Raw genomic sequence first — 72,089 nt, forward strand, 5'->3', positions numbered from 1 at the left:
ACGGCTGGTTGCAGATGTCAGCCTGATCTTGCCTCAGGCTGGATGTATGTGGCTGTGTGAGGTGGACTGGATATGGGTGTTCCCATTTCACAAGAAGGACCCCACCAGTGGAAGAAAATGCTGAGTGACAATGCTACAAGGACTTTAGAGCTATCAAGCCAGTGACTCTCTAAGGGCCCTAGAGCTTTGCAAAAATGTTTCCAAGGAATACAGGAAGGGGAAGGAAAAGATGGAACCAGGACTTGCCATTTCTGCTTAATTACAGCTGCTCTTAATTTCTCTTTTCTCCATGATGGGGTCCCCTGGGCTATCATGTTTTTAAGTCTCACAGTACAGGCAACTTTGTAATGGGTTGAAAATTGCTGAAGAGATCCAACGCTATGATTTTGTATAGGTAAGAAAACTGAGGGACAGAAAACTCTCAGCTATACAGGAAATCAGTGGCAGATCCTAGGTTGGGATCTGGAGCTTTTTGTTCCCAACCCTTGCTCTGCCTCCTCTAGGCTGGGAGTTTTTTAAGTACAGCTGGGTTGTGAGCCCTGGCTGCAGATTAGAATCACCTGAGGAAGCACTTTAAACTTACCACACCTGAACCCCACCCAGTCATGCTATCAGAATCGTTAGCGGTGAGACGCAGGTGGCTGTAGTTTTGAAAGCTTCCCAGGTGATCTGAATGTGCAGAAAGTTTGGAGAACACTGCTGAGTAGAAACCTTTAATGGGAGTCATCAAAGTTGCCTTGGATGGAAAAATAAAACTGCAGTCGTTGTGCTGGACGTAAATTTTTCCATGTTGCTCTTCAATATTGTTATACTGTAGAAAACAAACCAGATTCAGAGGCAACCACACTTTCATGCATGGTGCAACATTGCCCCAAAACACGAGTCTACAGGGTTTCAAAGGGGCTCATGATCTTAGTGTCAACATTATGCATATATAATGACATGCATATAATCAAACACTTAAGATCTGTGCATTTCACTGTATGTACATTTTACTTTGGAAGAAAGTACTCAGGTGCTATTTTTACCTCCCCAGAGTGATCTGGTAGTAATGTCATTCTCTCCAAGTGGATTCTAGGGCACTTGAACCTGTTTCTGAAGTTTGGTGTTGACCCTGTGGTCATAAATCCAGGGATTGCTGACTGTGGACTGACTCTCCCCTGACATCTTCCTTTGGGCTATTGGCCAATTGAAAGCAGCTCCAGGGGGAACTTGTGTAAAGGACGTGTGTTCAGCGGATGCATTCAGATGCCTGCGATGTTGCAGAGGAGGATGTTTCATATCCTAATTCCATGAAGCTTGTTAAGCTGAAAGTGTTCAGATGTGCCTGGTTATGTCACTTAAGTGTCATCGGGGCATGACACAGAGCAGGGGCACAAAATGTGGGATCTCAGGATGTGGAGGGTCCCTAGGGGGCATTTCCTCATGTCTGCAAGGGGCTAGGTGTCTTGGTCTTCCAGTGCCCTGTTTATATCTACTGAGTACAACTCCTTAGGAAGATGCCGGAAGCTAAGGAGTCCTTTGTTGGAGCAAAGGCCCTTGTATACTTGGTCCTTTGCAAGAAATGCAATCATCGAGAAGAGACAAGGTCTTTCTACCCCCACTCTCCGGTGGAAGCCTATTTATCTCCGCGATAGACAGTTTGCTCTTCACTCACTTGTCTAATCTATCTCCCAGCAAACTAATCTTCTCACTGAAAAATGTTGAGCTGTTACAGTTTCAAAACTCTGAATGTCTCACATATTTGCTGAAATTTTCCCGTATCCCAGGGGTCTGGACAAGTCTCTAAGCCTTTGTTTTGTATCCTAGGCCTTGATACTATGAATAATAGCAAGAGCTACAATGTATTCATAGAGCTGACACAATGCACCAGGCTTTATGTTGGGTGTGTTGCCTGCACTATATGCTATTTTTATAAAAAGTAAGATTTACATTGAAATGTATTCATCTTAAATGTGTAATTATATGAGCGTTGACAAATGTTTAACAACCAAATGAAGATATGGAACTCGTTCTATCTAGATAAACAATAGCAAGACCATTCAGATTTTGTTTCTCCTTTTTTCCCAGTTCCTTTAAAGTAAGTGTTCTTATATTTTTAATCAGCAAATAACAATTATGTATATTTTGGGGATGATTCAATGCATGAACATATTGTGGAAATATCTAATCAGGCTAATTAGTGTATCCATCACTTCAAATATTTAGCATCTTTGTGGTAAGATTTTCTCTGTTCTCACATCAGTTTTGGTAAGTTGTGTTTTCCATTTCATCTAAGTTGTCGAGTTAATTGGCATAAGCTGTTTATAATAGTTTCTTGATATCTTTTTAATGTTTGTGGGATCTATCAGGATATATATTTTATTCTTTTTGTTGGTAATTTATCTTTTCTCTATCTTTTCTTGTTTAGTATTATTAGGGGTCTAAACATTTTATTGCTCTTTCCAAAGACATAACTTTTGGATGTGTTAATTTTTTTCCTACTTTTGTCTGTTTCCTATTTCAGTAATTACTACTCTTATAATTTCCAAAAGGTGATAAAATTAATTTCCTTGGTCACTTCCTGTTCCTCCCACTTCCCAGTCCCTGACAATCGCTGACCAATTTACTTTATATTTCTATGAATTTGATTATTCTGGACATTTTATTCTATAGTCACAGAATCTGTGGCCTTTCCTTTCCCACAACATGTTTTCAGAGTTTATTGACATTGTAGAAAATACTAGTACCTCCTTTCTTTTTATTGCCAAATTATATTCCATTGTATGAATAGACCACACTTTATCTTTCCAGTCATCAGCTGATGGACATTTGGGTGGTTTGTACTAGGAATACGATAGTTTTAAGAGTAGAATTGCTGAGTCATAAGTAACTATCTTAAGAAAATGTCAATAGGTTTTCCAAAGCGGCTGCCTCATTTTATAATCCCAGCAGCCAAGTAAATGGTTTCAACTTCTCCACATCCATGCCAACACTTGTTCCTTTCTTTTTTATTTTAGCCATCTTAGTGTGAAGTGGTGTCTCATTCAAAGTAATTTGTTTCCTTTGTGATTTCTGCCCTGACCTATGGCTTACATAGAAGTGCGTTCTTTAATTTCCAAATCTTCTGGGTGTTTCTAGGGTTATTTTGATATTAATTAACATTACTTTCTAATTTAGTTCCATTGTGATCAGAGAACATTGTAAGATCTATTTCTTTTGAAACTTACATATTTTGAAAAACTGTATATTAGTGGAGTAATTTAGTATGTAGTGTTTTGAAACTGGCTTCTTTCACTAAGCATAATGCATTTTAAATTCTTCCATGTTTTGTATGTATCAGTAGTTCCTTTGTTTTGCTGAATAGTTTTGTAAATATACTGCAATTCATTTCTCCATTTGGGTTACTTACAGTTTTTGACTGTTAATCATTTGTGTACAAAACTTTCTGTGGAGTGAAATAGCTGTGTCATTCACTGAGTGGATGTTTGACTTTATAGAATTTCCAAGGAATTTTCCAAAAATTTCCAAGGAATTTTTTAAAGTGACTGAAACATTTCTATCTACCTGGCAATGTATAAGGTTTTATTTGTTCCAATCCTGTCCCAAACTTGATATTCTTTTTTAATTTTTTTATTTTAAGCTCTGTGTCAGTTGCACAAAGGTGTCAATTGTTGTTTTAATTTGTATTTCCCTAATGACTAATTATATTTAACACTCTCTTATGTGCTCCTTGGGTAATAAATATCTTTGGTGAAGTGCCTGATTGTGTCTTTTCTTTTTAAATATCTTCGTATTGAGTTTTAAGGATTCTCTCTATGTTCGGGATACAAGCCTTGTGTTAGATGCATGTTTTAAATATCTTTGTATTGAGTTTTAAGGATTCTCTCTATGTTCGGGATACAAGCCTTGTGTTAGATGCATGTTTTGGCAATGCTTATCTCAGTCTGTGGCTTCCATTTTTATTTTCCTAATAAGTGTCTTAAAAAGAGCAAATGTTCTTAACTTTGAAGTCCAATATATTTCCATTTTTTTCTTTTTAAAATTAAGCTTTGTATTTTGAGATAAATGTAGATCCATATGCAGTTGTAGGGAATAACACAGAAGGACTCCATGTACCCATTGCTGTTTCCTTCAATGGTAACATTTTGCAAAATTTCAGTATTACCACCAGTATCTGATATTGATAAAACCAAATCCAGAACATTTTCATCACCACAGGGGGTCTCATGTTGTCCTTTATAGCCACACCTGCTTTCCTCCTGCTCCTATCACCCCCTGAAACCTTGCACAGGGGGTCTCATGTTGTCCTTTATAGCCACACCTGCTTTCCTCCTGCTCCTGTCACCCCCTGAAACCTTGCACAGGGGGTCTCATGTTGTCCTTTATGGCCACACCTACTTTCCTCCTGCTCCTGTCACCCCCTGAAACCTTGGACGCCACACATTTTTTTCTTTATTTCTATAATTTTATTTCAAGAATATTATATACATGGAATCATACAGGATGTAACCTTCAAAGATTGGCTTTTTTCACTCGACATAAATCCCGTGAGGTTAATCCAAATTATGGCATGTATCATTAGTTCATTCCTTTTTTATTTGAGTAGTATTCCCGGGTGAATGTGCTACAGTTAGCTCTGCCATTTGCCCACTGAAGGACATTTTCGTAGTTTTCAGCTTTTGGCTGTCACAGGCTGTGAGATTCCTGTACAAGTTTCTGCATAAACACAAGTTTCATTCTCCAGTATAATCGCCCAAGAGTATGATTGCTGGTAATTCTGTTATTAGTTTTAAAAGAAACTTTCAAACTATTCAGAATAACTATACCATTTTACATTTCATGAGCAATCTGGGAGCAATTTAGTTTCTCTGCAGCTTCACAGAATTTGGCGTAATCATTATTTTTAAAGATTTCTGCCCTGTTGAGAGGTGTGCAGTTAATTCTGGGTGTGGCCCTAATTTCCATATCCTAATGGCTAATGACATTGAACATCTTTCCAGATGCTTATCTGACATCCATGTCTCCTCTTCATTGAAACGTCTGTTCATGCCTTTTGCCCAATTTTTAGTTGAATTTTTTAATGTTGAGTTTTACAGATCCTTTATACATTTAAAAAATAAGGTTTTTTTTGAAAATATAATTTGCAAAAATGTTTCCTGTTCTCTCATTTGTCTTTTTATTTTCTTGACAGGCTCTTTTGCATAGCAAAATGATTCATTTCAATGAAGTTCACCAAGTGCTTTTAGTGTAAAGTGGAAAAACTCTTTGCCTAACCCTAGATCCCCAAGATTTTCACCTATGTGTATACGGCTATGTATATATATTTTTAAATTTGTAGTTTTTTGTTTTGTTTTGTTTTTGAGACGGAGTCTTGCTCTGTAGCCCAGGCTGTCAGACTCCCCAGCAGCTGGGACTACAGCTGTCCACCACCTCGCCCGGCTAGTTTTTTGTACTTTTAGTAGAGACGGGGTTTCACCGTGTTAGCCAGGATGGTCTCGATCTCCTGACCTTGTGATCTGCCCACCTCGGCCTCCCAAAGTACTGGGATTACAGGCGTGAGCCACCGTGTCTGGCCTAATTTGTAGTTTTATGTTTCACATTTATGTCCATTCATTTCAGGTTTTTAAAAAAATTGTTTAACTTAGATTGAGGTTCAGAAGTTTGATTATGGGTGTCCAATTGTTCCATCACCAGTTTTTGAAAATACTATAATGCCTTCATTGAACAGCTTTCATACCTTTGCCAAAAATAAATTAGGCATAATTGTGTTGGTCTGTTTCTGGATTCTCAGTTCTATTAATGTGTTCGTCTGTTCCTACACCAATATTACACCGTATTTGTCACTGTAGCTATACAGGAAGACTTACTGTAGGGCACAGTGGTACCGTATTTATCACTGTAGCCATACAGGAAGATTTATGGTAGGGCACAGTGATACCGTATGTATCACTGTAGCCATACAGGAAGATTTATGGTAGGACACAGTGGTACCGTATGTATCACTGTAGCCATACAGGAAGACTTACTGTTGGGCACAATGGTACCGTATTTATCACTGCAGCCATACAGGAAGACTTACTGTGGGGCAGAGTGGTACCTCCCCCTTTACTCTTCTTTTTCAGTCTTATTTTAGCTGTTCTAGAGCCTTTCCCTTTCTATGTGAAGTTTCTAATAAGCTTGTCTATTATGACCACCACCTTACTTGAATTTTGACAGGAATTTATTAAACCTCCATACCAATGTGGAAAGATTTCATACCTTTACGACACTGACTTTTCCAACCCATGAACACAGATGTCCCTCTAATTATTTAGGTCTTTGATGTCTTCTATTATATTTTGTAATTTTCAGCACCTAGATCATGGGTGTGTTTTGTTAGAATTATACGTGAGTATTTTACTTGAAGCATTTGTAAACGCTATTGTGTTTTTTATTTCAGAAACTTGTTTGTCCTTAGTATGTATATGGAAATGAAATTGATTTTTGTTGTTGATTTTTGTATCCTACAATCCTGCTGAACTTACGCACTAGTTCTAGGGGATTTTTGTAGATCTCTTGGAATTTTCTATGTGGTATAACAATAGTAAGAGCACACATACTTGCCTTTTTCCTAATCTTAAGAGGGATATATTCATTTTTTCACCATTAGATACGATGTTAGCTATAAAATTTCAATGATACCTTGCATCAATTAGAAATCGTCTTGCTAGACATGGTGGCTCACGCCTGTAATCCCAGAACTTTGGGAGGCCATGGTGGGCAGATCATGAGGTTACCTGGACGTGGCAGCACGCACCTGTAATCCCAGCTACTAGGGTGGCTGAGGCAGAAGAATTGCTTGAACCCGATAGGCGGAGGTTGCAGTGAGCCGAGATCACGCCATTGCACTCTAACCTGGGCAACAAGAGTGAAACTCCATCTCAAAAAAAAAAAAAAAAAAGGTTCTATTAAAAATCTGCTTAGACTGTTTATCTGAAATGGATGTTAGATTTTGTCAAATGTTGCTTCACCTATTGAAGATCATATGGATTTTATTTTTAGACTGTTAATGTGACATCAATTTATTCTTAAATTTTAAATCTTTCCTGCTTTCTTGGGATAAAACTGACTTAGCCGTGATGTATTTTGTATGTAATGTTGCATTTGATTTCCTGAAATAAAAATAATTTCTGCTGGTATATTTATGAGAGAGAATGGTTTGTAGTTTTATCTTACGTATTTGGGTTATGAGAGTAATGTTGCTTTCAGAGAATGGGTTGGAAAGTATTTCCCTCTTCTAGGATTTTCCGGATTATTTCATGTAGATTTGATTAAGTGTTTTGTGCTGTTCACTAGTGAAGCCCTCTGGACCTGGAATGTTTTTGTTGGAAGGTTTTAAAATACACCTTCAATTTCTTGAAAAGATATGTGGCTATATATATAGGTTATTCATTTCCTCTTGATGGAGTTTTATAGTTTGTTTCTTTTTTAAACTGCTTATTTCACCTAATTGGTTCAAATTTACTGACAAAGTTATTCATAGTATTTTCTTACATGTAGTGTCTGTGGTGAAAACACTGCTTTCAATTTGGATATTGGTAATGCGTGTCTTTACTCTTTGCTTCTTGCTCAGTTTGGCTATGGTTTTATCATTTCGTTGATCTTCTCAAAGACTCAGGTTTTGGTTTCATTGTTTTCTGTTTTTCTAATTCTTAAAATTCATTCCATTCTGTTTTTTTTCTGTTTACTTTGGATTTGAATCTTTTTACAATTCCTTAAAATGAGTGTTGCTCCAGTCATTGATGTGGAACATTTACCTTCTCTAATAGAGGCATTCAATACTATAAATTTGCCCCTAAATACTGCTTCAGCAGCATCCTACCAATTTTGTAATGTTATTTTAATTTTCATTCAGTTCAAAGTGCTTTATTATTACCATTTTGTGTTTTTGAAGTAGTTTTTAGAAATATTTCATCTCCAAATACGTGAAGACATTCTAGATATATTTCTGTAATTGATTTGTAGTTTAATTTTATTGTAGTCAAAGAACATATCTTGTATTATTTGAAAACTTTGAAATATATACAGACATGTTTTATTACTCAATTATAGTCTAACTTGATAAATCTGTGTGCATTTAAGAAGAACATGTATTCTGGCGTAGCTGGGTGAAATGTTCTATAAATGCCAATTAGATAATATTTGTTGATAGTATTGTTCCTTTTTCTTTTTTTTTTTTTTTTTTTTTTTGAGACGGAGTCTCGCTCTATCGCCCAGGCTGGAGTGCAGTGGCCGGATCTCAGCTCACTGCAAGCTCCGCCTCCCGGGTTTACGCCATTCTCTCGCCTCAGCCTCCCGAGTAGCTGGGACTACAGGAGCCCGCCATCTCGCCCGGCTAACTTTTTGTATTTTTTTAGTAGAGACGGGGTTTCACCGTGTTAGCCAGGATGGTCTCGATCTCCTGACCTCGTGATCCGCCCGTCTCGGCCTCCCAAAGTGCTGGGATTACAGGCTTGAGCCACCGTGCCCGGCCTATTGTTCCTTTTTCTATAATCTTACTGATATTCTGTGAACTTTATCAATTATTGAGAGATGTACTGAAATCTCTGAATATAATTGTGGATTTTTCTATTTTTTCCTGTATACTATTTTTAGTTTTTTCTTTTTTCTGAGAGTTTATTTAAATGTACAAACTTTTAGAATTTTTTTTTAGTGAATTGAACCCTTTGTCATCATTAAATGACCTTTTTTGTCCTTAATAATGTTCTTTGCTTGAAAATCTACTTGGTTTGACATGAATATAGATACTCCAACTTTCTTTTGATTATGTTAGCATGATATCTTTTCCATTATTTACATTAAACTTAGTTCTGTCTGTAGATTAAAGTACATCATTTCTTCTAGGCAACATATATTGGATATTACTTTTTAAATCAAATGTGACTTCTCTGCCTTTTATTTATATATATAGAATATTTATATCAATTATGATTATTGATAAGGTGAAGCTTAAATTTACCTCTCTATTCTGTATTTGTTTCATCTTTTGTCTTATTCTTTTACTTCCTGCTCCTCCTTCTTTTGCATTGAATGTTTTCATGATACAATTCACTTCCTTTAAAGGCTTATTACCTATAACTCTTTTGTTACATTAACGGTTGCTTTTGGCATTTATAGTATATAAAATTGATTTATCACAATCTACCTTTAAGCAATATGATGCCTCTTCACAGAGAGCATGTTATAGTAGGATATTTTCATTTCTCTTCTATTGGCCTTTGTACTAATGTTGTCTTACATTTTCTTTAACATATATTGCAAACACCATTCCACATTGCTGTTACATTCTACACTGTTGCTAATTATCTTTTGAAAATAATTAAAAAATAAGGAAATATTGTATATTGGCTCATGTATTTACGACTTCAGGTGCTCTTCATTCCTTTGTGAAAATCCGTATTTCCATCCATTGTCGTTTTTCTTCTGCCTAAATACCTTCTTTAACATTTCTTGTACTAAGTCTTCTCACATTGAATTCTTTCAGCTTCTTTATGTATGAAAGTCTTTATTTTACCTTCATTGTTGAAGTATATTTTGGATCTGAAGAGAATTCTGGGTTGACACATTGGTGGTTGGTTGTTTTCCCTCAGTGGAGTTTTTATTTCCACTGTCTTCTCACCTGTCGTCTTTTGGTGAGAAAACTGCTATCATCTTACCTTAATTTCCCTGTATGTAATATTTCTTTGGAACTAAATATTTTAAGTCACTTTCACACTTGAGTGCTGGTAGGTGGAAAAATAAGATCTTCAGACTGTGACATCTGCGTCTTCATCTCTAGACTCAGTCTAAATCCTGTGTATGAGGCACTATGCTGGACACAAGAGATATGCAGATACATAACATGTAGGTCCTAGGTCCTATTTTCAGGAAACTCAGTCTAATGAAGGAAATCCAGGTCACTTCCCAGTGCTGGAAGGTGGCCTCCTTTCTGTCTTCCTCTCTATCCTTCCAAATACACCTTTGACTTTGAAAGCTGATACCCCTTCTTAATAAGCCGGTCAATTGATTCCTCCAAGAATAGAAAAGGGCTTCAATAACAAAGCTGGTAAAAGTATCACTGTTTCTAACTGGAAGTGCCTTCCTCCCCACCACAGTAACTTTGATCTTCTGGGTTGTAAAGGTGTTAGACTTTTTCTTTTCATACCGGATATGGTTCGGCTTTGTGTCCCCACCCAAATCTCATCTTGATTTGTAGTTCCCATAATCCCCACATGTCATGGGAGGCAATTTAATCCTTGGGGCAGTTACCCTCATGTGAAAAAGATAAATTTGAATATCATGTGATAGTGAGTTCTCATAGGATCTGATGGCTTTATAAGAGACTTTTCTCCCCTTTACTTGGCATTTCTCCTTGCTGCAGCCACGTGAAGAAGGATGCGCTTGTTTCCCCTTCTGTTGTGATTTTAAGTTTTCTGGGGCTTCCCCAGCCCTGCAGAACTGAAATTCATTTCAACCTCTTTCATGTAGAAATTACCCAGTCCCAGGTATTCACAGCAGCATGAGAATGGACTAATACAACACCCAAGGTCCTGATTTGCAGAAAGGTAGGAGTTAGGCAGTAATATGAACCCACATGGAACTAAAAGTATGTTTTTGTTGAGCTTAGTAATGAGGGGTTACAATCACTAAGCCATTTTTTTTTCTTGTGTTGATCATCAAGGATCAGAGAGTTTACAGTTCTAGCTGGGATTATGGGCTCATCCCTTGAGTTGGGTTTACTCTGCGCACTGATTGATAATCCTACCAATAATGCCACAACAGTGCATGTGGTTCCCAGCGGGAGACAGAAGTGCTGGTATACAAAGGAGAAGGAACGGATGTCCACTAGATGAAAACACAGAAGCCCACGGCATTCACAAATATTATGACCAGTAAGATCATAATACTTCATAAGATCTCAGAGTAATTGAAATCTAAAACTAAATAAAACAAAGACTAAATATTCCATGAGCCCAGAGATGAACATGGTATATATTACTTAGAAGTCTTTATTAATATTAATATGCATTTTTAGGAACATTGTTTTAGTGACCTTCACATGTGGTGATGTTAGAATGTCACAAAGACAACTTTAAAAGAAAATATTTGCAAATCCTGTAAAAATAATTGTCTTATTACAGTTCAAATTATGTACTGTACATACATAATTGATCAGTGTGAAGACTTTCTTCCCTGTCCCTACTAAGCACCAGACAAAGTATTGATAACACACATATCTCAGCTCAACTTATGTCAAAGTTGCTGGTTTTCCCACAACTTCTCATCTCAGTAAGTGTGTTTGCAAAGAGTTGTTTAGAAGTATAAAGGAATGGTGATATTCATAATATTTCTACTTTTTGTAGCTTTATCTAGTTAATTTCTTCTTAAAAATAGAATCAACCTTGAAAGCTTGATTAATTATTTTTCCAGAAAATGTTAGATGCAAGGCACACAATATTACCCATGCTTGGAAAAGATAGATTTGAATATCAAAAGCATGTATGTAGTGAAGTGGCCCTATGCATTGGGAAGTGAATGCTGATGTATTTACTATGAAATGTGAAGCCCCTATTCTATTCTATAGTCTGCTGCAAAGCACTCCAGTTCTTGTGACTGTTCTGTACAGTACATAATTTGAACTGTAATAAGACAATTATTTTTACGGGATTTGCAAAAATTTTTTTTTAAAGTTGTCTTTGTGACATTCTAACATCACCACATGTGAAGGTCACTAAAACAATGTTCCTAAAAATGCATATTAATATTAATAAAGACTCCTAAGTAATATATACCATGTTCATCTCTGGGCTCATGGAATATTTAGTCTTTGTTTTATTTAGTTTTAGATTTCAATTACTCTGAGATGACTGGATGTAAACCCTACATAATAGTAAAATTCTATTCGGGAGCCTAGGATTTGCAGCCTAAGGCATTCCCTCTGGGAGTCTGCCCCCATCTTCTTTGTCTGCTCCACCCTTTTTTCCACTGCAAACAAGATAATAAGTACAACTCTTTGTTTTTTACTCTTTGTTTTAAAGTCAGAGAAAACGTAGAGTTGTCTTTTTCCCCCCCAATCCACTTCTTTTATATAAAGAACATGTTTTCCATTTAAGCTCTGTGAGGGCAAGAATTCTCTTCCTCACTCTGTCCCAGCATCTAAAACAGTACCTCACATGGATGCTCTTGGATATTGTTTAAAAATGCGTGCTTATGGCAACCAATGCGCAACGTCTTACCCAAAACCAATTATCTTAAAATCCTGGAATGCGAGCCTTGTCATGGTCCTGAGCAATGTCTGTCAGCCTCATTATAATAATGACTAATGAGCAATCTGCACAAGGACTTGGGTTCGCTCGTTATGTCTGAGGTTGCACAATGCGTTAATGATGGAGTGAGGAATTCAGTCTAGCTTGGATGATTCCAAGTCGATGAAAAGGATATATTTTTGTCATTCAGGAGAACCACCCTGGCAAACATACGACAATTCAAATTACCTCAAGACAACTAGAAATGATTATTTTCTTTGCAAAACAACAGAGGGACCTCCCTTTATCTGGTCCCAGCATTAACCACCAGATAGGAGGAAGTCTTTGAGGTTACTGCAGCCGCAGACACTGCAAACTCATGAGGAGCCCCAGATGAGAACTGCCTGGCTGACCAGGCTGACATTAGAAGCAAGAGAGCTCATCATAGCACGGCATTGTTGCTGTTTTACTTCACTGCATTTGTGGCTGTTGCTCATGCAACAAGAGGTAACTAGAACAGAACTGGTAACGGGCAGCATGGGGTGCTGACATAGGGACGCCAAGTACGTGCAGCACTGGCTTCAGAGCCAGGGGCCAGGGGGGACAAGGGAGGGTCATTTTTTACCAGCAGAGGCTGGAGGACTTGAGGGTGCTGTGAGTGAGGGTTAAAGGGAAAATGACTGAAGCTGGAGAAAGGAGATCCTTGATATGAGGTGGCAGGAGGTTTGGCCTCACTGCTGCTCATAGGAAAATAGTTAATGATGAATGAGATGATTTACTGAGAAAATGTCCAGGCAGTACGTCGAAGGTGCCACTTGGCCTTTTTCTAGTTGCCTATAACAAAATGAGAGAGGAAATAGATGAGCTAAAGAAGAGCCTATTAAATACAGAGGAGTCACTACCTGATGAGTCTAGAAATTAAACTATTTCTTATTCCCAGCTTGTTCAGAGAGCAGTGATTCTCAAATCATGGAACGGCCTCCAGGCAAAGCCCTGATCCAGGGCTCTGTGGGTAAAGCATGGTTGAAGAAGAAAGCATGGATTTGACTTTACTCTTCTGTAAAATCTCAGAAAGGTTTAGGGCGGCACCTGAAGATGCTTTCAAAAAAAAACAGAGGTCGTCTAAGCCCTGTCAGGGCAGGACTGCAGGACCCTCTCTGAATGAGTAGACAGGACTGCAGGAGCCTCTCTGAATGAGTAGACAGGACTGCAGGACCCTCTCTGAATGAATCAGTGTCTCCAGCCATCTCTGGGATGTTGTTCCTCAGTAGCATCCTGGGAAGCCTGGCCTAGAGGAGACGTGTGGGTGTGGCTTTCATCAAATGGCACGAAGTCCACTAAGTTTTAGAAAATACCTTCAGAGTTGTGAAGGAATCCTATTGACAGGAACACTGTCCGCTGGGACTAAAAGGGATGGAGACAGCAAACAGTGAAAGGAGGGTTTGGATTCTCAAATGTCTACACTTAAGAAGCAAGCAGAGAAAACAGCTCTGGTGCAGACAAGTACCACAAATTCGTGGTGAAGGAAGGACCGTTCAGAGAGTGGATTTCAGAGCCCAGGGTGGAGCCAAGAGCCATGGAAAGCTTTTCCGGGCAGTTGGACTTAGCTCTGCACAAAGAACTGCCACACAGGCCTGGCCAGACTGCAGGATCGCTGCGAACCAGTGACGCATGGGTCCCTTTCCTTTGGGAATGGGAATGTCTCCAGTGGTGGTTTTATGCCCGTCCTGCCACTGTGTTGAGTGTGTGGGTGGCAGGTGATGTGTTTTATTTCCATTCATGGGTCTTCAGATGGAGGGTAACGATGCTTCGAGAGCTGGACTCGAGCAACCCAGGAGCAGCCTCATCAGAACCTGAACTTGATCGAGAAGTTGACATCTTGTGTTCTCCAGCTTGAGCCCGGTGCGTAATACGCAGCCCTTTGGAGGTCTTGGAATGGGATGAATGGTTTGTGCATGTGGGAGAAATATGAATGTTTTGTGTCCAGAGGTAACACGGAGGAAGATTGAGAACATGCTCCCAAATTCTTTATGCTTCTTCCACCAAGCAGTGGAGTCTGATCCTGATCCCTTTCCCTTTAATAGGGACTAGCCTAGTGCCTTTCCTCTTGTGAATCAAATGTAGCCAAAGTGAACTTTGAGGCTAGGCTGGAAAAGGGAACATAGCTTTTCTGGCTCTCTCTAAAGATAGTTGCCCTTGGAAGCAAGTTGTTATTCTACAACCCCAGGCTGGTGCAGATCTCAAGTGCAGTGGCTCCAGCAAGGAGACTTGGCTGGGGTTCCTGTTGAGGACACATGTCCATCATCACCTGTAAGCCAGGAAGCTTCAGATTCCTCCATCCTCAGCCACTGTGTGGCTGCAACCATGTGAGAAACCCCAAGTGAGGAACACCTGGCTAGCTCCAACCACCCCCCAGGACTCACAACCACCAGGACTCATGAAAAATAATAATCTATGATAATAATAATAGGCTGGGTGTGGTGGCTCATGCCTCTAATCCCAGAACTTTGGGAGGCCGAGGCAGGCTGATCATCTGAGGTCAGGAGTTTGAGACCAGCCTGGCCAACATGGCAAAACACCCAAAAATTAGCCGGGAGTGGTGGGGCATGCCTGTAATCCCAGCTACTCAGGAGGCTGAGACAGGAGAATTGCTTGAACCCAGGAACCCAAGAGGGGGAGGTTGCAGTGAGCCAAGGTCATGCCACTGCACTCCAGCCTCAGTGACAGAGCAAGACTCTGTCTCAAAATAATAATAATAATAATAATAAATGACTAGTATTATTTCACACCATTAAGTTAGGGTTGGCTTATTATGCAAACCACCAGCAACTCTGTACAGGCCTAGGAGACAGGAGAGGATAGTGGGGACTGTGGGAGACCCCAGAAGGTGTGCTCTTCTGCTCGTCAAAGGATGTCACTGCCCTCAAGAAACTGGAAACAATTTCCTTATTTTGAAAACACTGGGATGAGCCAAACACAATTTCTGCGAGCAGGACTCCACACGTGCGCTGCCTGCATGCCACTCCAGGGGCAAGAGCTAGTCAGTCTGATTGACACTGGGATGCAGCAGAGCCCAAGCCACAGAAGGCATGCCCTCTTGCCAACCCGCTCTTCTCCCGGCTCTCGCTGCTTCCCATTCTGTTGGTGACTTCAAAAAAGAGCATTTCCATTCCACAGCTGTATGCAAAGCTATGAAGCCCAGCCAGGCTGACCTTCTGGTGGCACTGTTAGGAAACGATGTGTCTTATTTTCGGAAATTAGGAAGTGCTGACCAGAAAGCCCAAACAAAGACTGTAAATGCTAGAGACTGACAATGCTCAGAGGTTTTCGGGGTCTGACTCTGAGCTGCAAAGGCAATGCTTATTTATTCATTCTGTTTAATACAGTTCAGTAACCTTTAGAAATATTTTGAAAGTTGAAATATGCAGTACCTCCACTGGCGGCATCTAGACAACTTTATTTAGTCGGAGCTTGTAGCATTAATCAGTATCTGGAATGAAGGGCTTTTATCTCCAATCAGTTGTTCAGGGGATTGTTGGAAAAATTAAACATTTTGGTGAAATAATTTTTTGAAGAAGCATTTTTGACTCATACCATACAATCTGAGCAAGTGTTTTTGTAGAAGAGTTTTATTGTCAGGAACAGGGCTTTGGAAACCCTGACCAAGAAGGCCTTAACCTTCCCCTCGGCTTGATTAGACATTAAAGGAGCCTCTTCATGCCACTAGACCCTGACCTCCCTGTTTTTCTAGAGCATCTACTATGGGGAACTCATAATTGCAAATTCTTTCTCTGCCCCATTGAGATGTAAATATTTTTAAAAGTCTCTTGTCAATTTTACCACTCAGAAATGCCTTTTCCAAGATCCTGGGGGCCAACCCTTAGAAAGGAAACCATCAAAGGAGACGGCTTCCCTATCTCCCAGTTTCTGTGGGAGAGTAGGAACTTAACTTCGGTGGGCTCCAGTTAGCAGATACAGATGGCCCAATCATAGAGAAATGTGTACACTCAGGAATAAGTCAACGTGCTGGGCACATCTCATGGAGCAACTCTTCCCCACACCATCTTCCCCACCTTCTTTCCACCAGTGCAGCCCAGCGCCAAAATGTCTCCTGCCTTTTGTTTCAGTTGGGTTAAGCTCAGACTGAGTTCTGGCCTCTTCCCCAATTGCAATAGCCTTCAATAAATTCTTCCTTGCCTGTCACACTCTATCTGGTACATTTTTTCTGCTTTGAATCACACCATTGTTTTTCAGTTATTTATATTTTGATTTATTTAAGATTTTGTATACTTGTATTCTGAATTCTATAGGAGAGCCTGTTCACTTCTCACAGGAATTATGATGTGTGTGGGTTATCGTTGGTGTGAATTCCAAACCAAATGTTACATTATGATTGAGTGAAAGGGAGGCCACCCATCTTCCAGAACAGCCTCAAGTCCCACTGCTCAGTGTGCCCAGTGGGGGTGCTGGAAACAGAAAAGATACAAAGAAGTCGGTGGTTCAGAACCCAAGAGCTCCTCGAAAGGCTTGGTGTCATCTCTAATAAAACTCGGCTTTTGCTCAAGACCCCTTATGCTTCAACCTAACAGTCTCCCACAGTGTATTCTTGATTATTCCAGCCACAGGAGAGGCACAATGGGTGGCCTAGACACAGGTGATTTTCTGTGGCACTGTGCTGGGCCTTCTCTGGCCAAGTCTAGACTTGTTAGCTTTTGCCAGAATTTGTGATCTGAGCCACAGGAGCCTTTTTCCTCTCATTGTCTATCTGTCACTTCTGCTTCTCCAAAGAGAGTAAAATTCTGCAGGCAACAGCCACAGCTCCTGGTCCTTTTCTCACCTCACCCCGTAGTGCTGGGCACTGAGCAGATATTCAGTGCATATCTTTGTTGGCTGGGCTAGAAAGGTGTTTGTATCTGTTACTCACTGACCACATTTCCCATAGGCTAGCAGTGCTGGCCTTTGAGAATCTGTGGGTTTAGGGGAAGTTTCTTTTGAATCTTATCAGGTATAAGATCCCTTCCTTTATTACCCCAGCTTTCCCTTTTCCTCTCTACACACACGTTGGCCACCACTTATGCACAAATCACTGTGCCAGACACTGGGACAAAAATGTTAATTCAAGTTGCTAATCTGCACATTGAATTGAGAGTAGATTTCCTTCGTTAATAGATTTTGTCCACCTAAGAATTCATTTACTGAGTGAATATAAAATGTGATTTGATTCCTTCAAAGTCATTTTACATGAGCAACTCAGGCACACATCTACTGTATACAGCTGAATACCCAATTTACATCTGTAGAAGCAGAAATTAATTTCTCATGAATGGGAGGGGAAGTAAAGTTATTATCTTATGTATCCTGATTATGTGTTTGGCAGTTTGGCAATCTTTATATGTTTTCCTATTTAATTTTCACAACAGATCTTGGAGTTATGTAGAATCGTTATGCTTATTGGGTTGACAGGGACACGGAGGTTTATAACAATTAAATATCTCCAGTAAGTTCCCACGGTAGGGCAGCTGTCTCTGAACCCAGTTCTGTCTGACGTGGAACATGGAGTCCCATGAGGGGGGCAAGCCTTCCACAGATTCTTGGGTCAGTATTCTTTCCATGAGGATACATTGCCTCTTCCTCACTTTTAAGAAAGCAGATTGCAGGGAATATTATTCAGCCATAAAAGGAATGAGGTACAGATGCATACTGCGGTGCAGATGAATGCTGGAAACATTGTGCTAAGTAACAGAAGCCAGCACGAAAGGTTACATGTTGTGTCATTCCGTTGGAACAAAATAACAACAGGCAAATCCATAGGAGCAGGAAGAAGGTGAGTAGTGGCCCAGGACAGGATGAAAGTAAAAGTGGGTGGGGATGGCTAATGGATCTGAGGTTTCATTTTAGGGCGACGGGAATGTTTTTGAGCTACATGCTACTGAATTGTACTCTTTAAATGGTGGTTTTATGTTATGTGAAATTTACCTCAATTCAAAAGAAAAACAACCAACAGAACTCCCCACTAATCTGGTGAGTCAGAAGAAAGGGCAGCTGCTTTCTGCCCTGGCAGGGCCTGGGCCATGTTCTAACCTGTGATGCCATACTCTGGGATTTCAACAGGACCAGGTGGGCATCCCTGCGAATTTTGACTTGGGGTCTGAATTAGCCACTTATCGATCGAAGAGGGTCGTCAGGAACAAGTCCAATGTTATCACCTCCAAGGGTAGCACAGCTGTGGAGAGCTCAGGCTCTGGCTCTGGCTGGGATCCAGCTCAGACCCCTCCCAGATGAGCAATTCTTCCTAGGCTCTTCCAAGCCTCAGTTTCTCACCTGTGAGGCAGTATCTTCCTGATGTTGTGTGGGTTAAGAACCAAGGTATGTAAAGACCCAGCACGGTGCCTGACACATTCCCAGTGAGCCAGTAGGACCTCACAGGACAGTGTTCGCCATGGCACAGAGATCCTGCTGGTAAAGGTCGGGTTGTGCTTTACCCCACATAGCTCCAGAGCATGCAGATTACTCAGCAGGGCCGTAGGGATAAGCACATGGTCTTGAGGGACCTTCCCAAACTCCCCCATCCATAATTTCCCTAGCAAATGCCCTCTGCTTTCCCCGGGCCCTATGGCAGGTCTGATTTTGTTCCACTGATTCCCAATGGGTCACATGCATCAGCTTCAGAAACACAGGAGGTGGTGTTCACGCACACATAGAGTCCTTGGGGAGGCTCTCGAGCTCACAGGCAGTGAGATTCTCAGGTGCCTTGGAATTTATCAATCACACAGCGGCTTGTAGGAACCATGGCCATGACAGTCCCTTCCCTGAAGGACAAAAGTGCCTGGTGCGAGTTGCCTTGACCCAGAGAACAAAGCGCCCTTCTCCGAGTGCAGTGTGTTTACTTGCAATCCGGTGTTCGTTTTCAGAATGTCTGAAGCATCCTTTGGACCAAAGGCCGCTGCATAATAGAGGCCCACAGCTCTTCCAGGGCTCCTTGACATCTGGGAGGCAATAGCTCTATTGTTCTCTGCCTCAAAGATACTAAGCACAAGCCCTTGAGGATGCTTTCTCTAACTTTTTGCTTGAGGCAGGAGAAAAGCAAAACTTTGTCTTTTTCTCTTGAATGTGAACACTCAGGGGCTAAATCAAGAAACAACCAACACATAATCATATGCAGGAGGGTTGATAGAATTTGCTCGTTGGCTTAGGGACAGCTGCAGTAAGCTTTGTCACGAGCAATTTGAAGCCTGAAGAAAAAGTCGCGCTCAAGCCCCCGGCTTTATCCAGCTGAGCATGACTGAAATCCCAGCTGTCCTCCTCTCCACTTGAAGCTCAGCCTTGCATACCTGCTTTTGTAGCCAGAGCATTGTAATGAGAGGGAGGATGCCGCTCCAGGGTGGATTCAGGGTGGGATCATCCTCACCTTAGATTCCAGCTGGTCCAGCCTCTCCGCCTCCTGGCCGACAGGCTGTGCTGCTGTGGTTCTGGGGCCCGTGCACTACAGGGAGGTCTGTCCACTCCGATCCATTCCTGAACTTGAGAGTGGCTGTCCTTGTGACTGGAGTGCAGACTGAGGGGAACCTCTAGGGGTGCCAGTCATGTTGTGTTGCTTGATCTTGGGTGCTGGTTATACGAGTTAGTGCAGTTTGAGAAAATTCATCACACATGTGTTATCTCAATACACGTTTTAAAAGGTATCCCTGAACTGATCTGCAGTAGCTGCATTGATCCCTGTTCTTTTACACTGAATGATGAGTTGGACATGCCCATGATAAGTCTCTGAGCTCATGAGGCCTTAAGGAAAGGTTGCACGTGGGCAGTGAAGACCTTTGAGATGAAGCTGAGGAAGAGTGCTCCAGATGGAGGGAATAGGCATGTCGAAGCTCAGACCCCAGAGATACATTAGAAATGCTTGAAACCCCGTGGGAGGGCAGCGTCTGCATGCTATTGATGTGAGCTGAGGGGTCCAAGGGGTTCTTGTAAAATATACTGCCCCATATCTGGACCTGACCGTCTGACTTCGAGTCCCCTGTCCTTTCCACGTCTCCACCTGGCCCGCCTCAGGCCTCCCACCTACTTCCACTCCTGGGGGGACAGGCTCTCCACCCTGTGTTGGGTCCTGTCTGTGACTGAGCTCTATGCCTCGGGTCACACCTTTGTTCTCACCTTTATTTCCTGATCCTGTCCTTGCCCACATCCTGCACCCAGATCAGACCCCAAGCCTCCTCTGGTATCTGTCTTCACCAATGTCCTGGTGTGGGACAGCTGGTCTACCTGATGACAGCAAAGCCTGCCAGGCAACTATCCTGTCTCTATGAGCACTGCCTTTACCACAGCGGCGTTGTCCTGCTGCCTACCTAGCAGTGGAATGCGATATTTCAGAGAACTTTTTCCTCTTAAGAAGAAAGCCAGCCTGTAAAAACTATGCTCTTTTTTTTTCCTGCTCCATTTTCAGTGAAACCAGAGGACAGATGGTCATCGTCCCCCATGTTAAGGAAGAAAAAAACTCACTAACAATTAAAACTGAAATGACCAGCATGTAAAAATATCATCTCACCAGAATTCTAAAACACAAAATAAATAGCAACATTTCCTGGTTGCGGTAAAGCTCAATGGTGGAGTTCTCTTTTTCAGAGTAGGCCAAATAATATACGCTTTAAAAGAACATAAATGATTTCTTTTATTTCTTAACCAAGGATTGTGAGGCACTAATTTACATGACCTCTGTCTTTCTTCACGGCAGGGGACTTTAGTGCAGTTGTGTTCAGAAGGGAGTCTCATGAGGACCGGAGCCACTTGGAGCCTCAGTGCTATTTTCGTGTCAGCAGACAAAAGTAGGAACAAAGCCGGCCTTCATTACAGATGTGCAGGGGAGCTAGCTGCTGCACGAAGCTCTCAGAAACACTCGGAAGATGAACAATGGCTCCCAGAGAACATGAACAAGATACATTTCAATTTCAGAAACAAATGCACATGAAAGATCATCTTTTATTGGAGAACATACGTTAACTTATCCTCTTTTCAAAAACAACCAGGAAACAGTGACCTTTCTGATGCCTTCATGAGCTGCCGTTTTAGGAGAACACAATAAATGCCATTAGACACCGTGGAGCAGAAAACACAAGGATTCAACAAATTAAACTTTGGAACACATGCCGAAGACACCCGGAGTGGACCGATGTATACAGTCACTGCTATTGTATTATTTTTTCCATCAGAAAGTTGACATTCAGAATATTTAAGATATATGGCTGCCCTTTCAGACTTCAAATTTGGATTTATTTCCTGGTGATGCTGTGTTTATTTAGCCTTGTATTAATGTCATGCATCAGAAATGGGTTTTCATGAAAACAAAATTTCTTACTTGACTTTTTTGCTATCCAAATTCAGCATGGATGCCATTAAAATAATGAGATGTTAGGTTAGGTTTGATGCGCTTATAACTTTTTATATGTAAAAGTGTAGTCACTGAAATCTTTTCTGGTGTGATCTTGCTTCTATCATTTTGTCTATGAGAATGTATGAGTTAATAAGCTACAATGAGCTAGAAATTAAATTAGGTTTAAAATCCAGGGAAATGGAATAAAGAGAATAGGCTTACATATATATTGGGGAAATGATCAAATCTGGATGGTTTGGAGGCCTCAGGAGAAAAGCCAGTTTCCTATGCTAGAATTTATTCTCTTTCCTGCTCTTATGACTTGCACATAGGTTTGTATTGTCTTCCTGGGGTTTATTTAGGAGCAGGGTTTCATCACCACCAGCCTATTTTCAAACCAAGTATGATTGTTGTTACTTACAAAGTTTCTTGTCTGTTTCATGTTCCTACACTCACTTTCTTAGGCTTTGGGACTCTGGAAAGGGCAAATTACAACGGCCACGGGAGCTCACCTCAGTGCTAAAACACCTAATGGGGCCTCCTGTATACTGAGGGCAAAGCTAACCCTGTTTCCAAGTGACAGGACTATGCATGTCTCCTCGGACTTGATACTCAGAGATTCTTTTTTAAACTCAAAATATCAAGTAAAGTAAACCATTTAATCTTTCTTGGGAATGAACTGTTGTGTTGGCCAATAATGAACATGAAAATGATGCATCTGAAAGTAGAAGATGCTAATCTTGCAAATCTATTTTCTTTTTCTTAATGAGTACAAAGAGATTTTTTTTTTTTTTTTAGTCTGTGGTCCTGCAAAAACCAAAAGATTATGGCATACAATTATCTCACTGTCAAAAATTACACTTTGGTTGAAAATCAAATCTACATTCTTGAATATTTAGCCTTTAATTTTTTTTTTTTTTTTTTTGAGATGGAGTTTTGCTCTTGTTGCCCAGGCTGGAGTGCAATGGCATGATCTCGGCTCACCGCAACCTCCACGTAACAGATTCAAGCAGTTCTTCTGCCTCAGCCTCCTGACTACAGCTGGGATTATAGGCATGCGCCACCATGTTTGGCTAATTTTGTTTTTTGGTTTTTTTTGAGTACATATGAGGTTTCACCATGTTAGCCAGACTGGTCTGGAACTCCTGACCTCAGGTGATTCTTCCGCCTTGACCTCCCAAAGTGCTGAGATTACAGGTGTGAGCCACTGCACCCAGCCTAATTAATCTCTCTTTAATTTTCATTTAAGCTCATTCTCCATTACAAATTAAGATATGACAGCCAAGCATTTACTGAGGGCTAATAATGCAGATGTCTGACCCCAGTGGCAGCCACACCTGGAGAAGTGCCGAGTACTTGCAACTCTGGTCAGAGGCTTGCTCCAGGGGTGAGGGTAGGAGCAAATTCGTCCAGATGAGTGTTCATCTCTCAGGAAGATGAGGTCAGAGAGGGATCTCGGGATAAAGCAGAACCAAAGAAAGGCCTTCGAAGGTCAGGCAAGCTTCAGAGAGACTTAACACAGGTAGTTGCCCAGGGCAGAAACTCTCCTCTGTCTCTTTCATCCCATCCCAATTTATCTGTTAACTTTTATTTCTCAAACATCTCTTGACCACATCCACTTGTAAACTGCCCTCTTTCCACATCATGGCTCAGCTGCCACCACTCCTTCCTTCCTGGATGGTTGAAGCAGCCTTCTCTCCAGGCTCTGTTCCTATGTACTCACTGTTCTCTAACCCATTCTCCACGTGGCAGTCAGAGATGCAAAACTCATCCTGCCTTTCTCCATTGCAAACCTTCAAGGACTTCCATTGTCTCTAGGGTTGAGCCTAAACATTTTAACACTTATGTCCCAGGCCCTTCACAACCTGACTCCTACTTGCTGCTAACCTCATCTCATGATGCCCTGACTTGGTTCCCCTAGCACTGAAGCCTTGGTCGATCTGTTTAGCTCCTTAAGAACACATACTCTTCTGTCTCTTTCTGTCTCTGTCTCCCTCTGTTTCTCTGTCTCTCGTTTCCTCCATCTCCTGGCCTTCTACACACTATCCCCTTTGCCTAGAATTTGGTTATTCTCCTTCTTGCCTGGCTATCTCCTATTTATCCACCAAGAATCAGATTAAATATCGCTTCCCCTGGGAAGCCTTCCTTGACCCTTGTGGAGACCATCGGTATTTTTCATACTTTATTATCCCGATTTGATGTTTTTTTATTAGACTATATATAGAAGTCCATAAATTATGGACTTCAGCCAAATCTATTTTTATAAAGTCATATTCACCATGCCCATTTATGTTGTCAAAACTGCCTTTGTACTGCAGTGGCAGAGTAGTTGTGACAGGACACTTATGCCCCACAAATCTCAATAGTTATTATCTGGCCACTGACAGAATAAGTTTGCTGATCTCTGCTAGAAACAATTAGGTCAGATATCGTGGCATTATTCCATCCTTGTGACCTGGGACAATGCCCAGCAGTAATCATTTGTTAGATATTTGTTGAATGGGTGAATGAATGAATGACTGTTGCACACACAGACAGAGAAGCACAGCACTAAAGTCAGACAGTGGACACAACTGGATCACCTTTGCAGAAGGTTTGCTATGTAGAAAAATACTAAGCACTCAGGTTCTTACTGCTGCTGTTGCTGATACTGTTTCTCTCAGTTATGTATTGACTATTTACCACATGCCACATACAGAGCGAACTGACTTGCCTGGCTTTTCTCATTTAATGCTCTCCACAATCTAATATGACTGGTTCTAATGTTATACCTATTTTACAAAGAAAAAAACTGAGTCTGAGAAAATTCAAGTGACTGGCCATCATCATTCTACAGCTAGGAAGTGGGCCATGGGGAGCCCACCATTTTAATCTCTATGCTTCCAAATGTGTTATCTCACCTGTCTATTTGAGGATCATGTCTTTAGTTTCATTTTGCTTTGATGGAAAACATCTTCTTTTTGAGAAATTGGCTAGATAGCAAGATGATTTTTTTTAATTTTTATTTGAAGAAAATTAGCTTTCTGTATTGGAATTAGATTTCTTACAAATTTTATTGCAGCCAAAGGTATAAAATACATTTTCAAAATAGTTACATTTGAGCTGAAAAATGCCCTAGTATTGGGCTACTAAGAAAATTATAAAATCAGAAACTGCATAAGAGGGACTGGTAAGAACCACCATAACCAAACAATTTCAATTACAAACAGCAGCAGCAACATTGCTGAGAGGTGTTTTAATAGTTAAGGAATGTGAGTTTTCTCCTGTGTGTAAAGATCTGATGAGTGGTGGCGATTGGTTCAAGATGCCAAGGACATATCAGCTTTGCGCTGGATTATAAATAGCACAGGTATTTCAGCACAGTGTCTGTGGTACTCAGTAGAATAAATAGTTATATCCCACACTGACAGAGTGAAGTAGTGTTTACAATTTGACTTTGGCCTTCTTTTCGCTCCTAACTTCTCAAAGTTGGAATCACATTTTTATTCATTTATCTTCAATCCATGACATTATATGTGATTCATATTTTGTTTGTCTTTCTTTTTTCTTGCTTCATGAGTTATTTACTCTAAAACAGGTCCATAGAATGAAGAAGAATTGAGTGCAAAATAAAAAGCCAGAGAAAATTTATATTTCCAAAATTTGATGAATTAGTTGGAAAAGGCAATATTCATGATTGATAAGGAAGCTTGCTGGGTTGAAGGACGAGGTTGTCCATCCAAAGGGAAAAATAATTTGAGCTTAGAGTCATGGCCAAAGTTAGAAGTGATGGAATTGAACATTTGAAGTAAAATCTTCAGTTTCCCTTCTGATACAGTCCTTTAAAAAGTTTATTTGAATTATTAAACAAAAACCTCCAAAGAATAAAAAGCCCAGGACCAGATGGTCCTACTAGTGAATTCTGGCAAACATTTAAAGAAGAATCAATACCAATTCTTCTAAAAGTCTTCCAAAAAATAGAAGATAGGAGAGCATTCTTAGCTGCTTCTATGAGGACAGAACTACCTTGATACAAAAGTCAGGGGAAGACATCAAAAGAAAACAGACCAGTTTGCTCCATGAATATAGACACAAAATACCAACAAACTCAAGCTGGCAGCATATTGAAAGGGCTATGCACATAACCAAGTGGGAATCATTTCAGAAACACAAGGGGTGCTTCAACATATCCAACTCAATCAGTGTAAGGTGTACCACATTAGTAGAAGGAGGAGGGAGAAAAAACAAGATCATCTCAATAGATGTAAAAAAAAAAAAAAAGAAAAGAAAAACATTGATGAAATTCAACACCATGTCAAGGAAAAATAAAAACAAAAACTAATTTAATCTAGAACTAGAAAGGAACTCTCTCAACTTGATAAAGGCCGTTTATATAAAACTAAAGCTCATTCATACTCATGGTGAAAGACTGACAGCTTTCCCCTAAGATTAGGGACAAAGCAAGGGTGCCCACTTTCACCGTCTTTCCAGTATTGTTCTGGAATTCTGTCCAGACAAGCTAGGCAAGGAAAAGAAATTAAAAGACACCCAAATTAGATAGGAAAAATAAAACTATCTCAAATTACAGATGATGTAGTATTATATAAAAACCCTAAGGAACCCACACATACAAACTATTAGAACTACTTAATGATTTTATTAAGATCAACACAAAAATCAATGTAATAGCAATGAATCATCTGAAAGGAAATTAAGAAAAATAATTCCACTTACAATAGCATCAATAGAATGAAATACTTTAGAATCGATTTAACCAAGGAGGTGTAAGACATTACATTGAAAACTGTAAGATAATATGGAAATAAATTAAAGAAAATCTAAATAAATAGACATTCCATGTTCATGGGTAGGAATTTTAATATTAAGACGGTGACATGGTTTGGATGTTCGTCCCCTCTGAATCTCATGTTTAAATGTAATTCCCAAAGTTGGAGTTGGGACCTGGTAGAAGATGTTTGTGTCACAGGGGTGAATTCCCCATGAGGGGCCCTTACCAAGGTAATGAGCTCTCATTCTGTTAGTTCACAAGAGCTGGTCCTCTAAAACAGCCTGGCATCTCTCCTGCTCCCTCTCACCATGTGATACACCAGCTCTCCCTTTGCCTTCCACCATGATTGGAAGCTTCCTGAGGCCCTCACCAGCAGCAGATGACAGCACCATGCTTCCTGTAGAGTCTGCAGAACCATGAGCCAAAATCAAACTCTTTTTCTGTATAAATTAGCCGGCATCAGGTATTTCTTTATAGCAACCCCAAAATGGACTAACACAAATGGCAATACTCTCCAAATCAATCTATAGATTAATTGTAATCCCTATCAAAATCCTGATGGCTTTCTATAAAGATAGAAAAACGGAACCTACAATTGTTATAAAAATTCAAGGAACTCAGAATAGCCAAATCTGTCTTTAAATGGAAGAACAAAGGTGGAGGACTCACACTTCCCGACTTGGTACTGACTACAATTCTACGCTAATCAGGACATATAACACTGGCATAAGTATAGCCAGAGATCAAGGGGATACAATTGAGAAGATAGGGGAAAGAAAGCATAATATATGGTCAACTGATTTGCAACAAGGGTTTCAACATAATTCAGTGGGATGGAACAATCTTTTCAACAAATGGTGCAGAGGCAACTGGATATCGCATGCAAAAGAATGAAATTTCACCTGTCTTATGTCATATACAAAAACTAAGTTAAATTATATCAGAAACAAATTTATTGCTAAAACACTGCTGAATGAAAGCAAAGAAGATTTAAATAAATCAAAAGACATCCTGTGTCCATGGGTTGAAAGACTTAATGTTAAGACAAATTGTTAAGCTCTTAGAAAAAAAGGGGTAAATTTTTATGACCTTAGATTTTGCAATGGTTTCTCAGATGTGACATCAAAAGTACAAACAACAAAAACATAGATAATTTAGACTTCATCAATTTTAAAATCTTTTCTGCATAAAGGACACTATCAAGAGTAAAAAAAAAATCCACAGAATGAGAAAACACTCTCAAATCATATATCTGATAAGTGTCTAGCACCCAGAATACAAAGAATTAGAACTGGACAACAAAAAGACTAACCCAATTAAAAATGGGCAAAAGCCTTGAATAGACATTTCTACAAAGAAGATGTACAAATGATCAACAGGCATATGAACAAATGCTCACTATCAATATCATTTGCAAATTTCAAATCAAAATTACAATAAGATAATACTGTATACCCACTAAGATGGCAACAATAATAATGTAAGCAAAACATAAGTGTTGGTGAGAATGAGAAGCAACTGGAACTCTCACACCTTGCTGGTGGGAAAGTGAAGCTATATGGCCACTGTATAACAGTCCAGCAGTTTCTCAGTAAGTTAAGCACAGAATTACCATTTGAACCAGCAGAATCACTCCTGGGTATAAATCCAAAAGAATTGAAAGCAGGTGTTTGAACAAAAATTTGTATATATATATATAGTTGTGCAATTCACCATAGCTAAAGACAGAAACCCCAATTGTCCAATGGATGAATAAGTAAAATGTGGTATATCCCCAACATGGAATGGTATCCAGCCATAAGAAGGAATGAATTACTTATACATGCTAAAACATCAATGAACCTTCAATCCTTTGTGCTATATGAAAGTTGCCAGACTTGGAGGCCACATATGGCATGACTTCATTTTCATGAAATGTCCAGAATAGGCAAATCAATAGACAGAAAGTAGATGAGTGGTTACTAGAAACTAGGGATAGAGAGTGATGGTAAATGACAACTGCATAGGTACAGATTTCCTTTTAGGACAATAAAAGGTTCTAGAGCTAGAGAGTGATGATGGTAATGGTTGCACATGTGAACGTACTTAATATCACTGAAGTATATGTTTTACTGTTTACAAAAGCACTGTGTGTTCGCTACTAAAGGTTTCAGACACACAAAAACAGTAAGAAAAATGAAACGTACCTGTATTCCTAAAAATTAACTACAGTGACTTTTAAAAATGGTGATCCCTTCAGTCTGTCATGTGCATATGGGTGTGTGCACACAGACAGTATTTATTTTCTTTTCTAACAAAACTGTTACTATACAGCACATAATGCTGCATAATCTGTTTTCCCCCTTCCTATATCATGAACATTTTCCCATTGTCATTTTGTATTCTCCCACACCACATTAAATGTCTAGATAATATTCCATCTTATGGATGTAACATAATTTATTTAGCCAATTTCTATTGTTGGATGGATTCTAACATTTTAGAGTTGGAATACACTACAGACATTATCGCGTCCAACTTATTTCTTTCCCGAGCTTTATAGCTGTAAGCCTTAAACACATGGCACACAAAAACCATTCACATTTTGAAAACAGAGTTAATTTTCCACTTTCCAGCTGGATTTGGGTGTTGTGTGGGCTTTGGATTCACCATTCAGGAACCTGAAAGATGGAAATGGTGAGAAGGGGGAGGTTAGGAGGGGGGACGAGCCAGGTGTAAAATAGTGCCCAAACATCAAAATTCTATCCTGAATGGTTTTGTTTTCCTGAAAAATAGATATGGAAGATCACAAAATAGGTTGCATTGAATCTGTTGATGACAGTTCCATCATGCAAAATAGATAATACCTTCAGAGAGGAGCAAATAAGTAGCAGAGCCCATGGCAATGAATGCCTCCTGTACTGAAGCAGTACTTTACCTTACCCACAGTTCACAGAATGAGAACATCCTGTAGCTTGGTCACGCTGTGCTGAGCTTCCCTTTGTGTTTCCAGAGGCATGTGAGCCAGGCATGAGAAGCAGTTCTTTACTTTGTCATTTTCATTGATGGTCAGATTCAGAGAATTCAGGATATTATCCAACAGTGTCTTTAGATCCAGGTCACTCGTATAAGGGTAAAAGTAAATATGTTCATTCCTTGAGGTATATAAGAAACATAACACATATTTTGGATGCTTGAAAATCAGTGAAGCAGATATGTGTGTTTCCTGAGATGTTTCTCATGGTAGGTAAGCTTTTCTAGCTAGAGCCATTAGCCCTTACTTGTCACCAGGTAATTTCTTTTGTGGGTGACTTCTTACTCCTTCTGTTGGTTTAGTTGGGTATAGGAGGGTACAAATGAGGCCTCATTAAATTGGCTAGATTTAAGCTTAGGCATTAATCCAAGTTGGATTGGTTTTAAGAAGGATCGTTTCTTGACCTTTCTTCCTATTACATTGAGTGGATTTTTCTTACTGAGTTATAGGAGGAGGGCATACAACTCAGGCACCAATTATTTTCCTTTTCATATATATAAGTAAACAGGAAAATAGATATTTATTTGTGTTTAATGACTTGTGCCCCTTACAGAAGAATTTCTATATGGCCCCAGTATGTCTTGACTAAGTTGATGAGCTTTACAGAATAAATATTTATTTGTTTAGTGGCAAGTAAAAGACATAGAAATAATATGTAATATACATAACATATATATTAACAATATGTAATATATATATATGACATATTATTTCTATGTCTTTTGCTTCCCATTAGACTGTATTCATGGTACACAGAAATTTTGAAAGTTTGTTCAACTGAAAGATGAAATATTTATTTCCATGATGGTTTGTAGCCTTTGTGTTTTAATTAGTAAGACCTTTCATCTTCAACATTACTGTTTGTTTTTAATATTTCTTTGTATTCTGTTTCTACATGTATATATAGAGTGCCCCCTCTCCTACTTAGCTCTCTTAGCCACCTTGGATCTAGTAATATTTTTTATATGGTGTGAGGCAGGGGGATGAGGAATACTATTTCAAGGCCACCAGCTATAAAACCTTGTTTTTCAATAACAGATGACTACTCAGAATGCATTTTCTCTCCTTGGAAATAAAACATAAAAGAAGTCCTGCTTGTGGACAGTGGTAGAAACTTCATTTTATATGAACTCCTAATCACTGAACTCCAAACAGTCTTACTCCTAATCAAAGCTAACACAAAGCTTAGACACGTTTCTATAGGCCCTTGGTCACCCTTCTAAGGGAAGACATTCTAAAGTCATTCACAAGTTTATATGATGTTTTCTCATAACCACTTGCCAGTTACAGAAGAATTTCTGCATGGCCCCAGTATGTCTTGACTAGATGAACTTTGTGGAATAAATAGATACGTATAGGAGATAAGGTCAAAACCCCTAAGTCCAGAAAATTCTCCTAAGAAAGACTTCTCCTTTGTGCCTGGCCCAGGTAATTTGTTTTATATGCATTTGGCCATGGGGAAAAATCAGAGGACCACTGGTGGCATGAAGCTTCCCAAGGGGTAGGACTTACAAGCAAGTCATGGTGCTCAAGTTTTACAGGGAGGTTTGTGACCTAGAACCTCAGTGATCCTGGCTTCAGCCTTCTACTTTTTTGATAATTACTGTATGGTTTGGCTGTGTCCCCAACCAAATCTCCTCTTGAATTGTAGCTCCTATAATTCCCACATATCGTGGGAGGTAACTGAATCTTGGGAGTGGGTTTTTCCCATGCTCTTCTCATGATAGTTGAGTAAGTCTCACAAGATCTGATGGTTCTAAAGAGCGGTTCTCCCGTGCGTGTTCTCTTGCCTGCTGCCATGTAATATGTGCCTTTGCTCCTGCTTCACCTTCTGCCATGATTGTGAGGCCTCCCCAGCCATGTGGAACTGAGTCCATTAAGCCTCTTTCCTTTATAAATTGCCTAGTCTCAGGTATTTCTTCATAGCAGTATGAAAGTGAACTAACACAATTTCCTTGATGAGAGAGGGTTTTTCCTTTGCCAGCAAAGGGAACACAGTTCAAACCAGCATCTGTCAGCTGAGATACCTTGTTCCTTTTTTGTTTACCAGACCATAGACAAGTGCAAAGAGCCTCTTCTAAATGCAGTGGAGCTAGGTGAGTGAACCAGAAGGAAGGAAAAGCACACTGAGTGATCTGGGGCACAACGACCACTTAGTTATTCCAAAAGAACAAAATGTCCTCATTGATTGAATCACTTAGTCATTTCTTGCCCACGAATTTCTCCCACCAGTGCATGTTGACCTTCTGGTGGAAGCATCGCCGCCCACAGAAACTTTCTGCCCTTGTTCCCATAGCCTTTCTTCCCAGCATAGTAGCACTGGTAGTGTTGGCAAAAGACTAGAGGTGACTCAGTATGGAGGGGTGGACCATCCCACCCCACATCAGGTGCTGAACTGAGAAAACAGCAAAGGCCAGAGGACATTGCTGAGTGGAGGCTGGGATACTCTGTTTGCATTGATCTCTGATGCAATTAACAAATTCATAATGAACATATTCCACAAACCTCCCTTTGGAAACTTTTGGGAGCTATGCATGTTTTCTAGGAACCAGGTGAATTCAGGGAGGACTAAAGCTTTACAGAGTCCAATCCCCTCCTAGAGCTCAACTTGGCTTTTCCTTCTTACCCTCTTGAAATGTGTTCCTATTTAGGTCTTCAAGAGCATGAGACATGAGCCTGCCACACTAGCACCTGCTGGGAGATGAGAGGGGAGACTTGTTTCAGTTACAGTCTCTCCCTTATTCTTTTCATTGTCAGTGTCTGGCCAAATGGAAATTGTCAAATTCTGTCATAGCAGGAAGCTCTGACTATCCAGGGTCATGAATTATGGTTTTTGCCAAGCTAGAGACTGAACCATTCTCAGGTCTAGAGGTTCCTTATAGGGATGGAATTCCAGGATTCCAGAGGGCTCTTCTTGTCTTGCAAAAAGAAAAGATTGCTCAGGCACCAGTCCATTCGTGTGTTTGTGTGTTCTGGCAAAGTAAAGATGGTTTCTCGGAATTGGGTTCAGTGTCTTACACCTACTGGCACCTGAATGCCCATTTGTTGTTAAACACAGCCATAGATCTTTGTCTTTTCCAGGTTTTTGATCTCCCAGGAGTCCGAATGTACCATTAGGTGCAAAGGAACACCATATCTGCTTACAGCTCTGTGGTCATCACACAGAAAGTTAGTGGGAAAAGAGCCTGGAGCTGGCTGAAGGTGCATGCTGGCTTGAGGCTGGCACCTCTACCCTTGAGATGTTGGCATCTCACCTTGTAGCTGGGAATCTCGCCACAGAGAAGCAGATGGACCCTGGGGCTGGAGCAGCCAAGAGACTCTGCTTCTTCAGAGCATTTGTGGCCAAATGAGTCTCTAATTCACGATGTCAAATGAGCTTGCCTTCCACAGCCTCAACTCCCTTGGTGAAGGACAGGGGCTCTGCGCCAGATATGCTTCAGAATGTACAAAGTGGAGCCTCTGTCTGAGCCCCTTACTGAGAGCTGAGTGGATGCTCTACAAGGTGTGTCGACAGCTGGCTGCACTGGAGGCCTCTGCTGGGACCCTGGAGAAGTCCCTTTGGCTGAAGTGGAAGGAGGTGGCTCTGGGAGATGGTGATGTGTCCCCCTGATAGGCCTAAGTGACAGAGGGTTGCTCATTGCCTGGGCTTCAAACCAAATGCTTCCCCAGGGCCAAGCTATGCTGTTTAGCAGACTGGAAGCAAAAACTAGTATCAAGGGGGAGAAAAATCTGTGGAAGGGGTATTGGGTGCTAGCATGCTTTTTTAGCACTTCCTATCTACCAGCCTGTGAGCTAGGGCAGCCATCACAGGCTTATTGTTATGGTGCCCTTTTGATAGCTGAGACTGAAGGTTAGAGAGGTCATGACACTTGCCCCAAGTTACAATGTGAAGCCAAGGCTGTCTGAAAGGAGTCAAGACCCCAACTAAGTCTATCTGACTCAGCTGTATCAGGTAAATCCTTCAGACCTATGCAGTGAGTAGAGATGGTATTTAACACAATCCTCCCAAAATCAACTAGAGTCAGTGAGGAAAAAAACACAAAGTCCACCCTCCCACCTTGACTCTTGCAACTTGAGCTCCCTCCTCCTCGCGCCAGCAGCCTTGACCATGTGACAGCAAAACCAGGTTTGCTTTAGCAGATTCTGTCTCCTGACCTGTTGCAAAGATCTGGGGAGGAGGCTACTTTCTTATATGCCCTGCAACTATTTTCGGCATAAAGCCTTAGAAGATGAAGCCTGTCCTGATTCATTTATTCCCCAAATATCTGCTTTTCTTCTCTCCCGGGGTCTGAACTTCTCTTCTTTCTGCATAGTGTTGGCTGTCACAGATCGCAAATCTAAACGAGTCCTATAATTTCCCCAACAATGTCCAATTGGTGAACGTGGTGGCTGAATAGGCACTGTGTATGTGTGGAAAACCCGTAGGCAAGCAAAATGGCAGCTGCTTCTTTACAAATGTGACTGAAACTTCCCGTCTCCTCCCCCTTCCACCCTCGCTGGGGGTCTTACTATTTTCACAATTACTAGTTAGATAGAAAGCAGGTGTGGATGTGTGTGTGCGTATGTGTGTGCACGTGTGTGCGTATGTGTGTGCGCGTATGTGTGCGCACGTGTGTGTATGTGTGTGCGCACGTGTGTGTGCGTATGTGTGCGCACGTGTGTGTATGTGTGTGCGCACGTGTGTATGTGTGCGTATGTGTGCACGTGTATGTGTGTGCACACGTGTGTGTGCGTATGTGTGCGTATATGTGTGCACGTGTGTATGTGTGTGCACGTGTGTGTGTATGTGTGCACGTGTGTGTGTGTACGTGTGTATGTGTGCACGTGTGTGCGTATGTGTGTGCACGTGTGTGTGCGTATGTGTGTGCACGTGTGTGTGCGCACGTGTGTGTATGTGTGCGCACGTGTGTGCGTATGTGTGCACGTGTGTGTATGTGTGTGCACGTGTGTATGTGTGTGTGCGTATGTGTGTGCACGTGTGTGTATGTGTGTGCGTGTGTGCATATGTGTGTGCACGTGTGTGTATGTGTGTGCGTGTGTGTGCACGTGTGTATGTGTGTGCGTATGTGTGTGCACGTGTGTGTATGTGTGTGCGTGTGTGCGTATGTGTGTGCACGTGTGTGTATGTGTGTGCACGTGTGTGTATGTGTGCGTGTGTGCGCACGTGTGTGCACGTGTGTATGTGTGTGCACGTGTGTGTATGTGTGCGTGTGTGTGCGTATGTGTGTGCACGTGTGTGTGCGTATGTGTGTGTACGTGTGTGTGTGCACGTGTGTGTGTGTGCACGTGTGTGTGCGTATGTGTGTGCACGTGTGTATGTGTGTGTGCGTATGTGTGTGCACGTGTGTGTGTATGTGTGTGCATGTGTGTGTGTATGTGTGTGCACGTGTGTGTGCGTATGTGTGTGCACGTGTGTATGTGTGTGTGCGTATGTGTGTGCACGTGTGTGTGTGCACGTGTGTGTGAGGCTTCCTGGTTGCTCAGATACAAAAGGAGAACATGTTCTGTTTGTTGTTTTAAAATCTTAAAGAAGATAATGATTAGCTTTCTTGCCTTTACTCTCCAGCTCACAGCCTACAGGTGCGGGAAAACCCCAACTGTGGTCCCTACTTAGCCCTTTGTGCGAAGGGTGCAGACATTTCCTTCAAAAAGGTTAGGTGCTGATTTGCATGGGACTTACGTGTACTTAGCATATTGATTGCTCATTTCCAGCCCAAGGCTGAGCACCTAACCTCCGGCACCGCCTCTCCCCTTCTTCCACCCACCTCAGGCCTATCTGCTGCAGATGGATTTTTAACTACAAATCCAGCATGTATTTGGGGAGCTCCACCTTGAGGTGAGAAGCTCCTTCAGAGTGATGGTGAGTACCTAGGCCAGAAGGAATCCTCTCTCATATTTTAGAATATACAGTAATGAGGTTTCAGGAAAACTCATGTTGCTATAATTTTAGCATAATTTAAAGGCCAAGGTGGTATTCCTTAACATACAGAACTGTTTCTTTTTTTCTTTCTTTCACTCTGGTGGGAAGAATAAGTTGTATACTGACCAAGTGCAAGTTAGAAGGGGTAAAGATGAGACCGCCCCTAAAATTCCTTCTTAAGATCTGACATTTCCTTCCTATTCTGAAGGTTATCAGTCAGTGTATATCTGTTAAGATGACCACCAATGTTTTGTGCCACTGTTTTAGGGAGGTCTGCCTTCCTCGTCTTCCTGGCTGACATTCTGTATTAGGGCCCCACATTTGCTCACACTTTTCTCCATATACCCAGAGGCCATGTGGTTGCTCCATTTGTGTGTCAACTTTTTGTATACAACCGCTTCAGTCTTCCTCCTGAGCTGTCCCATTTGCTTTATAAGAAAGGGGAGAAAAATTCTAGTTCATGCCAATAATCTTGGAGTTAGTCTCATGAAATAATGTGTTTAGGATCGTCAACCTCAGTCGCAACTTTCAGATTTCTATCACCTTCTGTTTCTTTCCAAACCAAAAGATTAGGTGTAGGGGTACAGTGTGTTGTGTGTTTGTGGCAGGGAAAAGCAGGAAGCTGTAGATTTCCAGGGTACCTTGGGAACCTTCACACATCCCCTCCTCAGGTGTCTGCAGGGACGTCCATTGTCACCCTGGTTGCTGCAAGTCACATGGTCCTACTGAGATCATGTTTTCATTTCTATTGCTGAGTAACAAATTGTCCCCAAACTGAGAGGCTTAAGATTATTTTTCTCACAATGTTGTGGGTCAGAAATTTGGGAAGGGCTCAACCAGCCAGTCTTTATGTTATTCACACAAAATGTCAGCCAGGGCTGCCATCATTTGAAAAAGCTCAACTGGCCAAATGTTCAGAGTTGACTGGCTGGCGGTTGACACTGGTCATCAACTTGGAATTGAACTGGGCTGGCAGCCAAAGGAATGACATGGGGTCGAATCATGGTGGTTTCAGGATAATCGAGCTCCGTGCATAGCACCTAAAATGTCAGAGAGCAAGTGTCTCAGCCAACAAGGAAGAACCATGTTACCTTGTAGTACCAGGTTTCAAGAGTAACCCCTACCACTCCGGCATAACCTGTGGTTACAGATGACCTCAAACCTGCCTGTCTTCAAGGGTAGAAAGTCAACAGCGTTCTCAAAGAACATGTGTTGTGGCAGATATCATTCTGGACACATTTGGAAAATGCAGTCTGCCACAGCTGACCGGGTCTTGTTCTAGGTCTTTCTGTGCTAATGCCCTCTTTGATAAATTATCATAACCTTCATTTAACCACTAGCTTGGAATATGGGATCACCTTGTTCCTCGCCCCAGTTCACCCCTAACGTAGAATGTTTGCTGGATTTCAACTTAACTGCTTCCTCTATTTCCTCCTTTAGAGATCACCATGGCAGACACCCAGTGGTCTATATTCCTTCCCTTGAGTTTTGTAGGCGCTAGGAATTTAGGAAAGGAACCCTTTGTCACTTCTGAGATAAGTCATAAAAGGTGGTAGAGCTTGGGGTGCTCCCTCTTAGAGCACAGCCTCCATCCTATGATGAGGCTGCAGAGGCCACATGAGAAGGCCCTGAGGATGTTCTTGCTGATAGCTCCACTGCTGTCCCACCTGACAGGCAGCACCAATGGCCAGATGCAGGAGTGAGGATGGCCACTGATGTTTCCTGCTCCTGCTCTTGAGTTGCCCACAGGTTTAAAGTCCTCAGTTGAAGCTGTGGATGTTACTGAGTGGAGACGAACTGTTGCCTATCCTGAGTCCTGAGCCAACGACAGTAAGAGATAAGAAAATGGTTGCTGTTGTTTAAGCCACTAAATTTAGAGATGGTTTATTATGCAGCAATAGTAACTGGAACATCTGCTAACCCATTAGGATAAATACAAAGAAGGCAACATATAGATACATCATAATTAAACTGCCAAAAACCAAAGTCAAGGAGAAAAACATAGAAGGAGCCAGAGAAATTAACATGCTACATACAAGGAATTACAATTCAGAAAACTGATGATTTTATCTCAGAAAAAAAATGAAGGCCAGAAGACAGCAGAAAAATATTTTTAGACTAGGATTCATGGCTCAGAAGTCTGTATCCATCGTGGTATCAAATGATCTGACTTTGGAGAGAGAAAGATCGGATTAGAATCCTAGTTCCATTGCCCTATTTCCAATCCTACAATGTGGCATTAATATACAAAATATGACATTAATGTACAAAATATGACCCAGGCAAGAATTTACACCTCTGAGCTCCAGTTTCCATATATTTTCTTTACAAAGAAAAAGTCCTATTGCAGCCATTTGACAGCACCACTATGACATTCTATAAACAATAAACATGAAAATGCTTTGTAAACTGAACCAACACAAAGACTTAGTAGAATCTGAAACAGACGTACTCTTGGTTTCCTTTGTTTGAGCACACATGAAAGATATGTGTACAGCAGCGAAGACTGGAGTTCTAGAGTCAAATGTGTAAGGATTCGACGGCTCTTTCTTTTTACGACTTGCTAACTGAGCTGACATACTGATTGATCATTTACGCTCTCTCAACTTCATTTTTTATATCAATCAAATGGTAAAGTAATAGAATTACTTGAGAAAGCTGTTGCAAGGATTAAATGAGATACACAAAGACTTCACTATGCTTGGTATACAGAGTGGCTCAACAAAGAGTAGGTTTTCTACTTTAGTGAAGTATGTATTTAAATGCATGTGTTCATCATTGATTTGGGAAATGTATAAAAATGAGGCAATAGGACGATTCCCACTGTCAAACACTGGGCAGGTTGCTTCACCTCCCTGAACCTTAGTTCCCCAGTTGTGGAAATGAACGGGAAGAGTCACATTCACAGAGCAAATGTGAGGCTTGTGGAATGTGTACAGCACTCGTGTGCTCAAACAAAGGAAAGCAAAAGTAAGTCTGTTTCAGATTCTACTAAGTCTTTGCATTGGTTCAGTTTACAAAGGATCTTCATATTTATTGTCTATAGAATGTCATAATGGTGCTGTCAAATGGCTGCAGTGCGACTTTTCTCTTCGTGAAGAAAATATATGGAAACTGGAACTCAGAGGTGTAAATCCTTGCCTGGGTCATATTCGACGGGAACAGCTAGATGCTTACTGCCACTCTGAAGCTCTCTGTCCGTCCTGTGTAGACCCTCCCTCTCCACTTCCCTCATGTGATTTTCAATTGTTGGGAGCAGGTTTGTTATATTTATACCACATCCCAGTAGGTTTTAAGGTGGTGTATATGGTATCCGAATTTGCAAATTTGGCCAGTTGTGACATCAGAAAATGTTATGGTGTAGCACAGCCATGAGTCTTGGGTTCAAGCCCCCCAGGTCTACCACTTGGGTGATTTGGGACAAGAGGCTTAACCTCACCATTCTCAGTTGGTTCCTCATTTACAAAATAAGGATAATAGCAAAGTCTAGCTCATAGTGTTATGTGAAGGATTCATGAGTTAATATGTAAAAAGTGCTCAGCATAGTAGCTGGCATGTTCTCAGTGCCACGTGGTGGCTGTTATTATTTTTCTCTGAGACTGCAAGCTCCATAAAGGCAGGGATTCTTGTTCATTCTGTTCATTGCTCAGTACATTGTGATGTTCGACAAATATCTGCTAAAAGTTGCTGAGTAAATTCTGTCCTTAAGTGCCTTCCATGTTGCCAATAATAATAAAAAGAACGACACTAACTTCTAAAATAATTTTCACAGTAACGTGATCAATAATACGTGGTGTTCTCCTGTCTCTGCCCTGAGCTCAGTGCCCCTTTGGTGCTGGCACTACAGACCCTCACACTGCAGGATGCCAAGAACACTCATTCTGTTTTCTGTTTCTGCCTCCCCCTGCCCAGCCTGGCCTGACTGGGGAGATATCTATCTCCAGGTGTTTCCACCTGCTTCCCCTTGAAGACGCTGATCTCCTTCTCAAAGTCTCCCACTAGGATAAGCCCCTAAAGCATGCTAGTTATGAATCTTACCAGAGTGGGTCGATGCTTTAGGGACAGGGAACCTTCTCCAAACCCTGCAAATCACTCAGTTCCCCTTGAGAAAGAAATGGCTTGATTGGCACCATTTGTGGAAAGGGGCAGGGGTTATTGAGTCACAGAGTTGAAGTGAAAACACATAATTCAAAGTCTCAAATATTTTAAAACTTCCCTGGACTCACAGGCCTCCCTTCCACTCACAGCCTTTTGAAGTAGCTCTGTGGACTTGTACCAGAGAGATGACAAGTTGAAATCCAGCTGCTGTTCATTCCGGCTTTGAGATTAGGAAAGGTAGAGCTGAATTTGGGCAACGATACTCGGAAGCTTTTCCCCAGCTGTTGGAGGCCTGCCCTGGAGGTGCTCAGCTCCATCTCTGCTGTCCAGGCTGTGAGCAAGAACACCCAAGGAAAGCCAGCAGCCTCCTTCACTCTTCCTCCCCATCCATTCAGGTACAGGCCACAAGTCTGCAGCATCTCACTACAAATTTAGCACAGAGGCAGTGATCACACCATGATGGAAAAAAAAATAGATTAAAAAGAGAGGAAAAAAATCAGCTGCTAGAACAAAAGCCAAACAGAAATGTGTTCCTTAAATCAGTAGTGTATTAGAGGTGATTTAGCACCGCATAGCCATTCCTACAACTGCAGAGACCCCGCACCGTATCTTAGTCCCTTTGTAATGTGGATGGCACTGAGATTGCTCTCATCTTCTGGGCTTATAAGCAAATATATTTAATTTGGATGTAATACAGCCAGGAGGGTGATTTCTCTAGATGGCTTAAGCAACAGATCAAGAGAATGAATTAAGCACCTCATTCCTTCAGATTTTAGGAGATGTGCAGGTGCCAGGGATCCCGCCTCCAGCTTCGGTCTGGGGGAAATTCGGCCAAGATGAAGCCTCTTATTGGCTGCATGAATTCCACCCTCCTTCATTAACTTGGTAATTATTCAATTAGTTAATGCTCCCTTCTTGAGTTGAGTAAGCTCCTGAGGGGTAAAAATTGTAGGTGGAAGCTTAAGGCTATAATAGTGGTATTCTACTCCTTGAGGAGATGCATTTGATGGGTGTCCTTTCTACAGAACTTGATTCAGTTTAGAATATGAATCAAGGTGAAAACAAAACAAATCTAGTAGGAATCAATAGAATTTCTCTATGGTAGATCTGAGTAATTTGAGATTAATTAGCACAAACCAAACTAAAACCAATAAATGTTTAGTGTCTTTATGAGCAAGATCTCAAAAGGGGGCCTTTAAGGTAGCTATTAGCTGGAGACTCAGAGATAGTTTTAGGGGGTTTGTGTGCTTCTGCAGACAGGATTGCAAGGCTAGCTGGTATGTGCACTTTTGAGGGGTAAAGAGTCCTTATTTTTTTCATCAGATTCTTTACAGAAGAGTGCAGTGCTCCCCGCTGTCTTAGGAGTTACAGAACATTTAAAAGATGATTTGAGGACAGATTAAGGACTTCAGAAGGAGAGATGACACCAGACCCGGGACTTGTGGATGCCATGTGCAAGAGGAGAGGAGGGGAGTGTTATCCACCAATGGCAGATCTGGGCATCTGGGCAGAATAAGAGCTGTGGCCCTGCAACCACTCCCTGCATTTGCACCCTGAGTTTCCCATGAGCTGTGTGACCTTAGCCAAGTTTCTCAACATCTCTGTGCCTCAGCTTCTTTGAAAAATGAGGATAGTGTTTTGCACACAGCCCAACACACAGCAAATATTCAGTGACTGCTGCTGCTTTCTGCCATGGCTAAAGGTGGTGGTTTGGTTTTCCTCCCAGGTTTTGTAGGCTTCAATTCCCTAACTGTTCCTGCATTACTTAACAGGTGATGACGTGGGGGGCCAAGCTCTTGGTACAGATGAGCACAGTGGATATTCAAGGAGCATTAACTAGGGTCCATTTTTCTTTCCGTCAAACACAGCCTTCTGGTAAAAGAGCCATTCAGGATGCCTGGAGGAACCCAGATTTCAAATCTGATGAAGGCTGCAGTTCTATAAATTCCCTCCCTCTTTTGTGCTGATGGCAACGACTTTTATATGTATTTTCATGTCTTTCTCTCCAGAGATAAATTTTGTGGCCTGCCACTGAATCTGCTTCCTAAAATGTAGCTTGGAGATTTTATTTGAGATAAACTATCATGTGAATAAAGATAGATACTATATTTTAATCTGGGAGCATTCCATTTGGAACCTTTTTTTCTAAAGTCAACATTAGTGGTGCCATCATTCAAAGGATATGGACGTTTGGGGGAAATTTACGTCCAACTGTGACTGCGAACCTTTTGCCAGGATAATATTATCTGTTTCTCTGAAAATGACAATGGCTATGGATGTAAAGCATCATCTCAGATTGCAGTCCCCAAATCAGTAAGGTCCATTTCAACACGTCTCCTGGCCCCTGTGGCAAGCTATAGTGCTCGTATGCTTACATGGCAGGGCCTCTGCCTTGCAGGTAGCCTATCTGAGAATAGTAAAGGAGGTTCATTCGTTCATGTGCTGGTGGGGCTGAGGAGCCTCACAGAGGCTGGAAAACAGGGCCTGGCAATGGATTCCCCCAGAGCCCTCCATTTCACATTGCCCCACCCCAGAGACCATGGGAGATGACCATGGGAGAGGGAAGTGAACATGCATCAGTGCCGTGGGGGAGTGACGGGGTGAAGAACAGGAAACTGCGATCACTGCAGGATGTTGCCCTTTCTTCATGACCACAAAGATGCAAAATGTTGAGCCTTGTTATTTCTGGCCCACGTAGGCATGGGTGCTTCCATTTAATTAGCATTATATCGTAGAATCAGATTATTGACCCTGGGTTGGGTCCACACCAAAACCCCTGAGCGCCTAAGCCCGGGAGAGCCCTAAGCTCTCCTTGTCTGAGAGTCCTGAGCAAGGCACCCTAGGAGCCCCTGCAGGGTTCTAGGGGCCAACTGATCTCACAGCTTTTAGGAAGAAAATGCCCCTAACAATACTTTCTTTCTCATTTGTGCAATATGCGATAAATTCATCTACCCAGAAACTGAAACATGAACAACTGCTTAAGTATCACAAAGCAGTCCATGAGACACCTAAAAAGATACTGTTCCAGGAAAGTAACAAAATTGCACGTTCTCCATGCCTCATTCGTTTTATGGACTTTCAGTTCTCCGTGGTAATAGGGTGGGGGGTGGTGAACAAAGCGAGACCACACCAGAGGCTGTGATCTGTGGAAACTTTGAATGACACTCTCTTTTTATCCCAGTCCCCTTCCAGTGAAAGTCCATTTTATGATTTGTACAAACCAACATTGTTTTGCAGGAGGGCATGTCAACACCCCAAATGGCTGAAACTGACCCAGGAGTCAAACTAGCTGGAATTTAATCTGTAAAATAGATTCATTTACACCTCATTAGAACGTAAAAGCAAATCCAAGTTCACATGGGGAGGTAGAGGAGGGCAAGGCAGTACTAACAGAAGAAAAGACTTCGGCTGAAAACATGTTTTGAAAACAAGGTGTTAGACGATAAGATATGGCAAAAAAGCAAATGGAGAATCCACAAACACATTGGGTTAACTCTACTCCAGCACACTGGGCCTGGGAGAAACAGACTAAGCTTGCACCTTCAAAGCTGTTGTGACCAATGGGAGAGCAGACGTGCAAACAATGCAAGGTAAGGGGGCTGGTGTCACCTGAGGAGGAGGAGAAGGCTACACAGAGGCAGGAGAGAGCCTCTCTGATTAGAGAGGCAGAGATGGAATCTGGGAGCCTGGCATCCAGGGGAGCCTAGGGCATGAACAAGATGCTGTTCAGCTGTGTCTGTGTTCAGAGGCACCAAGATGGGTACCAGGGTGTAGATGCCAAGGACGGAGAACAGTTCAAGAAGGCAAGGACAGTTGGCAGAGGCAACTGAGGTGCTGAGTGGGAGCAGATGGGAGGGACGCTGGGGATGGAGGGGCACCTTGGGGCTCTGCAAGACTGGCTTTGAGGGCACTAGCCCTGCAGCCTATTCTGTGGGTTACAATCCAAGCCAAGTGGTATCTCCTTTAAAAAGGTGGCCAGATTCCTGATGGCATCTCTTCAAGGTATACATCCATGGTAGGGATGAGTCAGCACCCAGCCTTGCTGGACATGGAATCAGGCCACAGAGCTTGGCCACGTAGCGCCATGTAAGTGTCAGTGGGGAGCCTCTCTCTTACAGTTTACCTGGATGTTTCCTGTGTCTCCTCCCTGATATTTCTCTGAACAACTTCTGAAATGTCAGTGCTTCTCTAAAAGAAAGTGAGGAACCTCTGTAAACACCACTTTTTTTTTTTTGAGATGGGATCTCACTCTGTCTCCCAGGCTGAGTGCAGTGACTCTGTAACAGCTCACATAGATAGCCTCAACCTCCAGGGCTCAAGCAATCCTCCCACCTCAGCCTCTGGAGTAGCTGGGACTACAGGAATGTGCTACCAGGCCTAGCTATTTTTTTTTTCTTTTTTCTTTTTATAGAGACAGGGGTCTCCCTATGTTGCCCAGGCTGGCCTTGAACTCCTGAGCTCAAGCAATCCTCCCACCTCAGCCTCTCAAACTACTGGGCTTACAGGTACAAGCCACTGTGATTCTTAAACCCTGCCCATCTCTGCCTACTCCTCTCCCCCAAACCACAGCTCTCTAGGACTAACTGCTATTTAGGAAGCAGAGAGAAGAGTCTGGTAATTAAAAGTGTTTTGTTTGCTGGGTGATGAATTTCCAGTGCCTCCATCTACTGTGTAGCACTTAATCGTTACTTTTCGTAATATTGTGACTAACCGTCCTGGCCATGAGAACTAGGCTGTCTCTCTTTGATGTGCAGTGAGGATGCTGGAATTGTTTTTGCTAGGGCTGAAAATCCTGTGTGTCTCTAGATGTTAGATTTCCTTTGGAAAAAGGCTCTTATGGGGCTAGTACAAAGAGAATTTTTTATGCTTCTGTGAGGAGATGCCAAAAAATATATAAGAATAACAACAACAAAAAAATCTGTCATCAAATTTACTCCTTAAGTTTACTGACAGCCTGTCACAATGAAATAAAACATTGATACTCACTTTGTGGACTTAATTTAAAATGACTTAGTTGAAGAAAGCAGCCACTTGCTTTGAACTACCTGCAATCCGAACACGGAACTTGTCATGAGAATGTGGAAGGAGCCTGCAGGACGCTGCTGGCTGCCTTCCAGTGTCCACTTTCCCTTTTCTCTCTCCTGACACAGCTCTGTCGCGTATTTGGTTCCCAGCCCTGAGGCCCCTGTGCTGCCGGGGAAGCTGGCCATGCTAGTTCCAGTGGTGGTCTTGGTTTAGAAAATGCAAAGATCTCTGTAGGTCAAACAGCGATAAGGAAAGGTTAGCAGTGAGAATTCATCAGGCAAGAAGCCGCCTGAGTTGTGGCACAAGGAGGCCACGTTCACTCTCTGCTTTTGACTGTGCTGCATGTCCAGGCACAGAGATGCTGTGGTCAAGTGTCTTGCTGGTGGAGGTCGCACATGGAGTCCTGTGGGAGGTGGAGCCAGTACGGGCCGATGATGTTAGATGTGAAATGTGAGCACCTGCTGGACTTCCAGGAGGACTAGGCAGATAAATGCCCTGGTGTGTCAGGCACTTGGAGCTGGGGGTTCCGTTGTTTGTAGATGAGAGTCCCTGGATGCCAAGAGCTTTAGAGTGTCTTATTACTCATGTTGGAGTTGGGACAAAAGCGATTCAAAGGAGGCCACAGCCAGCTGTTCTTGGCATCTGAGACCCATGACTACATCTTTTCCAGAGGCAGCATCCCAGGCTGTGAGGGCCGGCCAGGCATCCCCGGCGTTCTCCCCATCCTGCCCCCCAGAAACGGCCCTGTGCACCTGCATGACACTCCCTCTTCCATCGTCCATGTTGCAGCCCCTCCAAGCTGGTTAACAGAGAAAAGGAATTTCAGAGGCTTAGGGGCTTGCTGCTTTGCCAGCATTTCTGAAAGGCTTCAGAGCAACTTTAAGGATTTTCACAACAACGGCAGTGCTTATTGAATGATCTTGTGCTTTTACCGACGCAGTGCTAAAGCCCTCCACATGCATCCCAGCATCATGGTTATGCTTCAGACAGCCCTGTGATGCGGGCCTCTGAGCTCTCCCTGCTGCATGAATGAGGAAACATGCCCAAGAGGGTACTGGCCTAAGGGGCAGCCTCTGGACTCGCACCCAGGTGCTGTCAAGCAGCTGCTCTGCGGTCTCAGCAGTGCCTACCCCAGCATGGCCGAGTTGGGCAGAAGTGCTGGAGGGCAGGTTTGCCTTCTGTGTGGCTGCTTCAGCCAGACCCAAGCATGACTCTGGAAGATTGTGTGGTGCTCCTGTGCTGTGCACCATGGTGTCTTCAATGTCAACAGCAATCTTTAATTATATTTATATTTTCTAGGCTCAGCAGGGCATAGCACACCCAGGAAGCATCTGATACTTTGGGAGAAATCTGGTTTGATGATTATTAGAATTGCAAGAGTAGCTGTCTTTTAGTAAGTTTCCCCCCCACTCCCATCAGCAAAGTGATAAGTGCTTTCCTTCATCATCTTTCTTCTTCCTCTCATCAATGCTATACAGCAGGCAGCAGTGTCTCCATATCCCAAGAGAAAACAGGAAAGGTCAGAGAGGTTATATTCAAGGTCACACAACCTGAATATTGTAGGCTCAAGATTTGAACCCAGATCTCTCTGAACGTCAGACAAGCCTGGACTCGTCACCATTACTGTATTTATTTAGACAAATACAGTTGTACATATTGATAGTGGACAAAGTATTTCTATCTATGCATAACATTGTGGGATGAGCAAACCAAGATGATTAACACAGGCATTACATTACATATGTATCTTGTGTATGTAGGTGTCTAGTGACTCTTAGCAATTTTCAAGTATCCAATTCATTGTTATTCACCATAATCCCTATGTTGTGGGATAACTCCCTAAGCTTATCCGTGCCCACCCCCCATCTAAATGACACTTTGAATCCTTTCAACATCACCCCGGTTTCTCTCCCTCAGCTCTAGACCCACAATCTGCTCCCATTAGTGAAGTGAAAGTGCCTGCAGGATTGAATTTACCCAGTAGGTTCTGCATGCTCACAGAACTACCCTACCCATCCTGCCTCCCCGCCTGGCTCTGCCTCATAACTAGATAGATGCATGCTGTTCTAAAGTTGGCCAAGCTCTATAGTCTCCTTGGGAAAACAGCAGCCTTAGAATATGGGACAGCCCTGTACTCACAAACTGATGTCATAGCCTAAGACAACCAAGGCAACAAAGGATCCTCAAGAAGGTTGTGGAGGGGACAAGTAACTTCTACCTCCGGAGACCAAAACGTGAAGACGCTGGTCACTATTCTGCTGGCCTGCACTGATGTTTACTCACCACGACATATTCATGAAAGACTTTGAATATCCGTCATTTCAATCACATATCCTTACAAAATAAGCAAAGTGTTACTCTAGCTCCATGAACAGGATACAGGGATTCCTCCTAAAATCACCCGAAGCTCAACCCTGACCTCACCTGCTTCAATTATGTGTGAAGTAAGTCAAACTGCTTTGCAACAAGCAGGCATCATTGTCGATAATTCCTATTTTATAACTTTTTTGTTTGATCTCTCCCAGAATTCATTCTGAAGAAATTCAACAGAATAAATGATCATTTTCCCCGGCCACTTGACGGCTGCTTTGAATATGTAATGTGGCTACACATGTATATTATTTATGAAAAATTGATTGCTGTAACATCTCAATATTCCTTTCATGCCCTGTGAATGTGGACTTAACACATTTCCTCTGAAACCCACGGCTGGTCTGGAGTACGTGACAGTGCCTTGGAGAGGCGAATGGATTTATTGGCTTGGGCAGCCTGTCCTCTGTGTGGGAATTAGGGAATTCCTGTGCATAGTCGGCTCTCGCCTGCACCTCAGGAGCTTCTGCTGATGTGGGGCGTGATGACTGTGCTGGCCCACAGGGCAGCCCCCAGTAAATTTGGAGGACAATATAGACCAGCATCCCAGCTGTGTTTCTCTAAGGACCATGGTCTAAAAACCACGCCCCACGAGGGAGACCCGGGAAGCAGGGATACACCCTTTCTCCAACTCTGACATGAGCCCTGCGGGGTAAGTGTTGGATTCCTCCAGATGCAGATCTAGTAGTCTCCTTAGGAGGCGATTCCAGGCAGAAGTGGGAGGGGCGTGTGGACATAAGACGGGGAGGCCGCAGGGGCCATGGGGATACCACTGAATGCTCTGGGACCGGGTCCTCCATGCAGGGGAAGGAGCCCCCGTGTGCATCTTCCGCCTCCCACGTGTCACTGCAGGGGCACGCACAGAGCCCAGGGTCCCTCCTCATTCCCTGCTGTGATGGTAGGGTGGGAGGAAGCCCTAGGGACTCGGAGTCCCTGAGACCCATAGAGGACAGAAAAGGGCATGAACTGGACCAGTGAATACTGCGGGGATAGCGTTTGCAGCAGGGAGGCGTTCCTGAGAGTTTACAAGTCCCTCGTCACCCTGTCCCTCATGACACACCCAGAGCCTGGGAATCAAGCCAGAGTGGCTGTGCAAAGCCATGCCTGCAATCACTGTCGCTGTTTCTCTGGATTCCGGATGAAAATGATCTACAGGCAGGGGTGAGACGCAGGGCAGGAGAACGACTTGAGGACACAAAGCCCTGGTGTCCTGGTGAACAACAAGATCTGGCCAACTGCTTTGCCTACAAGAAGAGCAATGCTGGTGTTGGATGTATGAGAGATTGATGAATCGTGAACAAGATGCACAGAAGGTAAAATAAAAACAGCCACGAGGGAGCTGTCCCCGCACCTCCACCACAACGGCAGGGACAGCAGCGAACCCAGCGAGGATCCCCTGCCTGCAGGGGAGCAATGACTGCTCAGAGACTTGCAGCTGCCTCTGTCTGAAGGTCTGGTTCCTGGAGGAGTTCTAGGATGGGGAGGGGGTCCAGGGTCAGGTCCAGCATTCCTCACTGCTGGCCCAGACATGAGGTAGCTCACACTTCTGCAGCCTGGAAAAACAGTGGATTTGGGCTGTGCACATCCCTGGTGCCCAAAGCGTGGCCTGTATCACCTGGGAGCCTGTGAGAAATCAGTCTCTGGCAGAGCCCCAGACCTGATGACTGGAAATGTATATGTTAATAAGGTCCCCCGGTGCTTCGTGCACACATGGCAGTTGAGAGGGCAGCAGCTACAGCTTCTGGCCCTGCACTCTGGGTCTTTGGGGACTGAGTCAAGAGGAGCCTGCATGGGCTCGGTGTTTCCCGTGGGCCCGACACAGCCTTGTCTCATTTCATTCACTAAATGAAGGTGCTCGGCAGGAGCACCAACGTCCTCCTCTTACGAATGAGGAGCTCAGAGCTGCCCCGTGATGCACTCAGATGCATTCTGCAGCAGTCGGCAGTCGGTGTGGACACGGGGCAGGTGCCTCTGGAGCTCACCCAACTCACCCCGGACTCTCCTGCCCTCCATCCCATGCGAGGTCCAAATGGCCCTGTCCAAAGAGTGACACCAGGCCACAGAGCAGCCCAGTCTTGTCCAATGTGGATGATTCTAGAAGATTTCCAAACAAGAAAATGTTTTGAGCCCAAACTGAAGGAGATGGCAAAAGAGACACAAAGCAATGAAGCGGGAGCCCAGATGGATTTCTTTTCCTGCACTGAGTATTTTTCATTTGGTATCAGATACTCTTTAAAGGTCAAATGTTACCGTGTTCATTTCCTCCTCAGTCAGCTAATCAAGTACTATGCAGTGGCTTAAGGTCACAAGCGTGAGTTCTTGATGAAAATAAAAGGCTGTTCTTGATTTTGTCAGGGAAACATATGAATTGAGTACACGCCTGTAGAAACAACTTTATGTTCAGGGCAAGCATGTTCCGCACGTATTTGAATTTGGGCAGATGATGTTCTGTCAGGTCAAGGATTTTGAGCGCAATCTCTGACCACTGAGTACAAGGGCCACCCTCACCAGTGCCAATCTAGGTGGGACAGTGTTGATAGGAAAGGCAGTGGTTTGCATCCTGACCAAGACAGACACCGAGTTCTGCATAAAGGACCAATAAGCTGCCTCAGTTTTCCCTCCTGTACAATGGGGATTATGAGCTGCCCGCCAGCACTGGAGTAAGGGGTAAGTGGGATAGGATGGTGCAAAGTGCCTGCCACATATTTTCCCAGACTGAGTTCCAGAAAATAGTAGATTAGGAAAAAAAAGACTGGAATAACTACCCATAATTGTGAGCCTCCTTCATGCTAGGGGCCTCATCAGACTTCTCATGAAACCCTCACAGCCACCAATGAGGAGGGGGCTGTATTCCCAATTTAACAGGAGAGAAAACTGCTGATCAGAGAGGTTAAGGGACTTACATGGGATGGCAGAGCTGCTGAGTCCCAGCATTTCCTGACCTGACATCATCCTGGAGTGGGAGTCTCCCCAAGGTCCTAAAGCATTGACAGCCTCACCCCTGGCCCTCCCCATGGTGGCTGTACAATGAGGAGAAATAGCCTCTGAGTCTTAGTTCCTGTCCCAAAGGGAGGTTTCATGTGCTGAGCTAATGGAGCGAGACCACAATAGCTTGGGGGACTGAATTAAAACCCTGGCTGGGGTCTGCTGGGTGCTGGGCAAATGATGGAGAAAGGAAGCTCTGGGTACAGGGGTCCCCTTTTGCCCAAACCTCCCCACCTTCCATTTCCATTCACTGTCATAGGATTTCTTTGGACATAAGAGAGAACCCACTCCAAGTAGTTTAACCAAAAAGGGGAGGAGAAGCATTCAGAAAACTCTCAGGAGACCCAGTTTGAGAGAGCAGAGCCACATCCCTTGGGAGCTGGGAGCAGGAGAGGAAGCAGGCATTGGGATGGGTAGGGGTGAGCAGGGAGGGCCAAGGTGACTCTTCTGTTAATGCTGCTTCACCCAGTACAGGCTCCGCGCCCCCCTCTTCCTGCCACTCCCCCTCTGCACTCTCCTCTCTTCCTCCCTACTGCAGGTGGTGAAAGTGGAGCAGCGTTCCTCCATACAGTTAGCAACGGTGGGGAACTGGGGGCTGGGGAGGAACACTCCACCTGAGGGAGGGGCGAAGACAGGAGGGCGCGGAAAGGATTTGCGAGACACAGTGGTCTATGGATTAGATTCTAACGAGGGATTTCAGGAATAAATGATGGAAGAACTCAATGAGAAAATACGCTTGGGTAAGGCAGAGCCTTGGAGGGAGCTGGGAATTGGGGAGCCAGGAATGAATGCCAGTTATGGGGACGGGGCTTCTCCCAGGGGTGCCTCATCCACCCTCCTTCCTTTCATGGACACCCTCCTCTGAAATGGGCGGATTGCACTTTTCCATCTTAGGCAACATGCTGTGCAAATACAGCTTTAAGCTGCTTTCCAATGAGGCTCTGCAGAAAGGCGTCCTGTGAGAATCAGAGGAGAGCTGAGGGCTGGAGGTCACTCAGCACTGCTGCTTCCACCCCTGGCCAGGGCTCCCCCTCCAAGCCCTGCATGGTCTCCCTGCTCTGCCCAGAGACACGCCTCCAGGGGTCGCTCTTGTTTCCTCCCCTTTTCTTTGGAATTCTCTTCAATCAGGCGTGTGTGCCCCTCAGCCTTCAGTCCCAGGCACGAGTAGCTCCTGGGATTTCCACATTCCCAGATCTAGGAAGCAATGCATCCTCATCTTCTCATGTTCTTGCAGCACTGGATGGGAGTCAACTGCCACCTTCTCCCTGAAGTGTTTTCTCATTGGGTTTCTGGAACATTCTGCCTTTGCTCTTCTCCCATCTCCCAGAAGCATGCACACCTGCAGTCCTTGGGCCTCTTTCCTCCCCCAGGTACCCCTGCTAGATGACCTCATCTGCATCATGGATTCCTATTTCATTCCAGGGACCTCCTCCCTGGTCTCCCAAGGTGCATTTCTGGCCACTTCCTTGGCAACTGCTTTGGAGAGGATAACAGGCTTCTCCCTAACAGGCACCTCTAGCCTTGCGCTGGCCAGCACTTCCAGCATTGCCTTTCTTCTGGGTGCTCGGATCAGTACTTTCAAGTGTCTTTTGTTCCAAGCTCGACTTCTCTGTTAGGAAGTCCTGCCAGCTCTACCTTCCAACCAGGGGCATTTCCAGCACCTCCACCACCGTCGCCAGGGGCCAAGCCACCATGCTGTTATCTGAAGGACTGCATGGGCCACCCAGCTGGGCCCCCTGCTTCCGGGTTTCTTCTCCTGCAGGAACACAGTGAACCTGTAGCCTTGATTCCACTTGATCAAAGCTCAGCGGCCTCCTGTCCACTTGACTGGAAGTCAGTGTCTACTCAGTGGCTGACAAGGCTCTGACCTTACCTCCTCCCCTCAGCCACAGGGCCATAGTGTCTGCCCTTCCTGCTGTCTCCTGAATGTGCCAGGCCAGCTCCGACCCAGAACATCTGCAGCTCCCTCTGCCCTCTTTGGGGAGTGCTCTTCAGAAAAGTCTGCACGGTTTACTGCCTGCCTCCTTCCTGCCTTCCCCCAAGGGGGTCTTCCTCTCCAGCAGCCTCTTTCTGAGCAATGCCTTTAAAATTGTGGCACCTGGCTTGTCTACTCATCATCCACAACATATTCACCCCAAGACACGTGTGCTGGTAAAAGGATGGACTCACGATTTATTCATGTATTTGTTTACTTGTACATTCATGTATTTTCTGTCTTCCATCACCAGAATACAAGTGTTATGAGGGCAGGACTTTTGTACTTTTTGTTCTCTGCCATTTTCCAGAACCAGAATCACTGCTTGGCTAGGATTGAGCACTCAGCTCAGTAAGTGTTTGTTGAATGACTAAATAAAAGCAGGCCTGGTGGAGAGAATGCGGGTGATGCCAATGTGACAAGCCTAAAGTTCTTTGTTTCGGGAGTTCTTTCGATGTGGAGAAATAGAGATATGTTCTCATAATTTGAGGAAACAGATTTTTTGGTCATATGATTGTCTTTTCTGTAAAAATGGGAGTTGTCACAATAAACAGAGGGGAAGACTGATTTTCCCAGTGGGAGTAGGAACTCCTGTGGGTTGTGGGAGATCCAGCGATGCAGCTGGGGGTGGGGCTGGGGCTGAGAGTCCAGAGGAGGCAGTGGGGCCCATCTCGTGCCAGGTTTCTCGCCTTCCAGGTGAAAGTCAATCATAGCTGGAAGCTTGGCCAGTGCCCTTTGTGTCTGGTTTTCTCCCATAAGTTATTGGGGTACGAGTGGTATTTGGTTACATGAGTAAGTTCTTCAGTGGTGATTTGTGAGACGTTGGTGTACCCATCACCCGAGCAGTATACATGGTACCATGTTTAAGCCTCCTGGCCTTGGTGTCTATTTTTATTGAAATCATTAGACTCCCGCTTTTGGCTTCTGGATGCACTGGTTACCATGAGAAGCTCTCTCCCGGACGTGCCTCTGACTTGTTAAATCAGTGGACTGCCAGATATAGCGGGAGCTCTTTCAAGCTATCTGCATGTGAGGGCTGGCTTGGGATGAGAAAATGTCCACTCATAATGACCCCAGTCTGGGCCGATTATGGATTCGATCTTCCCCTTGACATCCAGGGTTTTCAGTGCGTCACTGAGGCCAGCACATGCTCATCAGGGAAGCCTGGCCTGGGCTGAGAACTAGTGCTAGGGAAGGGACATGTTTAGGGCTTATGGCTTGAAAGGAGAGGCAGAGCTAATATATCAGTACAGGGCCTGTTGTCTGTCACCGCGGCTCCATAGGCCAGGGAACCTGTGGAGGAGGCCGGGTCTCTCCCACCTCCTCCCATCACTCTCCCTCACTCAGTTCTGGTCCCGTCACACTGACCTATTGCCAGTTTCTGATGTTGAGCTGCCCTGGTCTCTATCCTGGGAGGACCTCAAGGTGTGACATCCCCAGCTAACAGGCTCTCCCCCAACCCTTGCTGGACCACACCTGGCCCGACTGACCTATCTCAGGTCTTGGCTTTAATTCCAGGCCCAAGCTCTCTCAAGCAGCCTTCCCTTGCGATTCTCTGTCACCACACCTAGCTTATTTCTTTTGAAGCCCTAATTATGAGGCTTATGAAGATGTCGCGTGTCTGTCTGATCGCCCTGGGTGGTCTGCATCCAGATGGCCAAGGCAGGGTTGGCCGGTTCTTCATTAGCTATGCGGCAACCACACAGGGCGGGGCCTGGGAGGCTCTCAACCAGTGCTGCTGGATGGAGGGTAAGCACAGGCCCAGAGGAGGCCTATGCACCCCTGTATTGCCCAAGAATCTGAGAAGGGGAACAAGTGGTGGAGAAGGGGAAGAGGCTAGATTCCCACCAGGGTCTGTCTCACTCTGGGAAGAGTCTAGACTCCCACCGAGGTCGGTCTGGCTCTGGAAGCTGCAGTCTTGGAGCAAAGCCCCATAGCCTCCCAACCACTCAAGGGAGTGAGCGCTGGAGGGACTTTGGGGGCTGAACTGTCCAGGTTCTGACTGGCGGCTGCTCCGTGAGCATACTGCACTTGGGAAAGCTCATCCCACTGGACGAGGATGACACCTGTTCTTTTCTGCATTGCTGTTCCACATCAAAAGAGAGTTAAAACTCACTGCTGGCACCTGTAAGTGTCAAATGCTATGCTAGACAGTAGGGTGAGGGTGAAGAGACAAAACCCAAGCGCTGCCCCACACCAGGACATAGGGTTCACAGGGTAGTACACTAAGGGCCAGGTGGTTTCACAACCCAGGGCAGCAGGTGCGGTGATGATGGATGTATTAGTCAGGGTGCTTTAGAGGGACATTAAAAGAATAAATGTATACATCAAGGGGAGTTTATTAGGGAGACTTGATTCATACGATCACAAGGGGAAATCCCACAACAGGCCATCTGCAAGTTCGGGGGAAGGAAGCCAGGTCAAGTCCCAAAACCTCAAAACTAGGGAAGTCAACAGTGCAGCCTTCAGTCTGAGGCCAAAGGCCTGAGAGTCTCTGGCAAACTACTGGTGTAAGTCCAAGAGTCCCAAAGCTGAAGAACTTGGAGTCCAATGTTTGAGGGTAGGAAGCATCCAAGCATCCAGCACGGGAGGAAGATGGAGGCCAGAAGACTCAGCCAGTCTAGTCCTTCCACGTTCCTCTGCCTGCTTTATCCCAGCCTTGCTGGCAGCTGATTAGACGGCACCCACCACATTGACAGTGGGTCTGTCTTCCCAGTCCGCTGACTCAAATCTCCGGGGTACCTGGAGGAGCCTGAGGTCTGAGGAGGGAGGGAAGCGCTCCTGGAATTGGCAACTTCAGCATCCTAAGGCTTAAAGGCAGTGAGGCTGGAAGGGAGGAAGTGGCCTGGGGGTGGGGGATTAGCTCCTGTGGCCTGGGGGTGGGGGAGGGGGAAGGAAGTGGGCCAGAGGAGGGGGTTAGCTCCTGTGGCCTGGCAGGGGGTGGGGGCGGCGGGGAGGGGGGGAAGGAAGTGGCCTTGGGGGGTTAGCTCCTGTGACCTGGCGGGGGGTAGGGGGGAAGAAATGGCCTGGGGGGGTTAGCTCCTGCAGATTCAGGTAGTTTGTGTCCAGTCATCTAACTTCATGTCACGTGAAGAGAAAACAGAAGACCCTACTTGGCACATGAGGTCAGTTGGTGGCTGTATTAGGCAGGGTTCTCTAGAGGGACAGATCTAATAGGATAGACGTATATAAGGAAAGGGAGTTTATTAAGGAGAACTGACTCACACCATCACAAAGTAAAGTTCCACGATAGGCTGAATGCAGGTTGAGGAGCAAGGAAGCCAGTAGTAGTTCATTCCGAGTCCCAAAACCTCAAAAGTAGGGAGCCAACAGTCTGTGGCCGAAAGCCTGAGAACCCCTGGGAATCCACTAGTGTAAGCCCAAGAGTCCAAAAGCCAAAGAACTTGGAGTCTGATGTTTGGGGGCAGGAAGCGTCCAGTTCGGGAGAAAGATGAAGGTTGGACGACTCAGCAAGTCGGTTTCTTCCACCTTCTTCTGCCTGCTTTATTCTAGCCCCCTGGCAGCTGATTGAGTGGTACCCACCCATATAGAGGGGAGGTCTCTGTCTCTCTGTCCTCCTACTCAAATGTGAATCTCCTTTGGCAACACCGTCACAGACACACCCAGGAACAATCCTTTGTATCCTTTGATCCAATCAAGTTGACACTTAATATTGAACATCACAGTGGCCAAGGGTAGCAGAGGGGACCTGACCCTCATGGTGCTTGCAGAGGGACATGTGGGGTACAACAGAGGAGAAGTTGCATCCCCTCCCCTCCAGGAGTTGGCCCTTTGGTTCTGATAAGTGAGTGGACACAGATATGACACGGAAAAGTGCTATGGTGGCACTGTTTGGTGGTTGCAAGAGATGCTTCTGAGATAGTTGCCTGCCTCTGACTCTCCCTTATCTCCCCTGAGTCTCAGCTATCTCATCTGTGGAATGGGCATTTTCAGGTGCTGTTGTGAGCACTGAATGTGGTAGTAGATGGAACTTAGTAAGAGCTTGATGAACTCAGGCCATGGCTACCGAGTAGCAAATGAATAGCACCAGGGCAGCTGCCCTGAGGCCCAGCTGGGTGCCAAGGCAACAGGATGGGCAGGGAGCAGCAAAGCTCTAAGCTGTACTCAGGGAGAGCAATGCCTGCCGTGTCCATCAGGGAGGGCTTCCTGGGGAGGGTCCTGCAGAGTCAGCAGGGTTCCTGGAGGGAGCATGGGGCAGGGGCGGGGACCATATTATGGGCGGGTGAACACACCTAAAGGGTTGGGTTAGAGAGTCCGTGGCAATGGGTAAAGGAGCAGAAGGTGGAGATAGCAGGGTCAGGCCAGCTCAGTGAGGGCCCTGGAGTTCAGAGACAGAGGTGGAAGGAGGGGAGCAGAGGACTGTCTGGATGGAAGCAGGTTTGGAAATATTCTGGAAGCCTGAGTGGAGACAAGAAATTTTAACCGGCTGAGCCCGGGAACATCTCTGCAGTTGCTGACAATCAGCGCCTAGTCTCTCATCACAACCCCATCTCAAGGTCAGTGTGCCCTTGAAAAGACGGCTGCATATCACCAAGTGAGCAAAGCCAAGGGCCACCTCCCACATGTGCTCTTCATCCTCTTGGTGATGCTTCTGACTACCACCCTTTTCATTCACCTTTATGGATTCCTCATTCAAGGGAATGCACGAGCCGTGATGGTGCCCGTCCCCTTGGTTTTGGATTTATTTTGTTATTGTTGTTGATTTTGGCCTTCGTGATGCTCCTGGAATTCTGCTGTTGTAATCATTTCAGGTAAGGCTGATATTTTGAGTTTTTCCATTTGTTTGCTGCAGCAGCTTTGCATTTTAAAATGTGGGCATGTTCCCCAGGCTGTCCAACATCAAATGTGTTTTTTGGCCCCAGTGGGAGGCCCTGACCTTTCATTTGCATGCATCATAAATGTATGCATGTGCATGTTCTTTTGTGCACATACGATATCAAAACCCCCATCTTAGAGCCCCAGGCATTTATATAGACTGTCAATCGCCATGTTTCCCCTTCCCCTATCTGCTTTAACCAAAGCCACGGAGAAAAATTAATGCACAGACCTCTCTGCTCACAGTGCACAGACACACGTCACCCTTCCTGTTGGTATCGAGGGTCACAGAGATGTTGCAATTCATTAGTTATCAATATTGTGTTCAGCTGACTTCTTGAGAAGTATGACAGGCACCCTTCCTCCCCTGCAGCCGCAGCCAGGGCTGGTGCCGATCTTGGGGCTGGAGCTGTCTGCTCCCTTGGAAATCACAGTCTGTAATGACTGGTTAACATATTGACTGCCCCAAGAAACCCTGGAGTCATCTCTTGCAAAAGGCCAGCCTGAAGCCAGTGTATAATGACTGCTTCTCCAAGATAATTAGGTACTTTCCTTCAATTAAAATTGGAAAATGCACAGAGCAGAACATCTGTCACAGTTACCATCCAGTGAGATGCATCTTCAGAGCAATAATTACTCCCCAAAGATGGGAGGGCTGATGTGGGCGCCTATTGACAATTCTGGTCTGATGGGGTTGTTTCTCTGAAGATTGAGAAGGAGTGGTCTTTCTCACCCTGGGTGAACTAATTTTGGCACCAAGAGGACACAGGACCTTGGAGGGTTTTGGGGAGATGCGTGCAGTCTCCCTAGACACTAATCAACATCCCACACTGTCTGCACCACCAGAGTAGGGGTCTTCGATGTCCGTATCTGATCAGCAACTGACTCTTGCCTTCTGAACATGCCCGACAAACGTCTCATTATTCAAACAGATGTTTCTGTGTGTTTTGGATTGCTATTCCAGTGGGAATCTGGCTCTCTTATTTACAAAAGGAAAACTGTCCTTCAGTTTTTGCAAAATGTTAGGTTTCCCAAATACCCAGATTATTGTTGGAGAGGCTGATGGCTCAGAGAAGGGGTTAGGAAGAAAAATGATCATTCTGTACTCACTAAACATTTCCAGGTTGGGCCTCTGGTCCTATGTCTCTGTTTCTTGAATACTCAGAATCTGGACAGCTCTATGCTGGAAGATTCTCTCCACACAGGAAGCTGGTTAGGGACCCTGTAGTTCCCAGCCTGCAGGCTGCAAGACCGAATATCTATCCTATTGTTGCCAAACATACTTGATTCATTCCCTCAACACTCAGTATTTTTCCCTCTGATTGTATAACTAGTTGATGTTCATTAGTTTAAAAATTGCACAATATATAAATACAAAATAAAGCAAAAACCTCCTGAGTCCCCAACACCCTAATATAACCCCCTGCCAAACTTTTTGGTGACTATATTTTTTTCAAGCAAATCTTTCAACATATCACGTACACATATTATTTCTATGTATTAATTAATACTTTCCTCCATCTTTTTTTGAGTGTCAAACAGCATATTTCATTTAGAAATCCCTCCAAGTCAATCAAGTATAGATAAAATGTTCAAAATATTGTTGCATACTAATTTTTCTGTGAATATAGTTTAGCGACTTTTGGCCCTTTAATGGACATTCGCTTCATCTCCAGTTTGTTTGTTTGGCCAGGCAACAATGTCATAGTATATTTTTGTGTATATGTATCCTTATGTACGAGTTCATTCTTCATATACCCAAAGACTACAGGCTCCTATGCACTGGTAAGAAAGACTGACACTTCTTTGTAGCTTATTTAATGATGGATACACCATCAGGGAAAGAAGGCTATTTGCAATTCCATTGTCATCTTGTCCTGCAAGGAATTTTGCCCCAATTGCACCAGGAAGCCTTTTCTGGTTCTCAGAGCTCAGTGGGTTCTTGCAGACACTTGAGATCCTGGATCATTCCATTGGATATTTGAGGCTTTCAGCTGCCATCTCGTTTACCATATGTGTCCCTTCTCAATATCAACCATCCCACCAGCTGTTTGTGGGGGAACCCCAGGAATGAGTAGCAGATGGATCCATTGGAGAACAGGCCATAGAAGCCCCTCCAGATTCCTCCTGGATGTGGGGCCTCAATTTACTTCTGATAGTAATCCCGGCCTGGACCATGACTCCGATGGCGAGACCTCTGGTGGAGACACATTCCAGGCTAAGGAGAAGAGCACTCCTGTTTTCAGACATTCGCGTAGTCAGTGGACGGAATGGGAGTAGAAATTGCGTGCTGTTATTTCACATGGCAGAACTAAGAGTTCCAGAGGAGATTGGGGAAAGTAGTTTTCCATTGGTTAGAATGGAGACTTGCCTGTCTCCACTGTTGCAGAAAGTATTCTAAGTAGAGGGTTCTGATTTTAGAGCAAAGGCAGGGGGGCTAAATTACCTGGGGTTTGTGCAGAGGTGAAATTTAGATGCCATTTTAACATAGCCAGAACAGGGCTTAGGTCCAGCAGAATTAAATCCTTAGATATGATCTACGTAGCAACAGTCAGGACTGCAACAACTAGATTTTAAATGGGGATCTGGGTAAACTCTAGATACCTTGGTAGGCAGGAGGTCAGGTTCTGAGCCAGAGTCCTGGGAAATTCTAAGAACATCTATGTTCCAGCAAATCCAAGCATCCCCATGACTTCCACATATCTTGGATTTCTGGACTCTCATCTTTGCATCCTTATGGTAGATTATTTCTCCCCTGTGGTCACAATAAACCTCAAATCTTGGAGGATTGCTGTAAAGGGGTCATGGAAGAGGACAGCCCAGGTTTGACAAGCACATTCATTCACATAAGGGCAATGACAACTTCAGGTTTGGGCAGAAAATGCTGAAAATGACAAAGTTTTGTCAGGAACGCTGTTTTTGACTTTAAGATGCCTGAAAGGCATTTTAACACTAAGCTCCCATGTAGCTTTCCCGTGGATGATATATAACTCCATTTACAGCTGTAATCTGGGTAACAAAATGAATACTCCATCATTGTACTATGAATAGTAAATTAACCCAGATAAAAGTGTTCTACATCCAATCAAAACCATTAAGTAACTAGGAGACTAAGATTGGTGAGGACATTTTGGAGGCAATTATAACTAATGAATACATTAACTTCAAGAAGGAGGATGGTTCCAATGGCTTTCTGGTCTCTCCAAATAAAATTAGGGTAGGTGGGAACAAAGCTGAAATAATTTTGTGAAAAGGACAGATTTATTGATCTACACAGAGCCATTAGAAGGGGAAATGGTTTCTTAGGAGAGAGACTTGGGCATATTAGATTTCAGAATAATCATTAAGAAGAATGAAAGACATTTTCCCTTTTTACCACATTTACAACCCGTCTAGCTTAGACCAAAAGAGCTCACACTTTGCCCCCTATTCAGGGATTTTGGTGCGGAAATTTTTCACTTTCTTTTAAGATATATCATTTATTGTGTTTTAAAAGTGAAATTAATGCATACTAATTGTGAGCCATATGGAAAACACAAACAATGCAAAAATAAAACCATTTGTAGTCTTATCACCCAGCGTTGACCAATATTAACAATTTGGGGTAACCAGTCTTTTATTTTTCTATATTCATATATATTTGGGGATAGTTATAGATGATTCTTTACACTCAAGAATAACGGCTTTAATATTTTTATAAAAATGATAACTCATCCTATAAAATTCAAGTCATACAGAAAAATTCAAAGGAAGATACTAAAAATCATCATCTGAACTCTCACCCACAGTAATCATGCCCACTCCCAGCATCTCTCTCTAGCATATGTGCAGATAAAGGAGAAATAGATCAATTACCTTCTACAGAAAAACGATGACTCTGTGCATGCTTTTTCTTTTTTTTTGAGACTGAGTCTTGCTCTGTCATCTAGGCTGGAGTGCAGTGGCGCCATCTCGGCTCACTGCAACCTCCGCCTCCCAGGTTCAAACGATTCTTCCGCCTCAGCCTCCCAGTTAGCTGGGATTACAGGAATTTGCCACCATGCCTGAATAATTTTGTATTTTTAGTGGAGACGAGGTTTCACCTCATCGAACTCCTGACCTCAGGTGATCCGCCTGCCTCAACCTCCCAAAATGCTGGGATTACAGGCGTGAGCCACCACGCCCAGACATGCTATTTTCATGTAAAAAAATTTTGCTGTTTCATTTAAAACAGGGAAATCAGCAAAAATAAAATGGTAGGGGCTGCTGTATTACCTGAAACTGTCTCTGGAGGCCATGTTGGTCTTGGAGGTCTTGGCTGTTCTTACACTTTGTTTTCACTTCTTTGCCTTGAGACATCCCTGAGTTTTTGTCATTCGAGACAGCAGCGCACCTCTTAGTAAGGCTCTGAAGTCACAGCTGGCTGCTCTCATAGCACTGACCTCCTTTTCCACACCAGAAGCCAATTTCTTTAGCCTGGAGGCTCAAGCCCCAGCACCACAGAGGCCAAAAAGGGGGCCTCGGTGATCTTCTAGATCTTCTACTGTGGCACCAACTTGCTAAAGGGACATTCCTAGCTTCCTGCTACTGACTCACACCTGCAGATTCAAAGGAGAGATGTCCAAACACAATCAGAACAAACACTTCCAAGAGCTAAGTAGTAATGCAAATGAATTAGATGGGGCATGTATACTGAAAGCAAACAAGCAAACTTGAGCATGAAGATTACATTCAAAACGATGGTCAGAACTCCCCAGCCTGCTGGTGTCGTGCAGGAGTTGTGGCCCAGTGTGGGCATATTCTAAAATTTTTCAAAAGGAGCCAGAGATCTAAAGGATCTAAAGGTTTTGTTTTTGTTTTTTTGAGATGGAGTCTCACTCTGTCACTCAGGCTAGAGTGCAGTGGCACAATCTCAGCTCACTGCAACATCGGCCTCCCGGGTTCAAGTGATTCAGGGATTCTCCTGCCTCAGCCTCCTGAGTAGCTGGGATTACAGGCAAAGCCCACCATGCCCAGCTAATTTTAGTATTTTTAGTAGAGATGGGGTTTCACTATATTGGCCAGGTTGGTCTCGAATTCCTGACCTTAAGTGATCCGCCCACCTCAGCCTCCCAAAGTTCAGGGATTACAGGCGAGAGCCACCGTGTCTGGCTTAAATTTTTAAGTGAAATCTCTTTATTTATGTAGGTTGACAGTCAACTAAACAACTAAAAACACTATAAAACAAAGCCCATTGTTAATCAGTCCGATGTCTTCCTTTGCTGTAAACACAGTTTAATAAAGTGTGGAGACCAGTTAAATGTAAATATCAAATGATGAGCGAATACTTTTTGTGTCAGTATATCTCATGCAATAGTTGGTACATTGTTATACAAAAAATGCTTATTATCTGGAATTTAAATGTCACTAGGCATCTTGAATCTTTCCTGGCCAGCCCAGGTAAGGAGGCCCTCCGATTTGTCCTCACTGCTCTCAGGAAATCTAGGGGCTTGGGGGAGCTACGTTACCACCCACTGTCTACCTGTTCCTGTCCACATTTCAAAGTATTCAGCAGGTGTCTTGTTGGTATTTTGTCCTCCTTTTTCATTGATGATGTAGCTTTTTTCCCCCCTCGCTATTGTTTCTTATTTCAAGAAAATAGTGGGATAAAAATGCATTTTTTTAAACCATCTTGAGGGATAGTCTCCATAATCTGCTTTTTTGTTTAACTTTATGTAATTTTTTTCACCCTTAAATATTTTTAAAACATATTTTTCTTGGCTGCCTATAGGCCCTTTTGTGAATTTACCAAAATTAGCTGAAACTTAATTACATTTCATGCTCAGAAATCCTGTGTACAGCTATTTGAGCTAAAAAGAGAATTTAATTGAAGTAATAATTCACCATTCTCTTTGGTCAGTGCCTGGGCCAAGAGAAGAGGGAAAGAACCATCAACAGAAGGGTTATCTCTGACTATTCTTAGGAAACTCTAAAGAATTTCCCAGGGCTTTGAGGCAGCTCACCCCAAAACCCTGGTCCTTGGCTTGTGGGCAGCTCACCCCAAAACCCTGGTCCTTGGCTTTTCAGGATGCCAATGGGATCCATTATGTTTACCTTATACATACTGGTGACAGATTTATCTTTCTCTTCCACATCATCTGGGAATCCCTTCCTATTAGTTGTTTTTCTGTTGGCTTCTAATGAGCTTTGTAATTATTCATTTTATCTCAAGACAAACACTATTAACCAGGTTTGGTGTGATTAAGGAAAGTGCTTCTTCAAGCACTTATTTTTTCTGGTGGGGATGATTCTCATGTAATTAAACCACATTGTGAAGAAGCAACTTGATACATTGGCTTATTTTGGTTTTGACAACATGATTAAAGTACTTGGCTTTCCATCACAATTTGCTGCACAGAATGTTGATATTCCATCTGATACCCTTTAGAATCTAAAGTTGTGTCAGTGAGGAGTGGAAAAATACTGAATATCAGAGGTCAGAAAAGTCAGGAAACTCCCCTTAGTGCTAAAACAACAAGGTTATCTGGAAAGTCCCCAGCAGGGCAAGCGGCCCTTTGTGGTTTGGTCAAAGGGCGGGAACCAATGAACAACTGACTAATGTTTAACTTTAAATGTCAGCCAATTGTAAACCTACAACTGTAAAAATCCCCAGTGACTCTGTAACTTGCTGTAACTTGTTTGTGTCTGACTATAAAAGACGGCTGAACACCGAGCTCGGGGTCTCTCCCTAGGATCTGATACCTAGCTGGAGGGAACCGAGTTCGAATTCGAAATAAAGCGATCCCTGCCGCTTGGCTTTGTCTCTGGACTCTGGTGGTTGCTTTCGGGTCATCGCGGGTCTGGGCATTACATCAGACAAAAGCAACTTTACAACAAGTGAAGGCAGGTACTCCCGTGGCCTGTCTGAATAGTCCGTTTAGGGAGTAGCTTGCAGTGACCTGGGCTTGTTTAGATTATAAGGTCACTGCTGAGACCACATCCCACTTCCCAAGATAACCAGTTCCATAAAGAAGCCACGCAACATTGGTGCATTTTAATGGAATAAAACATTCTGGTGACTTCATTCCAGGTTCTGTGCCATGTAACACAGATTTGGTGAAACAAGTGTAGCATACTTTGTCACCTTTGTTTGCATTTTCGTTGCTGTTCTTTTAAATTTTGTGTGTGGCTTCAGTTGCCATTTTTCTGAATTTATGAACCCAGCTATGTAGGACACATGAGGCAATTTGTTCAGCATTTTGCGCATACTTAAGCAAGCTTTTAACTTCTTTGGGGAGGGTCAAATGGGCCTTTTAGCCTTTATCTAGCATGAGAGGCATCCACTGGGCAGAGCTCTTGCACCTGGCCACTCAGGGCTTGCTGACCAGATTATGGGGATCATCTTTGTTTCAGCAGTCAGTCCCTAGTCCAGTGAGTTCTGGCTAGGATATTAAAAAAGGAAAAGGAAGGAAGGAAGGGAGGGAGGGGGAAAAGAAGGAAGAAAGAGAAGGAAGAAAGGGAGGACAGAGAGAGGGAGGGAGGAGTAAAGAAGGAAGAAGAGAAGGAAGAAAGGAGGACAGAGAGAGGGAGGGAGGGAGGGAGGGAGGGAGGGAGTAAAGAAGGAAGAAAGAGAAGGAAGAAAGGGAGGACAGAGAGAGGGAGGGAGGGAGGGAGTAAAGAAGGAAGAAAGAGAAGGAAGAAAGGGAGGACAGAGAGAGGGAGGGAGGGAGGGAGGAGTAAAGAAGGAAGAAAGAGAAGGAAGAAAGGAGAAGCAAAAGAAGGGAGGGAGAGAACAGGAAGAAATCACTGTTTTATGATATTTACCATGCATAGAACGATGACCGAGATGTTATTCAGGAGGTGGGTAAGGGTGTGGCAGATACTCAGAACATCATTTAAACTTTAAAGTTTCATTCCCAAGAGAAATCAAATATGTAGTAGTTCTAAGACGCCAATCTATCCAATTACGATTTATACCGAAGATACCTCTCATATCTGAAGACATCAAGACAAAAAGACAGCTACATTTCTAGTGCCTCGTGGGGGGAAATTCAAGATAAAGAAGAAGAAGAAAAAGGTAAAACAAGCGTAGTCTCTTCTCTCCTGTGCATTACAAGCCCGTATGCCCCCCGCCCCCCAAAATGTCACCCTAGAGTCTTTCTTGCTAGCTGGAGCACAGCTTGATTTTCAGAGATGATTGAGTTGGCATGGCTGTTGCCAAAAGCTTGTTTTGACTCGTAAACAGTACAAGTTTGAGAAAAAACTCAGTGATAGAGGAGAAAAAGAGAATGCTAAGTTATCATTTTTACAATTGCACTTTAGAACCTGTAGCTGTGATTGGTGGCGGTGTTTTTTCTCTTAATTCTTTTGCCGGTGTGTTTTCTATTATTTTTGCCAACCTCTTGTTTCCACACCACTTGCCCAGTATATGCTGCCTCTATTCAAGTTATTGCAGGATTCACTGATGGAAAATGGAAGATTGTTTCAGCTCCCACAGATATGTATCCCATGAGATTTAAGATTGTCTTTCCTTTGCTTATTCTTTTCTTTCTTGAGTCAAATGATGCAACATTCTCAGCAGTAGCAGACAGAATACAAAATGAAAAATATACATATGAAATATGTTTATTTTATATAAATTAATATTTATATCTCATTCCACTTACAAAATAATTTTCTTTAGTCTCAATGTTTTTTCTCTTTCGTCAAAGTACTTCCTTCTACTTTAGCTACTAAGTCATTTAGGTCTAAATCGACACGGATTACACCTGCTTGAAATCTCTGGTGGGGTTAAAATTGCCAGATAATTAGAAGACCAGATTAGGACCTGAGCGCAACCTTGTCAACTTTGAGAAAACTTACCAAATCTTTATTAAGTTAAGAAGGGGGAACACAGTCATTTGTTTTTCCGGATGACATCACTTTTTATTACCAAGAATATGTTACGTGGATTGTTTTCTACAAGTGTTACCATCGACCACTTTGCAGTGCCATTTATGCTGGCAACTCTCAAATTTTTCTTTAGCATTTCTAAGATTGATTCCCCCATCTTCTATTAAAAACAAACATCTATTGAAAAATGTCCTATAGAAAAGAAGGAAATTGATTCCAGCTCTTGAATCGGGCTGACTGTACTTCGATCCATGTGATAGGAATGCTCCAGGGACATTTATAAACTGTTGAATTTCACACACAGAAAAATTGCATAGAACGTGTTTTTCCTGGTTGTAGCAGTAACAGCCTTCCGAGTCCCCCATTCTATATCTCTCTTCTTGACCCACCCTTGTTTTATGTACCTGCCTCCTGTATCAAATTACCTTGGAGCCTTTGAAGTTGCAGAAAATCAAAAGTTAGGAAGAGATGCATACACACCTTAGGATATTGCTCTGTGACTTAGGCATAAGCCCCTTAATGCCCATTTTATGAGTGGCTTAAACCACGTTCAAATATAGGTCAGAAAATCATTGAGGCTTTATTTACTCTCTCTCTTTTCAGGGTTGCTGGCTGACATACACCCCCTTCTGCTGAAAGGTGATAAAGAAATATGCCCAGAGCATAGTAGGCCCTCATCTCATCCTCCTTGATTTGACGTCAGAGAAAAAAAAATTAGCATTTTCAAAATTTGCGGTTGAAAACTTGAGACCTAAAAATATGTGTATAGATCAAGTTGTTGTTTTACAAAGCAATGGCCGGGGGAGGGCAGAATGCTGTAAGCATCAAACCACATGCGATCCATTCATCCATAATGATGGGCACCACTTTTTATGGACTTCCTTCTGCCTCCACATGCACTGCTTCATGTGAAATGCAAAAAACTCTGTGAGTTGTTCACTTTCCCTTCCCCTCGTTCATTCATCCACCCAACAGATATTTACTGAGCATCTGCTGTGTGTGCATACATGGGAACAGCACGTTGATGGAGACAAACTGACCCACGGCCACAAGGAGCATTATCTTAGCTCAAAGTGCTACAAGCTGTGACCTAAGGCCTCTTCCAGCTCCCTGTTGGTTGTCATATGATCTGCAAGCTAAGAATGTTTTTTACATTTTTTGATGGTTGAAGGAAGATCAGAGAAGAATCCTATTTGGTGATATGTGAAAAATATATGAAATTCAAATTTTAGTGTCCATAAGTAAAGGATTTATTGGTGTCCTAGCCCCATCCATTTGTTTATGTATTGTGTATGGCTGTTTTGCCATACAAGGACAGTCTAAGTGTGTGACAGAGATTCAGTGGACCTGACCCTGTACAGAAAAAACGTTCCCAACACCAGTCTTAGGGGATGAAAAAAACCAAGGTGAACTAGCTTTCCTTAGATGCTCTCTGACTCCAAAACCATTGTCTATATAACACACCACACCATCACCATTGCTCTGGCTGTGAAACCTGACTGTTCACAGGGCTTTTTACTTAACCAGGTTAAACAGAAAATTAAACTGGTTCTTATGGACATTGCCAGTCTACACGGCACCTTTTCAGACTGCATGGTCCTCTGACATTAAAACTGACAATTTTTTGAAATTTTTCAATGGGCAGTGGCATAGAATGGAACGTAATGCACTGAGGCTATGGGGATGGGGATGGGATGAGGTTAAGGAAGTGGAAACAGAATGAGGTTATGGGGATGAGGATGAGATGAGGTTATAAGGATGGGGATGCACTGAGATTGTGGGGATGAGATGAGGCTATGGGGATGAGATGAGGTTATGGGGACAGGGATGGGATGAGGTTATGGGGACAGGGATGGGATGAGGTTATGGGGATGGGATGAGGTTATGGGGATGGGGATGAGGATAAGGTTATGGGGATGGGATGAGGTTATGGGGATGGGGATGGGATGAGTTTATGGGGTTGGGATGAGGTTATAGGGATGAGATGAGGTTATGGAGATGAGATGAGGTTATAAGGATGGGGATGCACTGAGGTTATGGGGATGAGATGAGGTTATGGGGATGAGATGAGGTTATGGGGATGGGATGAGGTTATGGGGATGAGATGAGGTTATGGGGATGGGATGAGGTTATGAGGATGGGGATGAGATGAGGTTATGGGGATGGTGATGTGCTGAGGTTATGGGGACCAGATGAGGTTATGGGAATTGGGATGAGATAAGGTTATGGTGATGGGGAAGTGCTGAGGCTATGGGAATGGAGATGTGCTGAGGTTATGTGCATGGGGACAGATTGAAGTTATAGGGATTAGTATGTGCTGAGGTTATGAGGATGGTGATCAACTGAGGTTTTAGGAATGGGGATGGGATGAGGTTATGAGGATGGGGATGCACTGAGGTTATGGGGATAGGGATGCACTGAGGTTATAGGGATGGAGATGTGCTGAGGTTATAGGAATGGGGATGAGATGAGGTTATCAGGATAGGGGTGATACGAGGTTGTGGGGATGTGTTAGGTTATGGGGATGTGGAAGTGCTGAAGTTATGGGGATGGGGATAGGATGAGGTTACGGAGATAAAGATGGGATGAGGTTATGGGGACAGGGATGGGATGGGGGATGGGGATGAGGATGTGCTAAGGTTATGGGAATGAAGATGGGATAATGGGATGGGGATGGGATGAGGGTATGGGGCAGGGATGAGATGAAGGTGTGGGGAAAGAGATTGGGTGAGGGTATGGGGATGTGCTAAGGTTATGGGCATAAGGATGGGATGATGTTATAGGGATGGGGATGGGATGAGGTTATGGGGATGGGGATGGGATGAGGTTATGGGGATGGGGATGGGATGACGTGATGGGGATGGGATGAGGTTATGGGGATGGGATGAGGTTATGGGGATGCTGATGAGGACCAAGATCTCAACTGTTTCATAACCACAGGAGATGAATCCTCAGAAACTGAATTGCCCTGCACCACATGCTACCACTCCTAATTGTTTTCCTCCTAAGCAATATATTTTATCTTATAATAAAGATCACCATGATTGTCATATTTCTTTTTTCTGTGTATTTTCTGACTGTTTCCTTATATTTCAAACAAAAGATATTTTGTTCTTAAGTTGTTAAAATACAGCATTGTTTAAATCTCCAAATCCCAATATTCCGACTATTTATTGTTAACCATAATTGAGCAATTTCTGATAATATTTTCACTGGTATAAAGTAATCTTTCTACAACTCACATCATAAAGATTCTTAATGGATATTCTATCCTTGGACAAACACTGTGATATTATTCTCAGAATGAACTTGGTATTCGCACTCCTTTTCTTGTCCTTGCTAACACTGAGCTGATCTCGGAGACCCACTGGTTGGGCATGATGAGGATTTCAGTTCTTCCTTGGATAATGCTGAATGACAGACACTTAGAGAGACTTCACCTAAAATATGGAAATATTTTCTTATTTTGCTGTTCCTAACAAAACCCCTTTTATTTAGGCTCAAATTAAGTTTTGTTTTGCTAAGACCTAATACAATCCCATTAGTGTCTTTTCTAATTATTTTCTGTTTATCAGAATTACTGAATCATGACACTGAGTCTTAATCGTTTGGATTTCTGCTGCAGATTAATCCCAACTCAAACTCATCTGCATGTCCCCACATTTGTCTACATCTCTGACTGGGGAGTTGTGTGCTTAAGTCATTAACTCCAATTAGAGTGGAGAATCCATGGCCACCTGAGCCCAGGACTGTGGGCCATGGAGGCATCTTCAGAAGCTGTTGATTTCATTTTCTTTGGGGACCTGCACAAGGAGGGCACTGTTCCTGATGTCAGATCATGATTGTTACCCTAAGGCCCTGGTACCAGAAGGCCTGAGTTAAAATCCATGCTCTCCCTTTGACTCTATTGGTAACTTGGAGCAAGTGCTTCACCTTTTTAAAACTTCAGTTGCCTCATCTGTTAACCAAGATGCCCACAGTCCCCACCTCGTAGGGTGGTCCTACCCTTAAATGCCCATGAACATAAGAGTAATGGTACCGGCCAAGGGAAGCCCTTGGACGTAGTTATCGTAGTCAATATTACTTTGTCATTCTCATGACATTTAAAATTCTGAAGTGTAAAGTGACAAGCTCATCCTCACATTCCAGAGCTCTATGTTTTGTCATTCCTTCAACTTCGCCCTGTCTTTCCATTTCTTTAACCAATTATGTTTCACCCTGGGAACCCTCTGGGGGATGTTCTTTGTTCTTAGGCTGTTCTTCTCTGTCTTCTCTGCCTCAGTAACTCTCTCTGTTCCAAAACCATGTGGGATGCAGGCGCTCATCAAAACTTCCCAGGGAGGCTTTTCTTTCTTTCCCTTTTCATGCAGGCAGAGGCAGACAATAAAGGGTATCACCTCTCAAGACTCAGGCTTCTGCAGCTGTTGTTGGGAATCCCGTTGCCAGTCTAATGGTCCTGCCTTCATAGGAAAATGTCTTTTTTCTTAGGTCATTTTTAACCTGTTTAGGGGTGGACTTTCTTTTTAAAATGTATCCAGTAGGATGCCCATGCCGTCTGTTAATTATGGCTTCCCACCCTTTATCTCTGGTCCATCTTTCTGGAATTCCTATTCAATGTACATTGGACCTATTCTAATTTCCATGGTATTTTAATCTCAGCCCATTTTCCATCGCCCTTTTGCTCCAGGCTGCTTTCAGGGTAATTTCTGTATTATTAATTCTCCTTTCAGCAACTTACCTCTAGTTCATCCTTTCATTGACTGACTCTGTAATTCCTGTGACTACAGTTTCATTCTGTAAAGTTTGTCTAGTCCCCTTTTAAATCTGCCTGTGCGACTGTCATCATACTGCATTCATTTCTCGTACCTTTGCTGCTGCTTTTATGTTCTCTATCATTTTTAATTGTTTAGATTCATTTTTGTTTTGTTTTGTTTTGTTTTCTGAGACAGAGTCTCACTCTGTCACCCAGGCTGGAGTGCAGTAGTGCGATATCGGCTCACTGCAAGCTCTGCCTCCTGGGTTCAGGCCGTTCTCCTGCCTCAGCCTCCCGAGTAGCTGGGACGACAGGCATGAGCCACCACGCCTGGCTAATTTTTTTTTTTTTTTTTTTTGTATTTTTAGTAGAGACGGGGTTTCACCATGTTAGCTAGGGTGGTCTCAGTCTCCTGACCTCGAGATCCTCCCACCTCAGCCTCCCAAAGTGCTAGGATTACAGGCGTGAGCCACTGCGCCCAACTGATGCAGTTGTAATGTACTAAATGTATGATAGAATTTTCCCATTATCTGCAGTGCTTGGGTGTTCACCCTGCCGTTTGTCTGGCCTGTGGACACCCACCTATGGTGGAGGATTCCTTACACATTTTACGATTTGAATTGTGAATCTATGCTCAGCAGACTCTCGTGTGCCTGGGTTATAGGGGTGTTCCCCACAGCAATTTTGTGCATGTTTCTGTCAGATGTTCTAGGGTTATGGCCAGTTGTAGGCTACTTTTTATGTTAAAACGTTGACTTGAAAGTTTGGGGAGATGAGAGTTGAATTTTAAACCACAAGTCCATGTGAGATTCATGTCCCGACGATGAATTCTCAGGAGAGATCTTTTATGTTTCTTTCCCAAGTGAAGCCAGGCAGCAAAAAATAAGAGGCTGTGGCATTGTGGGTTGATGTGCTTTTCTGTTACTCTGAACTAACGGTGTGGCTTTGGAGGGTCCTAGTTTTATGGGGGTGTCGGTCCTACCTGCCCTCCTTGATCTGCTCTTGGGGGTACATAAACGTCTAAGTCAATGTTTTTAAATGCTGCTGGGATCCCCAAACCAGCTACTTAGACATCACTTGTAAGTTGTTAGAAATGCAAAATCTCACACCCAAACCAAGACCGACCGAATGAATCAGAAACTGGGCAGGTGGACTGGGTCTAGAAAAATGTGTTTTTAAGACCCCATCAGGTTCATGTGCATCTGGACGGCCACCACTCCGACTGGTGAGACTGAGTCTCTGCACGCACGCCTGTCCTCTCCAGGGCTGCTATAGCCCACCTGGTTAGACCCCTGCGGTTTTGAGCTTTTTCTCCTTTTCTGCACCTGGGAATTCTTCATTCTTTCCAGCTTGCTTAGTCATGCTTATAAAATAATGTTTATTATGTTTTATCATCTTTTAAAATAATATGCACACTAAGAGCCGCTGAATTTTTTAAAAAAGAAAAAAATAATAGCAGGAGTAATTTTGCTTATCTTCTCTGCCCTCTTGCTAGAATCAGAAGTCAGTAATTACATAATTTTTATTGTGAGTTTACTGCCATTCCTCACCCACGGACCGTCAGCTCTGTGAAGGCAGGCATTCATCCCCATTTTTGCTCTTGACGAAATATTCAGCTCCTACTCAGTGAGGGAAATGCAGCAGCGACCCAACAAATGTTTATTTGTAGGATGAGTACATAAATGAAAAAGGGAGACATTAAACTCTTTCTGTAAGAACATTCTATTTCAGTCATGTTGTTCAAAATCATACAACTGCCTGTATTCGTGCTTTTGGGGGATACCCCCTCCTGAGTGTGGACATTTTGCTGTGTTCTTTCTGCTCGTTCATGAAACTTAAAAGCCGTGAAGCCTCCACAAGCTTTTCTCACCAGAGTTGTCTTTTCTT

This window comes from Trachypithecus francoisi, unplaced genomic scaffold (genome assembly GCF_009764315.1).
Source record: "Trachypithecus francoisi isolate TF-2019V2 unplaced genomic scaffold, Tfra_2.0 Lachesis_group21, whole genome shotgun sequence".
Taxonomy (NCBI): domain Eukaryota; kingdom Metazoa; phylum Chordata; class Mammalia; order Primates; family Cercopithecidae; genus Trachypithecus; species Trachypithecus francoisi.